Source organism: Zeus faber (genome assembly GCF_960531495.2).
Source record: "Zeus faber genome assembly, chromosome: 1".
NCBI classification, from domain to species: Eukaryota; Metazoa; Chordata; class Actinopteri; order Zeiformes; family Zeidae; genus Zeus; species Zeus faber.
The window spans coordinates 5241086-5313174 of NC_137193.1; the positions used below are offsets into that span (position 1 = coordinate 5241086).

A 72089-nucleotide genomic window follows, 5' to 3' on the forward strand; every position below is an offset into this window, starting at 1 on the left:
TTGGATGCAACTCAGCTTTTTTTCTCCTCCAAACACGACAAGTTGAGTTTTTACCAAAAAGTTCTATTTTGGTTTCATCTGACCATGTGACATTCTCCCAATCCTCTTCTGGATCATCCAAATGCTCTCTAGCAAACTTCAGACGGGCCTGGACATGTACTGGCTTAAGCAGGGGGACACGTCTGGCACTGCAGGATTTGAGTCCCTGGAAGCGTAGTGTGTTACTGATGGTAGCCTTTGTTACTTTGGTCCCAGCTTTCTGCAGGTCATTCACTAGGTCCCCCCGTGTGGTTCTGGGATGTTTGCTCACCGTTCTTGTGATCATTTTGACCCCACAGGGTGAGATCTTGCGTAGAGCCCCACATCGAGGGAGATTATCAGTGGTCTTGTATGTCTTCCATTTTCTTATAATTGCTCCCACAGTTGATTTCTTCACACCAAGCTGCTTAACTATTGCAGATTCAGTCTTCCCAGCCTGGTGCAGGTCTACAATTTTGTTTCTGGTGTCCTTTGACAGCTCTTTGGTCTTGGCCATAGTGGAGTTTGTGAGTGTGACTGTTTGAGGTTGTGGACAGGTGTCTTTTATACTGATAACGAGTTCAAACAGGTTCCATTAATACAGGTAACGAGTGGAGGACAGAGGAGCCTCTTAAAGAAAAAGTTACAGGTCTGTGAAAGCCAGAAATCTTGCTTGTTTGTAGGTGACCAAATACTTATTTTACCGAGGAATTTACCAATTAATTCATTAAAAATCCTACAATGTGATTTCCTGGATTCTTTCCCCCCCATTCTGTCTCTCATAGTTGAGGTATACCTATGATGAAAATTACAGGCCTCTCTCATCTTTTTAAGTGGGAGAACTTGCACAATTGGTGGCTGACGAAATACTTTTTTTACCCCACTTTACATACTTAATGCATTACATCAGAATACATTTAAAAAAATGATTACAAAGAGCATTTAAAATGGACTACAGTGTTTCCATTTTGTATCTCAGACTGTTGTAACACTGCAACTGCAAGTCCTACACCTGTGAACATGAGAGTAGGAAGCTCCTCAACTAACTTGGGCCCTACACTGAATTAGTACAGTTACTCCGAGTTGATCTTTCAATGCGATTCCAAGGAGAGGTTCTTGGATGTTTGAGTACAGGCCCTGATCTACTGTGGAGACCCCAGCACTTGAGAGTTAACAGTTTGAATACAACAATGTCCCTTCATGTAAGATGAGGAAGCGATTTATCACCTGTGTGAATACGTTGATGTACTTTGAGATAACCGCTTGTATTAAACTTCTTCCCACACTGGTCACAGTGGTACGGTTTATCACCTGTGTGAATACGTTGATGTTTTCTGAGATTACCTCTTGAATTAAACATCTTCCCACACTGGTCACAGTGGTACGGTTTATCACCTGTGTGAATACGTTGATGTATTTTGAGATCACCTCTTGAACTACACTTCCTCCCACACTGGTCACAGTGGTATGGTTTATCACCTGTGTGAATACGTTGATGTCTTTTGAGATTACCACTTGAATTAAACATCTTCCCACACTGGTCACAGTGGTACGGTTTAACACCTGTGTGAATACGTTGATGTATTTTGAGAGAACCACTTGTATTAAACATCCTCCCACAATGGTCACAGTGGTATGGTTTTACACCTGTGTGAATACGTTGATGTATTTTGAGATGACCACTTGTATTAAACATCTTCCCACACTGGTCACAGTGATACGGTTTATCACCGGTGTGAATACGTTGATGACTGCTGAGATTACCTCTTGTACTACACTTCTTCCCACACTGGTCACAATGGTACTGTTTAACACCTGTGTGAATACGTTGATGTCTTTTGAGATAACCACTTGATTTAAACTTCTTCACACACTGATCACAGTGGTACAGTTTATCACCGGTGTGAATACGTAGATGTACTTTGAGATTACTACTTGTATTAAACTTCTTTCCACACAGTTCACAGCCGTATGGTTTCTCTCCTGTGTGAATATACTGATGCCTTTTGAGACCACTCGAGTCAAGGAAAAGTTTGTCACACTGGTTACAACAATGCCTTGGTGTGGCCTTCTGTTTCCTGGTGGTTCCAGAGGTTCCTTTTGGCTGAGAGGCTGCAGAGGGGACGAGAATCTCTGCTCTGATCTCTCCACTTCTCAGCTGTCTGACACCAAGCTTGCTCGGACTCCTCTGAATGTGCTTCGGACAGGAAAACCCATGAGTCTTCACTGCTGGAAGAACAGAGGGAGAGAAAGAAAAGAGCAGATTACAAAGAAGGTAGGTCATGGCAGAAAGATGGACGACTGTTCTTGTCGTGCCGTACCACCGTGCTGTGCTGGGACCTGTGAACCCGCTTTGTCTTGCCAACTGAGCCATGCAAAAGTACGGCCTGAAGGGAGGAGCTGCTACTCAGAGTAGAGGACATGTGTTGGGTCTGAAATTATTTTCAGTGCATGTCTGATGAAAAGGGTGGAATGTTGCCCAACTCCCATAATCTTCATGGCTCTCTGCGTGAGGAGTTTAATCTGGGTTTGTAGCTGGACTGACACTTCGGAGTTACGTGTCTTTCTCAAGGAGGCAGCGATTGAACCGGAAACCTTCTACTTCCTACTCAACGACCCATCCTACCAATCGAGACACTGCCCGCAGTTGGTCATCTAAGTGAATACCCCGGTATATGTAAGAGCTCACCTGTCTTATCCTCTGGTCAAGGATTTCCAATGTAAAGTGGTCACAAATGGATTTGGGGTCAAACACTATCTTCTTTTTTTATTAATGTTGAGGTTGAGAAAGTGTTCACCACACCACTGAACAAAGCTCTGGATCATCGACTTTAGATGAAGTTGACTATCAGAGTAGTTGAACTTGAGATCTCGGATGGTTGTATCATCTGAGAACTTCACCATGTAATTGTGTTCACTTTGCATCATTCAGCAAGGTCCCGTATCCATTAAATGTTTTTGTTTTTTTCTTATCGCACATCAGCTTTGCGATAAACTGAATAATCTGCATAAATCCAGACACCTTCAGAATTGTTACAGTACAAAGCGGTGAACCTTTTTCTATACCACAAGGTTTTAATAAACACTCAATGATTTGAACAAACTATAAAAGTCAATAATGTTTTAATAAGTATTGTGAATATCTGTAGTGTCAATACTATTTTGCTCATTTTTATTAAATGGTAAAACAATTGATGAAGTTATTACCTGTTGACTTTCATACAGTTAACAGCTTGGTAGAAAAAACAAAAAAAAACAAACTTACCTGACTGAGGTTGTCTGGTCTCCTTCCAATCTTCATCACTGTCGTCAGTGTCAGATTCAGAAGAGTGTGAAGAGAAGAGCTGCTCAGCACCAGCTGGTTCTAAAGCAGCAGCTGGATCTGAGCTACTGGCTGCTTCTGACACTCCACAGTCCTCTCCATCACCTTCTGTTTCCATCTGTTCAGTTGAGGTGCAGGCAACAGGTTCTGCCTCTCTCTTCACCTCAGTTTGGTTTTGCTGAAGCTGGGACCACTGAGCACACCCTACATCATGTTCAGTCTTCACAGGTAACTCCTCCTCTTCCTTTTTAATGTGTGGGGGCCCTGGCTCCTCCTGTCCCAGACTGGGGCTCCACTCCTGCTGCTCAGGGGGAAGCTTCTCTTTACAGACAGAGAGCTGCTGGAGCTCTGGAGGCAACATACAGACACAGAAAGATGAATGAAACAGACCTGCCATCATTGGGAAAATATTTTGAGTATGACAACAGTGTAACGCGGAGTCTCCGTGGCTCTGAAATGCCGATACTGATTTTCATTCAATTGTATGTTCAGATTAAAATATTTACAATTTAACAACGTTTATGTTGTCTTACGATAATTTTGAGTTTTAATCCATGATCGGAGAAATACATTTTCTTAATTCTTCATTTGGTCTCATTGGGTATATCTCCTTTACTTCAATTACAAATACATTGTGTGATCTGATCACACTCACGTGACAGCACAGCTGCACATACTGACTACTGCAGCAATTTTCAGTTACCACAACAGTGAGATTGCCCACTTGGACACTGTGTTTATTATTGTACATTATTCACCACGGAACAATAATAGAACATGAAACGGTCACTGAGTTCTAATAAAATAAATAACTACATGGAACGGGCACCGAGCTCCAATAAAATGGGACTGTCACCAAGTTTCAGTATAATGCAACCTGTAACTGGACACAACATATAACCAACATGGAAATGTCCAGTTCAAACTTCAAATTCAAGTCTGTTTCACTTTTAAGTGCAAATATACATTTATATTATATTTATATTGTTCTTGCATTGAAAATAAATTGCAATCCTTGCAACAAAAAGGTAATAGTAATTATAAATGACCGACTCTTCTCAATCTCGTTCACTGGAAGTCCTCCTTTCCTCACACTGTACAAAACCAAATGAATCAATTCGGACGACTGGTTTTACTGAATGACCCGTTCAGAACAGTCTCTCAAAAAGATTTAAACTTTTCATCAAGATCGGAGCTTGTGCACTATGAATAACCAGAACAGATGCTCTGCTGTAGTGATAGCGATAAATAAACAGTCTGCACAATGTTAGAATATTGGCAGGCGTCATTTGTCACCCGGCATTTTCTTTCGAAATTTTTTGAGCATCAATTATGCAACTAAATTACATAAGGTTGTTTGTGGTTTGAGTATCAGAATATCTTTACAATACATGAGCATATTGTCGGGCGCACACATATTCTGAAAATATATCTGATCTGCCAGTCACGGCCGATCAATTGGTGCATCTCTATTACCAATATTTTATATATCAACATTACAGTCTCATTTTTGTGCTTATAACTCCCACACTTCCCATTTTACCTCAGCAATGCAGCGTCGAAGAATAATAAAGTACCACTGCGCTCAGTGCGATGAGTATCAGTGGATGTTGAGTGAGTGAGAGGAGGGAGGGGAAGGGTGAGAGAACAACAGGTCTTAGCATCTGCTCCAATCCCAGGGATGGAGTTTAAATACACAATAACTGTACGCCGTTTTGTATTGCTTGATTTCTGTAATTAAATAACAAGATATATTTATTTATTTGATTATTTAGGTTTTTTTTTAATCATTTTTATTTGTTTGACCAAGAATTGCATGGTTGGTACACAAAATGCATGCAGGTTGGCAGGTCTGGTGAAACCACAAGATTGGTGCATTGTACTATATTCACTTTGAAATGAGTTTCCTAAGTCTCAAATCTAATCAAAATGCCCAGAAATTCTAATTTAAATTCAATCACAGTTTACAATAATATAATACATGAAACTTGATTATAATTATACACTTACAATGAATTACACTCAAAATTGTCAGAATTTGAAGGTGAGATTCAGAACAGCTTCCAGTTTATTACATATTGGAAAGGTAGAAAAGGTACAGCATGTGCAAATACTACTTATGTATCCATTTTATTTAGAGTAAAAAAAAAACATTAAAAAAGAAAAAAAAAAAGGATGCGTGTCAGCGAGGGGTGCCCGCAATCAGTGCGCCAAAACATGATTTTAATTTAGATGTGGGTATTTTATTGTACGTCTACTTATGGGAAGAAACAAGCGTAACGATATGGAATGAAACCGTGCGTAATGGGGACACTTTCTCAGTCAACGCCCCAACAGTCAACAACGATACAATGGAGAACGACGAAAAAATCATGTAAAATGATATTTGGGCGGGGCCCTAGCCTAGCCACGACACGTCAATAGCTCTGCCATCTTGCTGCCGTGTCCCACTTCTTTAGGAAAAGTCTCCAACTTTCACTGTTTCATACCAGATAAAATATGTGACCCACCATGTACTTTTGGGTCATTTGGCAGCTTTTGACGTTCTTTTTTTTTTGCATCATTTGAAAGTGAGACTCAGAGCTTCCAAACAAGGTGTCACTTGTGCAAATCAAGCAAATATTTTTAAAGCCATGACTTGTTAATGACAAGGGTGTGGCAAACTGCGTTTCTGAGATAATCACCTTCAAAGTTTTACCCGAACCAGGTTCATTCAGCCAGCTCCCAGAATGCAAATGCACATGGCTAATACTGCTGAATGGGCCAATCACTGCTTTGTTCTTGTGTTTTGAGGCAATTTTGAATGAACATTTGTTTTGAAAAAAAGCTTTTATTTAACAGTAAGAATATACAAACTTCATAAAATATGAAGTTTCATCGTCTCATTCGGGTTGAAATCCACTGTTTGAAATGTTCTCCGGAGTCCGGAGAAATATCAGATTCAGCGACGCTGTCAGAGAACTGACTATCATCGTGGAACATAAAGTCTAGTGCGTGCTGCTTACACTGACTTGGATCTATCACAAGATTAAGGTCGGCAATATGATTTAGATCTTCCTCCACCCGCTTCTCCTAATCAACCCGGAAGTTTCATAGACAGGTGAAACCGGATCCTCGACTTATTCATGGAAGTGTCGGTGACGTCAGTGACCCGCCCCCTCCACAACGGTACCAAAGCGTCACGTCATTTGACGACTCCACAAAGGCTGAACTCTATCAAAACAGTTTCACATTGTGACTTCACATCACATGGAAGATGGATGAATGATCTTTACCGAGAGGCTCGCTTTAAAGGAAACCATCGATCTTCGTCGTTCAGCGCTGTTCCGCATCTCGGTAAGTGAACTGTTTCCCCAAGTCATATAATGGGAATATTTAACTACACGGTTAAACATCTTTCTACTATTTATGAATCAAACTCTGTTTCAAAAATACGTTGAGTAAAAAAAAAAAAAAACAGAAAGGAACGAATCTGGAAAACTTGAATTTTCCTTCAATAAAGGTTTTTTCAACTTATTTGGCTGCTCCTGGCCATTTTAGAAATGCGGGAGATGAGGGGAGGTGGGTTTTTCTGTGGTGGGTCACAGGAATTATATCATCACTGTACATATATAACATATCATACATAAATCTCTAATTTCCCCCATGCTTTCAGAGTGCGGTGTGTACATAGCACTAAAATGGCGGCCATTGAGGAAAGACATTGTTTGTATGGCTCCATATTTATTTTTAATTGCCATATGATAGATATGTTATAAGCCTTTTAAGATATATTATAAGGGTCCAGACCTGCTCTGCTCAGCTGGACTCCGGGTCTCAGGATGGAAGCCAGCACTCTGTACAGCCTCCGGATCTCCTGCTCCGAGCGCCTCCATCTGCTCTCCCAGTTCACCACAGAGCGTTCAAACTCTCTGTAAACGTCTCCTCCTGCCGCTATCACCTTGTCACTCAGCGCGTCTCTCACTTCTTCTCCCACCTTCACCTTGTCGCACAGGAACAGAAGCTCTCCCACCGCCACAGATATTCGCTCTCGTACAGAAAAGGTGAAGAGTTGAAGCCGCTCCGCCATTGTTGTTGTCGTCGTGGAGCTTCTGGTCACGTGTCCGTGTTGGAGGCGGTGGCAAAGTGAGAGGTGTGATCTACTTCTGGCTCAGAGAGCGCTGCTGGGAGCTTCTCGTTGCTCTAGAATGAGAAGAAATGTAAATGCTTATTTAACATTAGAGATGTTTATTAAAACTACAGTTACTCCTCACTTAACGACCGAGTTCTGTTGCTACAACCAGGTCGTTAAGCCAGTTGGTGGATAAGCGAGGACCCGTCTTATTTCACGGTAAGGAGGCGTGGTGATTACGAACGCTAGTGTAGTGAATAGTGACAGACTGCAGGAACGAGACTGAGACTGAGAACGGTTATGAGATGAGATGTGCACTGGTGGGAGAGCTGCTCGTAAGTCAGAACGCTCGTTAAACAGGAAGGTTGTTAAGTGAGGAGAACCTGTGCAGCCTTCTCCTCCCGTCATAAGCAGACTCTGCAGACTGTGCAGACTCTGCTGTGCCGCACAAGCACAGTTTAACTTTGTAGCGTTAGACTAAGACTAAGTTGATAACACGCTTTGAATTCTACAAATTAGAATTTTTCAGCTCTTATACGTGAAAATTAAATGTTTTTATTACGGTTTTATTTCGATGGGGGGGGAAGGAAAAACGACTGTGGGGGCGATGGGCAAGTAATGTAATTAGTGTACCCCCGAACACCGTGTAACAACGCTAATTAATGTTAATCATACATTGTGCCAATTTAATGAGGTGATCCATTCGGATAAGTGAACATTTATTTCTTTAATCTGACCCCTTTGTCTTGTTTTTTTCATCTTTATTTACAATTGAAGATGAAATCTATATATACATAAACATTTTTTAATTCAATATCTCAATGTGTTTTGTGTTTTGTCTTGTCTCTGAACACACAAACACAATTTTCTGAAGCTGATCATTTTTTGGTCCTAATATGTCGTACATTTGATTATTGATGATTAAGGCTCTGAATAATAGGAAATAACAGATGAGGAGCTAAATTCCGTTCATGAACTGGACACAATGCACTTGAGATTATTATTATGTGACGCAACAAGGAACGTTCAGTTCTGGCTTTTGGCAACAATGACCAAACCGTGTGAGACTGAGATGAACTAAAAGGAAATAGAATTGAGATAAATGACAGAATAGTTTGTAAACTGCCACCGCCTTACTGTAAATATAATGACATCATGTAATAAACTAGTCCAAGTCCAAAACACTACATACTATGTGCTTCAATAATAATATGGACAATGTGTAAAACTATTATAGGATCATTCCATGAGTGACCGTCCCTTCTCATATCTGTGTGTGTGTGTGTGTGTGTGTGTGTGTGTGTGTGTGTGTGTTTGATCAAACTGAGACTTTATAAAAAAGTGTTGATCGAAGGTGAGAATGTAACGTAAAGACGTAAAGGAGTAAAGCGCACTCCACAGCAAGAAGAGCCGTAAAATCCGTGTTAGAGCAATAAAAATGAAATAAAATCAGTGATCAAGACTGACCTGAGCTGAGCTGAGCTCAAAGCACCGCTGTCTGGCTGCGGGACTCCCCGCTCTCCGGTGGCCCTGCTCGGTCTCCCTCTGCAGGACAGGTCGGGGCTCCGGGGCGGCCTGCTAGCATGCAGCTAATGCTAACGGAAGCAATATAGCGCTGCTTGTTGTGTGGAAATGAAATGAAAAAGCCAAACGATCAACAAGTGAATGAAGCTTTTGTAAACGTGTGTAAGCGTCTGAACGTTGGAAACAATTAAAATATATATATATCAAATATAAATGACATGAGGAGGCTTGAGAAGCTTGATTTACTCTGAGCAGCGTTGGAGGAGCTGATGCTGCTTCTTCTTCTTCTTCTTTAGTGTTTATTGTTGGTTGTCAAAGCAGCTTAGAGGAGCATTACCACCACCAACTGAACTGGAGTGAACAGGAGATGATGCAGGAAATACCATCAAATACAATCAAATACAATAAAATGAAATGAAATAAAATAAAATAATATGAAATAAATTAAAATAAAATACAATAATATAAAATAAAATGAAATAAAATACAATGAAATAAAATAAAATAAAATGAAATAAAATAAAATGAAATAAAATAAAATAAAATGAAATGAAATGAAATGAAATGAAATGAAATGAAATACATGAAATTAAATGAAATAAAATAAAATAAAATGAAATAAAATGAAATAAAATAAAATAAAATGAAATGAAATGAAATGAAATACATGAAATGAAATGAAATGAAATAAAATAAAATAAAATACAATTAAACAAAATAAAGTCAAACTAAATGAAATAAATTAAAACCTCTGATAACATTTAATTTAACATGGCATCTATGACCTTTACCGCCTCTACTGCTACAACTTCCGGGGCAACGAGGGAATCACCGGATGTGACGCCAGAAATCTCAACGTTACAATTATTTCAAAACTTTTTTTCAACTCCATTACGGTTTGTTTTGCTCTAATATTTATTATTATAATTATTACCGTTTACTGCGCGTTGTGTCGTGGAAAGCACACACGCAACAAAGTAAGACTACAACTCCCATGAGGCCACGCTACTCCTGACGTCATCAGACGCCAACTTGTCTGTTATTGTTTTGATTGATAGACCTCTAGCGGCAGAAGTTGCGTCATCTACCTCTGACGTCTTTGTTCATATTTCAAGAACAACGTCTCTTGTTAAGAGTGAACTTCACTGTGAAGTCAGTAGATTAAAGATGTAATAATTCATTCAGCAGCAGTTGTTCAAACAGTAGAAAACTCAGGATTCTACAGCTGATGATGAAGATGATGATGATGATGATGAAGATGATGAAGCATCAATAAAGCTCATCAGTCTGAATTGAAATAAAATAGAATAATAAAGAATTAAATGAAAAATTGCCAAATGTAAACAAAAAGCTGAAAAATACAAAACAAACTGTGTAAGAAACACAAATATACTGAGGTGTCTGGGAATGAGTAGCGTCCCAAGAAAGTGCCCATTGTATAAAATAGTAATTATTAACAGACGATGCCAGGTGTCTCAAGAGAGAGTCAGAGCCCATTGTCAGGGGTCCAGGTGATAAGGGAGGTGAAAACGTGAACGGTGAACTATGCAGGGGAATCAGATGGTCAACATTGTCTCTGGCTTAGCATAAAAGCACCTGCCTGAGTGTCATTCTAAAGAGAATCCATCCGGCTCGGTTCTCTCCCAGACGGCCCATGGCAAGTCTGGTCTGATGCTGTTCTTTTGTAATAAATCTATTATATTACTCAAGTCAGCGTCAGCGGTCTCTCCTTCTTCATCAACACATCAAATTCATCAAGAAACTACAAAGTGGCGTCACGAACTAGGATCTGCTGGGCCTCACCTGCCGATGCTGCCTGCTCCAGCAAATTACCACTCTCAGGCTGGGGGAAAGACAGAGAAGAGGGAATGTGTCTGAATTGGATCATCCAAGGGGCAGATGACAAGACATCTGGCAGTTCATCACAGACACCGGCAGCTTGCGGATGACAGCGCATAAGAATTCTGAATCCAGAGTGAATAAGGCCAGTACGATTTATCCACAAAGTCTCTCAACAGACCTCACCTGCATTTACCTATATGCCTATACATTTAGTTATAACGTACATGATTGCTTGTTCTCAAATATAAGATTACAGTAGTTATTTTTCTTATATAGCGTTTGCGATGAGTAAGTAAGAGACTTGGCAACGGACTGACTGATCAAGGCATTCGCCTAATTAATGGAGTATTATTGATTTGATTGATCACATGCGGAAAAACTGATTTGATTTAAATACGGTTGAGTGCTGTGAATATTGGTTTCATTATCTGAGTAAGGTTTATCTTGATTGAGGCTGTTTTGAGAGTGAACATTGATGGACATTTTGATAAATTAAGATAAATAAGTATGATCACATGTATCAGATCATGATCAAGTGAAGTTGCTTTCATGAGTGGGAAGCGATTGGTCTCCTTTGGGGTTGGTAAATTCATTTGTTTTTAGTTGAGTGTGATTACACGGTGCTTTATAAATATTTTTTAAATAAATCAATTTGATTTACAATAAAAGAAACGGATACAAAAATAACAAAAGTAATCACGCCTATTGATGTAGTGCGAAAGAGTAATCCCCTGTTTAAAGATATTGCAAAAATATCAGGAAAATGGAGCAAGCGATGGCCAGACATTGAACAACCATGGCCAGCTGAAGGAACTCTTAATCCGGATGTGATTAAAACAATGCAGGTGCTCGTGTCCACATATAAAGTAAATCAAAAGAAAGGAAAAAGAGGAAAGAGACGCACGGAGAAAAGACAACCGGAACATGGCATTCTGCAGCTGTTCGTAAAGGAGGGACAGACATGGTTCGAAGCTGCAAAAGAAAAAAAAGAACAAAGTAGACAAGAAATAAAGAAAAGTGAAAAGGAAGCAGAAAAATTGATGGAGAAGATTACCGCACCCTTCTCACATACAGCATCTGTAAAGAAGCCCCCGCCTTATGAGAAGGAGGTGAAGTTCACTGATGTTTATCCTCAGCTCCCAGTGATGACAATGGAAGGCAACTATCTCTTCAAAGATGAGGATGAGCAAATAATAGAGATGGGCAAGGCTACAACAACCATAAAAATCCAACACTACCAAGAGAAGGAAGCGTTTGGGAAGCAGACAACAAGTCAGAAGCCTGGAAATAGGACAAGGGAGTGTGAGTGACTCGGACGAAGCTATTGGAGGATACGACCCCGTAGTCAGACGGATGCTGGCAAAAGCGGAGAAAAAAGGAGATCGAACAGTGAGGAAAATGGCTCCGGGAACAGACGACACGGATGAGAGTGAACAGGCTGAAAGTGATGAAGAATCGGAGAAAGAAGGTCCTTCCTGTTTTCAACCGTTAGCAACCAGCACAGGGGTAGGAGATGACAGACGTATGCTTTTAAGAGAGTTTGAGGTGAGTATAGACAGATGCCTCGAGGACATAAGTGAAACCACCTGTCCAGAAGTTCAACAAATATTGGAAAAACAATTACACAAATTGCAAATAACGGAGAAGAAATTACAGAAGAAAAAGCCTCAAAAGCCAGATACTTTGAGGTATGGACAACGGCTAAGAAAAGCAAAGAGACCCAACAAAATGTGTCCAGTGATAAATCGAGGACAAAATTTAGAAAACAAGCCTTGGCAGAATACAGACATGTCTAACATACTTGAAAAGTTACCCACTCTCCAAGATGGAGCACATCCGTGGATCTCAAAGCTGGAAGAGGTTTTGGTGGGAACGCAGCCTGCCATGGGAGCTTTTAAAAGGCTTCTGGCTAGCCTTATTGGAGTCCCAGCGATGGAGGCGATCCTGCAGGCGGCAGGCCTTAACAGATACAGTGGGGCAAAAAAGTATTTAGTCAGCCACCAATTGTGCAAGTTCTCCCACTTAAAAAGATGAGAGAGGCCTGTAATTTTCATCATAGGTATACCTCAACTATGAGAGACAAAATGAGAAAAAAAAACCAGAAAATCACATTGTCTGATTTTTAAAGAATTTATTTGCAAATTATGGTGGAAAATAAGTATTTGGTCACAAAAGTTCATCTCAATACTTTGTTATATACCCTTTGTTTGCAATGACAGAGGTCAAACGTTTTCTGTAAGTCTTCACAAGGTTTTCACACACTGTTGTTGGTATTTTGGCCCATTCCTCCATGCAGATCTCCTCTAGAGCAGTGATGTTTTGGGGCTGTCGCTGGGCAACACGGACTTTCAACTCCCTCCAAAGATTTCCTATGGGGTTGAGATCTGGAGACTGGCTGGAGACTGGCCACTCCTTCGTTGCCCGGGCGGTGTGTTTGGGATCATTGTCATGCTGAAAGACCCAGCCACGTTTCATCTTCAATGCCCTTGCCGATGGAAGGAGGTTTTCACTCAAAATCTCACGATACATGGCCCCATTCATTCTTTCCTTTACACGGATCAGTCGTCCTGGTCCCTTTGCAGAAAAACAGCCCCAAAGCATGATGTTTCCACCCCATGCTTCACAGTAGGTATGGTGTTCTTTGGATGCAACTCAGCTTTCTTTCTCCTCCAAACACAACAAGTTGAAGTACCAAAAAGTTCTATTTTGGTTTCATCTGACCATATGACATTCTCCCAATCCTCTTCTGGATCATCCAAATGCTCTGTAGCAAACTTCAGACGGGCCTGGACATGTACTGGCTTAAGCAGGGGGACACGTCTGGCACTGCAGGATTTGAGTCCCTGGCGGCGTAGTGTGTTACTGATGGTAGCCTTTGCTACTTTGGTCCCAGCTCTCTGCAGGTCATTCACTAGGTTCCCCCGTGTGGTTCTGGAATGTTTGCTCACCGTTCTTGTGATCATTTTGACCCCACGGGGTGAGATCTTGCGTGGAGCCCCAGATCCAGGGAGATTATCAGTGGTCTTGTGTGTCTTCCATTTTCTAATAATTGCTCCCACAGTTGATTTCTTCACAACAAGCTGCTTACCTATTGCAGACTCAGTCTTCCCAGCCTGGTGCAGGTCTACAATTTTGTTTCTGGTGTCCTTTGACAGCTCTTTGGTCTTGGCCATAGTGGAGTTTGGAGTGTGACTGTTTGAGGTTGTGGACAGGTGTCTTTTATACTGATAACGAGTTTGAACAGGTGCCATTAATACAGGTAACGAGTGGAGGACAGAGGAGCCTCTTAAAGAAAAAGTTACAGGTCTGTGAAAGCCAGAAATCTTGCTTGTTTGTAGGTGAACAAATACTTATTTTACCGAGGAATTTACCAATTAATTCATTAAAAATCCTACAATGTAATTTCCTGGATTCTTTCCCCCCCATTCTGTCTCTCATATTTGAGGTATACCTATGATGAAAATTACAGACCTCTCTCATCTTTTTAAGTGGGAGAACTTGCACAATTGGTGGCTGACGAAATACTTTTTTTGCCCCACTTTACATACATAATGCATTACATCAGAATACATTAAAAAATGATTACAAAGAGCATTTAAAATGGACTACAGTGTTTCCATTTTGTATCTCAGACTGTTGTAACACTGCAACTGCAAGTCCTACACCTGTGAACATGAGAGTAGGAAGCTTCTCAACTAACTTGGGCCCTACACTGAAGTAGTACAGTTACTCCGAGTTGATCTTTCAATGCGATTCCAAGGAGAGGTTCTTGGATGTTTGAGTACAGGCCCTGATCTACTGTGGAGACCCCAGCACTTGAGAGTTAACAGTTTGAATGCAACAATGTCCCTTCATGTAAGATGAGGAAGCGAATTATCACCTGTGTGAATACGTTGATGTCCTTTGAGATTACCACTTGTATTAAACTTCTTCCCACACTGGTCACAGTGGTACGGTTTATCACCTGTGTGAATACGTTGATGTTTTCTGAGATTACCTCTTGAATTAAACATCTTCCCACACTGGTCACAGTGGTACGGTTTATCACCTGTGTGAATACGTTGATGTATTTTGAGATCACCTCTTGAACTACACTTCCTCCCACACTGGTCACAGTGGTATGGTTTATCACCTGTGTGAATACGTTGATGTATTTTGAGATGACCACTTGTATTAAACATCTTCCCACACTGGTCACAGTGGTACGGTTTATCACCGGTGTGAGATGACGTCATTCAGTGGCATTCCCATGCTCGGCATGTGAGACAGGACACATCCCGAGCTGCCACCTGCGTCACCGTTGTGACCTGTGACTTGGACCGGAGCTCGTCGCTCTGCCGCTCCCTCCTCAAGCAGTGTGTCGTGTTTACAAGCTCCTCTCTCCGGCGGAGAGGCTGCGCAGGGCGGACGCCTTAGTGGCTGTGGTGGCTGTGAGGAAGACGTTGCTGCCCAGGACCGTTACTCCCTGAAGGAAGCTCTGCTTCTTCAACTCAGAGTCGGACGACTCTGCTTGACGCATTCTCCATGCAGGTCGCCTCCCGCTCTCCCCTCCCATTGCAGGGGCTGGAGCTGGATGATCTGCCGGGTCGACGACGCTCAGCTTTTGTTAGGTCCCCATCCCGGCGTCAACGTCCTTAACGGCTTTTGGCGCCTCCTCCTGGAGCTTCCTGGAATAATACACAAAGGCTTGAGTAGAAGAAACTCTCTGTTCCTTCGACGCTGCACATCACAGGCGGCTAAGCCTCGGCGTCACGCTCTCTGGCTCCAATGCCCCTACTAGTCGTGGGCTGTGCTCCAGTCTCCACCTAAATGCGCATCACCAAGTTGGACGGCCCTACCGGCGAACAAAATCGAGCTGCTGCCATGTTCCATAATGACGGAGGCCACCGAACCTCAACTTCTGCCCAGACGAGCAGAGGAGCTTTTCCGCCAGCGCCGCGTGGACGTCATGGTTCCCACCTCTGCAGCGTCTGTTAGCAGGCTGCCACGGCAACTCCTGTGGCGCGGAGGGAGCAATCAGGAACTACCCGGTGATGTTGTAACCGTTCCTGTCCCGAAGATCGCCTCTCCAACCTGCCTGAATGACTACTTTCCGGTGGCCCTCACCTCGGTGGTCATGAAGTGTTTCGAGAGGCTGATTAAGGATTACATCTGCGCCTCCCTCCCCCGCACCTTGGACCCATTGCAGTTCGCGAACCGGCAAAACAGATCCACGGATGACGCGGTCTCCCAGGTACTGCACACCACGCTCACGCACCTGGATGGCCAGAAGGGGGCCTATGTGAGAATGCTGTTCATCGATTAGAGTTCAGCTTTCAACACCATAGTCCCCACCAGACTGGCTGTCAAGCTGAGGGAGCTCGGATTGAATAGTCCGCTGTGTGCCTGGATCCTGGACTTCCTCACAGGACGCCCCCAGGTGGTCAAGGTGGGGAAGTACATGTCAAGCTCCCTCATCCTGAATACAGGATCCCCCCAGAGCTGCGTCCTCAGCCCCCTACTGTGCTCCCTGTACACACATGACTGTGTGGCCAGGTCCAGCTCCATCACCATCATCAAGTTTGCTGACGACACCGTGGTCGTGGGCCTGATCACCGACTGCGATGAGAAGGCCTACCGCGAGGAGGTAGCTGACCTGTCACTCTGGTGCCAGGACAACAGCCTACACCTGAACGTCAGCAAAACCAAGGAGCTGATTTTGGACTTTAGGCGTGGATCACAATCGAGGACGCACGCGCCCTTGTGGATTAATGGGTCTTCTGTCGATAGGGTGAGCAGCTTCAGATATCTGGGAGTCCACATCACAGAGGACTTAACATGGACCGTACACACAGACACTCTGGTGAGAAAGGCGAGGCAGCGTCTCTACAACCTCAGGCAGCTGATGAAATTCCAGGTCTCGGTGAGGATCCTCAAGTCCTTCTACTCTGGAGCAGTGGAGAGCATCCTGACAGGCAACATCACTGCCTGGTTTGGGAACTGTACTGCCCAGGACAGGCGGGCCCTGCAGAGGGTGGTGCGTTCAGCTGAACGTACCACTGGAACTACCCTCCCCCCCTTGCAGGAGCTATACACCAGGAGGTGTAGTAGTAGAGCCCGCAGGATCATGAAGGATCCTCATCACCCCAACAAGAGACTGTTTCAGCTGCTGCGGTCAGGCAAGCGCCTCCGCAGTCACACAGCGAGAACAGAGAGACTGAGACAGAGTTTTTTCCCGCACGCCATTAGAACTGTCAACGCTGACCTCACCAGGGGTCCTAACAGAGCCATACACTAGGCTCCACTACCTACTTTACTGTATGTAGCATACTGTACTGCATACTGTGTCACTGTTCAGGGTTGTTCGTGATGCCGTATTGCTGCGCCGTACTGTTGTATACTGTGCTGTATTATCCCAAACACTACCTCACTCTATTCACATTCACATGCCACTTTAATTCACATGCCACTTTAATTGCACATATCTGTATATACATAGGCATATTCCCTCTATCTATTCCATTTTATTTCATTTTATTTTTATTGTATTTTATTCTATATATTTTTATCTTATTCTATAAGTATTCAACTTACTGTATTACGTTTTAGGAGTCAGTTAGTCGGTCTATTAGAAAGAAATTTTTTACTTTTATTTCTTCTTTCCTAGGACATATTGTGTGCTATCACCGGGTGCGTTGCATTACATTTCACTGCATATATGTATGAAAGTATGTATATGTATGTGACAAATAAAAAATCTTGAATTTGAATCTTGAATCTTGAAGCACCATCCAGGGCACGAGAGCCGCTTCCATCACAGCCTCATATTCTGACAAATGGGCAGCTTTTCAAAGCTGGTGTGTGGGAAAAGACATTGACCCCACGGCATGACCCCTGCCTCAGCTGCTTTTATTCCTCCAGCGCTTGGAGGATGGAATGTTGTTTATTCAGCTTTTACTGGAGGTGGCAAGCGTCACAAGCTCCTTCAGATGGAGAGTCATGGCTCTGGATGGATTGTCTTCCTCCCTCACAACTCGGAGGAGGAAGCCGCGTCTCATCTCTCCTGTGCGCCTTTCCCAGAGCCTGTTCAAGCTGCAGAGAGCGATCTCAAGGGCTCTGCCCTCTACGCCCAGCCAGCTGAGTACACCCTTGGCTAGCGCAGTCGGTGGAGCATGAGACTCTTAATCTCAGGATCGTGGGTTCGAGCCCCATGTTGGGTGGCATTAATTTGTGGCCTCACAGCAAGACGGTCCCGGGTTAGGTTCCAGCCTTGGGCGCTGTTGGCACCATCGACGAACGCTGCCCACTGCACCAGGCTGCCCCCATGGGAGGAAGGACAAGCACCTACTGGGTTAAATGCAGAGACCATTTCACCAAAGCGTGGGGCCGTTACAGTGTCACAGCAGGGGGATTGTTTCTTCCCAGCCCGCATGCCACCATTCAGGCCATGTGCCATTCAGGGTCATATGCGTAGAATCTGTAGTTACAAAAAGTCATACAAAAACGAATGTTTGTATGACTCGCAGCAAAGGGCCAGTATGGCCCTCTACTCTATGTCCGCTTTGAGAGCACAGACTGAGCAGCTTGTTCTACTCCTTCTTCAAACATGAACTGTCGTGGTAAAAGAGGCGCAAAGTTCTCCGCGATACCATCCAGCGAAGCACCAAGCCCGCTATCCGCCGTGGTGGTGTGAAGCCTTTCTCAGGTCTGGCTATCACCTTGGCTAAAATCTTTCCTTCTGTGTTAATCAATGAGATTGGGCGGTATGATCCACTGTCAGCGGGATCTTTATCCTTTTAAAGAAGAAGTGAAATGGTTGTTTGGGGCTCGTCACCCTTTTTCCAATGACTCATTAAACACACAGAAATGGAGTGAGTTTACCACTGAACACTTAATAGAACCCTGTCCCATTCCCATCTGGACCTGGCTCCTTGCTACTTTGCATGGATTGAATGGCCTCTGTGACTTCATTGATGTCTAGAGGGCTGCTAAGCGTGTCAGCTATCTCTGGATCAATACAGGGGAATTCCAGGCTCTTTAAGAAATTCGTTATTTGGGCGAATGAGCGGCAGGTTAAAAACTACATCCTCACACGCTCAGGATAGGAGTGCTGTCATGACGTGTTCCACCTGCTCCTGGCTTGTTCCACCCAGCCTCCCCTCTGCAATAAACTGATGTCTACCACCCATCGTCTTCTGTGTCTCTGTGCTGGAGGGCCCTGAAAACACCACTTGGATGGCGTGTGGTCGGTAGAACTGCCACAAAGAGCACATTGGGTGTTCAGCTGAAGTACTGCACAGCATCTGCAAGGTCTTGAGGTTGCTGTGTAGTGTATTACTGCTCTGCTTATGTTATCTAGTATTGTAGTATTGCAACTCAGGACAACTGGTTTGTCTCTGCACATTTCACTGCTATTTGCTGATCTGCCAACAAGCTTGTGTTCCAGACCCCCTATTCAGGTAAGTCCTCTCTTATGTGGGCGTGCTCTTAGCCAGGTGCAACCCTAATCACATGAGCAGCTGTATTCTATCACCTATTTATGGTCCTGCCCTTGAAGCGTTAGCTTCAAGCGTTGGCCCATTTGTAGTCGCTCTGTGTAAAGACGCACGTCTACCTCTGCACGTCAACCGAAGCAAGGACACCGAACAAGGCAGACCTGCCTTCTTTTTCTCACTCCATACAAAATGTGCTACTACCGCATCTCTACAACTTCAAGGTCACCCAGAAAGCCTTGTTATATCATACGCCGATGCAATCCGGGTAACCTCAGGTCCCTGCAGCAAACATCTTGTGCAAAGACCTCCTTCTCTGTTGGCTTGTGGAATTGTCGATCTGCAGTTAACGAGGCAGCCTTCATTTCTGGTCATGCCAACCACCTCTCCTTGGAGCTCCTTGCTCTCACTGAGACGTGGATTAAACCGGAAGATAACGCAACCCCGGCTGCACTCTCCACAAACTACACATTCTCCCACACATCCAGATAATTTCCATGTTAATTTCCAACACATAGAAATTTAATCCACTGCTGCCTTTAAACAACTTTGTCTCCTTTGAATATCACGCCGTCTTGGTGACTGCTCCGGTGAAAGCCTATTTGGTCGTCATCTGCCGTCCACCAGGGCAACTAGGTGACTTCCTCCATGAGCTTGACACCCTGCTGTCATCTATTCCTGAGCATGAGTGTCCCATGCTCGTCCTCGGAGACATGAACATCCACTTGGACAGTGTGAGCTCGGCTGACATCCTGTCTTTGGTTCGCTCATTCGACCTAAGACAGGTCCCGACTCCACCGACTCACAAGGCTGGCAAAGAGCTCGATCTCATTCTTGCTCGGAGCTGCACCACGGACAACCTAAGGGTCACTCCTCTTCATCTCTCTGAACACTTCTTCATCCACTTCAATGTCCAGCTACCAAAACAACCCCCCACCTCCCCACCCATGGTTACTATCCGCAGCAATCTCCGCAACTTGTCTCCCACCCACTTCTCCTCTGTGCTCTCCTCTTCTCTTCCACCTCACGGCACTTTCTCCTCTCTGCAGGTTAATGATGCCACTGATTCTCTCTGCTTCACCTTGAGCTCATGTCTGGAGCCTGTTTCCACTATCCAACAGACCTGCTCGATCAACCCAGTCGCACCCTTGGCTGACTGACACCCTCCGGACAACACGCACTGACCTCAGAGCAGCCGAGAGGAAATGGCACAAATCCAAAACAATTGAAGATCTTGCAAGCTACCAGACACGGCTGTCCTCCTTCTCTTCCAGCATCACTGCTGCCAAGAAGGCCTTCTTCAACGATAGGATCAACGGTGCCACAGACACACGTAAGTTATTCGCCAGCTTCAAGTCTCTGCTTTACCCTCCACCACCTCCCCCAGCTTCTAACCTCACTGCTGACTGCCTTGCCTCCTTTTTTACTAACAAAGTGGCAGCCATCAGCAGCCAATTCACTAAACAACTTACTCACAACCTGTCTTCTCCAGCCCTAGGCTCATCGTTCCCTGGTTTCACCCCCCTCGCTGAAAATGAGGTATCTAAACTACTAACATGTAGCCGTCCTACTACCTGTCCCCTAGATCCGATCCCATCTAACCTCCTTCAAGCCATATCACTGACTATCACCCCGGCAATCACACATATGATTAATTCTTCCCTAACTTCCGGCACTTTCCCCTCCGCTTTCAAAGTGGCTCGGGTCGCACCACTGCTCAAAAAACCCTCACTCGATCCCAATCAAGTAGAAAACCATCGGCTGGTCTCTCTCCTCCCATTCCTTTCCAAAACCATAGAGAGGGCGATCTCTAGACAGGTTACAGAATACCTGTCAAGAAACAACCTTCTTAATACACTTCAATCTGGCTTCAAAAGTGGTCACTCCACCGAAACAGCCCTGTTGTCTGTGACAGAGGCCATAAAAACTGCTAGAGCTGCTGCCAAATCCTCGGTTCTCATTCTGCTAGACTTATCAGCTGTTTTTGACACTGTCAACCACAGCATACTCCTGTCCATACTCTCAAGTATGGGCATAACGGGCAGTGCACTTTCCTGGTTCGAATCTTACCTTACTGGGCGCTCGTTCAGTGTGACATGGCAAGGCCAGCTGTCTGTGCCTCACAACCTCACCACAGGGGTGCCCCAAGGCTCGGTGCTAGGACCCTTCCTCTTTGCCATATACACCACCTCACTGGGCCGGATCATCCGCTCACATGGCTTTTCATATCACTGCTATGCGGATGATACTTTACTCTATCTGTCCTTCCCGCCCGACGACCCTACTGTCTCGACGCGGATCTCGGATTGTCTGGCTGACATATCCACATAGATGAAGGATTATCATCTTCAACTTATTCTGGCGAAAATTGATCTGCTGGTCTTCCCGGCCAAACGAGGTATTTATCACAACATTGATATTAAAATCAACTCTCTATCTCTTGTTCCTACCAAGGCTGGAAGGAATCTAGGTGTCATAATGGATGACCAACTGACATTCTCGGACCATGTTGCTGCCGTCTCCCGGTCCTGCCGCTTTGCACTATTCAACATCCGAAAAGTCAGGCCGTACCTGACCCAATTTGCCACTCAACTGCTGGTACAAACCTTGGTGATGTCCCGTCTTGACTACTGCAACGCTCTCTTAACAGGCTTGCCGGCCTGTGTGGTGAAGCCACTGCAGATGATACAGAATGCGGCGGCGCGACTGGTGTTCAACCAGCCAAAGAGGGCACATGTCACTCCGCTGCTCATCGAGCTCCACTGGTTACCTGTAGCCGCTCGCATCAAGTTTAAGTCTCTGATGCTGGCCTACAGAGTGATTGCTGGGAATGCTCCCACCTACTTAAATGCTCTTGTAATAGCACATGTTGCCCCCCGGGTGCTGCGCTCGTCAAATGAGCGTCGCCTGGCTCTGCCGGCCGTACAACCACGGCAATCCAGGCTATTCTCATTTGTAGTTCCACGTTGGTGGAACGAGCTGCCAAAAATGACCAGAGCAGGGACCTCCCTCTCTGTCTTTAAGAAGCACTTGAAGACCCAGCTCTTCAGTGAGTACCTCCTCTCCTAACCTACAATTACTTAGCACTACCTAGCAGTATTTATTGTTACACTAATGTCTCTGTCACAATTTAGCTTGAATGTTATTCTCCCTTGTAAGTCGCTTTGGATAAAAGCGTCTGCTAAATGACTAAATGTAAATGTAAATGTAAATGTCTTGTAAATGTTGGTTTTACTCGCTTTTGTTTATGTGAAGTAATCTCGCCGTGCAGAACTACTTTTAATGTCTCTCAGAACAGAGAGTGAGAAATTGAGACCGATCTATTGGTTATTAAAAATGTATCAATAGCCTTTGAAAGTTTGACAAAGAAACTTGTCAGAAATAGAGATTCAAATATATTTTGAACGGAGTGGACAGAGTCTACGAGAGGACTATCAATAAAAAAAATAGTCTGTGCTCAGGAGGTAGAGCTGGTCGTCTAGTAATCTAAAGGTTGCTGGTTCGATCCTAGGCTCCTCCTGCTAGCATGCTTCAGTGTCCTTGAGCAAGACACTGAACCCCTAATTGCTCTTGATGGCTGCGTTGTCGGTGTTTGAATAATTGTAAGTTGCTTTGGATAAAAGCGTAAATTGACAGCCTCCACAGGTGCACACATCCATTTCTCTCATAAAAAGTGGTTAAACACCAAGACACTTTAGAGAGTGCTCAGGGTTGAGTCCTGGAGTGCTCCAAAACTGCATCTATAATACAATTAAAAGCACCTCCAAAGATGAGCTGATGTGTGGTGTGTTCAAATGAGGGAGAGAGGAGAGCAACTTATTTATAAAGTTGGCATCATCCCAGTTTGGGGCAGAGACATTCACTAAGAGAATTGGGCTTTGAAATAGAATGCCTGTGACAATGACATGTCTGCCATTTGGATCACAAATTGTATTTGAGGTGGTGAATTGTGTTTTTTTATTCATCAGTATGGCTGCCCCCCCCCCCCCCCCCCGCAGCCCTTGTGTTAAAATGGAGTGAAATACCTGGAGGATCCAAGGTTTGCTTAGTCTCCCATGCTCCGCTGCCTTAAAGTGGGTTTCTTGTAAAAACATATCAGCTTTCAAGTTCTTCAAATGAGTAAAACTCTTGAGCGCTTAACCGGAGCATTCATAGACTTAACATCCCATGATATAAATCTCAGCGAATGGCCCTTCCTAGTATCACAACAAATGAGCCGAGAGGTCATGGTATAGATAGAACACTGAGTGGGCTGACAATGCAGCAGCCCCACAACCAATCTCCTTTAAGTGTGTTTTTAACTCTACAAATGCAAAAATATACTGGCCGGAGATTAAACACGTCTACACCCCACGTATAGATTTTTGTTTTTGTTTCTTCTACAATTCACAGGGAATTGCCTAGAAATGATCACTATTTCCTCCAAGCTCCACACGGTGTAATCCCTGCTTGTAGGCACCTTATGTGTGTATTTGTGTTAGAGATGGAGATGCAGCCCTTGAGTTGGAAAAGCAGGAGCCCATTTCTGTCAAGCTGGAAGATGTGCTGGTGTTGGCCTCTGAGTCAGCAGGGACTCCCCCCGTTTGGGTTCCCTGTGACCTTAACCATTGAATTTTTACATTCAATGTTTGGGAGAACAAAACGATTGTACCCAGAGGCAAACACCTGCAGCATTGTCCTTCCACTGCCTCCCCACAGCAGCGTTGAAATGTTAAAGACCACATCATACCACACAAACACAAACCTGCTGCGATCAAGGGCAACGTCAGCCTCCAAGAGAAGTCTGACAATTATCCCATTCAATGACGAGCAAAGTATTCATATTTGCCATTTTACTCCAGATAGAGACTCAAAAAGATAAATCCTCAGCATAGCGAAGGGAATGAATCATGTCATGTGTCGTGTAAATATGATTGGGAAGAGGCCTTCAATTGCATGCCTATCTGATAATGTTCCTTGGGGTGTGTACATGTCGTCCTCAGAGATGTAAGTACTGTAATACCTTGAAAATATCCCCTTCTGTGCTGCAGCGCTTGAAAAACCCAGATCAGAGACTTGTCTTCTGCCCTCTGGTGGATGATCTGTGCACTGCAGACACTAGAGGGGCTTTCAATTCAAAAACCATGATGTCTTGACTTTATTGAAAGATTTGTTTTGCAAGGGAAGCTTTTCTATTTTCGAAAATGTTACGGCCAGAATAACAATTATATTGTTACTTGTATTTCAAAAAAAAAAGTATTGTTTTGGGGCAACATTGATATTCAATAGTTTTTTTCTGTGAATCCTTCAGTGGTGATTGTATTGCATTTCATGGTGCAATGTGCATCATGCCTCTGAGGTGTCTGGAAGATTTGAGGTGAATAGATCACTGAGCTCCCAAAGCTGATATATAGTGCGGGAATAATAGTAACGTATGTTACTATACGATTTATTGCCTCTATGTCATACCGAGAACGAAAACAACAACGGGTCTATTCAGAGGCCCTGGGGAAGGGAATTATGTTTATTCTTCCAGCTTTACCAGAGGAGGAAATCTTTAGATTTATGGCAAGACAGAGGCTGCGTGGGCACCTATGGGTTGGAACTTGATGTGGTATGTTATCTCTGTACAGCTTTAAAAGTGAGTGCCGAGCGCTGCTTGGGAGAGATTCCATCCGGCTCGGGTCTCTCCTGGACGTCCTAGGCAAGTCTGGTTTGATGCTGTTTGTGAAATAAAACTATTATTTTAATCAAGTCAGCGTCAGCGGTCACTCCTTCATTCTTCAACACATCACATTCATCAAAAAAACTACAAAGTGGCGTCACGAACAGGATCTGTTGGGCCTCATCTGCCGATGCTGCCTGCTCAGGGTGAGTGACCTCTCACAAAATTGAGCTGTTTTGTGGTCTGGAGCAGTTGTGTTTTTGGCAAAGAGACCACACTGACAAGAGCAGATTAAGTGGAGATGGATGTGTTGATGTGTGAAGTGAGTTTCCGTCTAAATTGGGATTAATTAAGATGTAAAAGACGTTAATAAGGGGAATAAGAGAATAATAAATGAAAATAGGGGATTAAGTTGAAATAGAGAATAGAGATGAGAGAAATAAAATATGAAGTTAAAAGTAAAAGTTAAAGGCTTAAAAGATGTGGAGAAAGTAGAAGTAAAAAGTAATTGTAGAATGGCAGAACTAGTAGCCAAAAGTTATTTAAATAACCATGCAAGATTAATAGAGACATGTCCCGTATCTCCTTAAAAAGTAAGAGGTGTACATTAAATGCTGTGTGAAAGTTGGCCGAATGAAAATATAACATAGTCAAATCTAGGTAGGAAAAACAAGAGGAAATAACCCTGGCCAGGGGAATTGACTCAATATAAAATTATATGAATAAAGATGAAAAAGATTGAAGTAAAGTGAAAAACAGATAAAAGTTAAGAGTCTAAAGTAAGATGAAAAATATGAAAAGTGAAAAAGAGAAAAGTTAAAAGCCTAAAGTAAGATGAAAAAGATCAAAAGTGAAATAAAAATAGTTACAAGTTAAAGGCTCAAAAGATGAAAAATAAGTGGGGAAAAATAGGGCAGAACCTGCCTTGGAGAACTAGTGAACATGCATGATGAGAGAATCTGATTAAAAAGAATTTGTTAAAAGTTTGGCCAAAGTAAAAATTTAAAAGTGTGGCCAAAGTAAAAATTTTGATGAAATTAGAAAAGTTGTGAAAATTACGCGGGTACAGATGTAGAAAAGCTTTGTGCAATGTTTTGTGTATACATAAGTGATATATAGAATATATGTGTTATTAAATAGGTATACATATGTGGTGAGCAGTTGAATAATACATAAAGAGAAACATTTCTTGCCCCTTTAGTGATAAACATAAACAATATGAGCCTGTTTACGGACTTTGTAAAGTTGATAAATATATATGAGCCTTTCTTTAAGGACTTTTGATAAATATATATGAGCCTTTTTCTCTAAGGACGTTTGATAAATATATATGAGCCTTTTTTCCAAGGACGTTTGTACATTTGATAAAGGATATGAACCTTTACAGGAGTTTATATATTTGATAACAAAATGAGCCTTCTGAAGGACTAGAGCCACAGTCTGCCTACACATACATGTACACATCCAGAAAATAAAAGAAAATCTCCTGCTCTGAATTGGAAGTGGGATTTGTGATTTGTTTGATTGGCGTGTGGGTTTTTTCTTTTTCTTTTTGTGCTTGGGGTGTGTGTGGCGGTGATTTCTGTGAGTCCTGACTGGTTGAAGGAGCGGATGGTCTTGTTGGGGTGAAGGGAGACGCTGGTTCTTGATGCAAGAAAAGAGGTTTTGGGTTTCGGCTGCTGAGAGAAAACAGCTTTGATTTACGACTGGACGTAATTGCATTAAGCTGGGCTGTTCCTACGGGAGCCAAAACAGGATGTTCACTCACTGACGACCAGTCCATACTGGAAGTCTTTGCTAAATTTAAGAGGTGGAGCAAGGGGTGGTGCTTCACACAAGACTGGAACTTAGTTAACTCCTCCTGACAAGAGGGGCTGTGATTGAGCCCCCCCCCTCTACTCTTTTCTCTCAGTAGCTAGAAGAAAAAATAATAAGATGAAAAAAAGATAAATAGAATAGAAATAGAATAAAAATAATACAATAAAATAAAAATTAATAGATAAACAGAATAAAAATAACTAATTAAAAGTGATATCAGATTGACCATATACTCTTTGGACTTTAAATGCATTGCATGATTAAAAGTAACCATTGCTTTATTTCAAGTGCGCGCGAAATAAAAAGCTTAAAATGTATGTCACACTGAATTGTATCACAGTGTGTATAAGAATTTAGAGTGAGCCTAAGACACTGAACTCTTCTGTTGTTCTTTTTCTTTTTTTCTTTCTTCCGCTCTTTTACTATGCTGAGTGAAAGCTGGGGAAAGACAGAGAAGATGGAATGAGTCTGAACTGAATCATCCATAGGGCAGATGACAAGACATCTGGCAGATCTTCACAGACACTGAGGCTTGCGGATGACAACGTTCTGGAATCCTCAATCCATTTAAATCAATTAAAGGCCAGTACGGTTTTATCCACAAACTCTTTCAACAGACCTCACCTGCATTTACCTACATGCCTATACATTTAGTTATAATATACGTTTTTAGTTTGTTTTCACATATGGGTCTGTGATAGTTATTTTTCATACATTGCATTTGCAATTATTTAGTGAGAGACTTGGCAATGGACTGACTAATTAAGGCATTTGCCTCATTAATGGAATATTATTGATTGATTGATTGATCACATGGGGAAAAGCCGATTTGATTTAAATACTGTTGAGTTCTGTGATTATTGGTTTCATTATCTAAGTATGGTTTATCTATGCTGTTTTGAGAATGAACACTGATATAATTTTGATAATTTAACATAAATTAGTGTGATCAGATGTTGAACAAGTGAATTGGCATTCACAAAAGGGAAGCGATTGGTCTCCTTTGGGGTTGGCAAATTCAGCTGTTGTTGGTTGAGTGTGATTACACGGTGCTTTATATACAAACTTTAAAATAATTCAATTCAATTTATAAAAAAAGAAAAATGAGAGGGTCATTAGGATGTCAAAAATGGATACTAAAATTACAAAAGTAATCACTCCTATTGATGTAGTGCAAAAGAATAATCCCCTTTTTAAAAATATTGCAAAAATATCAGGAAAATGGAGCAAGGGTTGGCCTGACATTGAACAACCATGACCAGTGGAAGGAACTCTTAACCCGGATGTGATTAAAACAATGCAGGTGCTTGTGTCCACATATGAAAGTAAATCAAAAGAAAGGAAAGAAAGGAAAGAGACGCACGGAGAAAAGACAAACAGAACTTGGCATTCTGCAGCTGTTCGCAAAGGAGGGACAGACATGGTTCGAAGCTGCAAAGGAAAAAAGAGACAAGAAATAAAGAAAAATGAAAAGGAAACAGAAAAATTGATAGAGAAGATTATCGCACCCTTCTCACATACAGCATCTGTAAAGAAGCCCCAGCCTAATGAGAAGGAGGTGAAGTTCACTGATGTTTATCCCCAGCTCCCAGCGATTACACAGGAAGGCAACTATCGGTGGGATGGTAGCTCAGGAGGTAGAGCTGGTGGTCTAGTGATCCAAAGGTTGCTGGTTCGATCCCAGGCTCCTCCTGCTAGCATGCTGTAGTGTCCTTGAGCAAGACACTTAACCCCTAATTGCTCCTGATGGCTGCGTCCGTCGGTGTTTGAACAATTGTAAGTCGCTTTGGATAAAAGCGTCTGCTAAATGTAATGTAATGTAATGTAATCTCTTCAAAGATGAAGATGAGCAAATGATAGAGATGGGCAAGGCTAAAACAATCATCAAGATGTATCCGAGCTCCAACACTACCAAGAGAAGGAACCATTTGGGAAGCAGACAACGAGTCAGAAGTTTGGAAATAGGAGAAGAGATTGGGAGTGACTCTGACGAAGCTATTGGAGGATACGACCCAGCAGTCAGACGGATGTTGGCTAAAGCGGAGAAAAAAGGAGATCGACCAGTGAGGAAAATGGCAGCAGGAACAGACGACATGGATGAAAGTGAACAGGGTGAAAGCGATGAAGAATCGGAGAAAGAAGGTCCTTCCTGTTTTCAACCGTTAGCAGCCAGCACTGGGGTAGGAGATGATAGACGCATGGTTTTAAGAGAGATTGAGAGGAGTATAGACAGATGCCTCGAGGACATAAGTGACTCCACCTGTCCCAAAGTTCGACAAGCATTGGAAAAATGATTACAAGAACTGCAAATAAGGGAGAAGAAACTACGGAAGAAAAAGCCTCAAAAGCCAGACACTTTGAGGTATGGACTACGTCCAAGAAAAGGAAAGCGACCCGACAAAATGTGTCCAGTGATAATTCGAGGACAAAATTTAGAAAACAAGCCTTGGCAGAACACAGACATGTCTAACATACTTGAAAAGTTACCCACTCTTCAAGATGGAGCACATCCGTGGATCTCAAAGCTGGAAGAGGTTTTGGTGGGAACACAGCCTGCCATGGGAGATATTAAGAGACTTCTGGCTAGCCTTATTGGAGTCCCAGCGATGGAGGAGATCCTGCAGGCGGCAGGCCTTAACAGATACGTGGCAACTGCGGTGCATGATCCAAAATTGTTTGCTGCAAGCCGAGGTCGGATGTGGAGAGCATTGAAGGATGCATTTCCAACAAACGTACACCCGGACAACATCTTTATCGAGGCATTGGGCCCACAGGAAAATTCCAAGAGCTTATGTGTCAAGAACTTATCAGGTGTGGAGAAATGTCACAGGAAATGATCCAGAACTGAATCAAATGGAGAAATCGATTCTCCGAGCTAAAATACAGAAGGGGCTGCCTCTACAAGTGAGGAGCAAATTGGCAGAAGTGGTTGGTCTTGGAAGCATGACCAAAGGTGTTTATACGGAACACATAGCGCATCAAGTGGAGCTATATCGGAAAAAGGAGCATGACCAGAACGAACCAGGAGACTCTCAGAAAACTCAACCAAATACAGTTGGTGGACAACAAGAGGAAGGATAGGAAACAAGCTGTGGTTAAGCAGAGCCAGTCACAACTAAATCAATTACCACCACAACCACAGCAAGAACGGATTTAGGCTCTACCACCTGGGGTCCTCACTGTCTCCTTTCCACAGCCAGTTTTTGACCAACCACAAACATGGAGAGGAAGAGGTCAAGGAAATTTAGGAAGAGGAAGAGGAGGAAATTTCCAATAGTCTCAAGGAGCGTGTCATAATTATGGACAACTAGGTCATTTTGCACTTGACTGCTACAGGCTCAGAGGAGGCTTCAGAGGAGGCTTCAGAGGACAACCACAGCCACCCAGGGGACCGGCGAACCCTTACAGGGGTCCGTGTGGTTTCTTGATGGGTGTGATGTGTTGATGAATGAAGGAGTGACCGCTGACGCTGACTTGATTAAAATAATAGTTTTATTACACAAATCAGCATCAAACCAGACTTGCCATGGACGTCCAGGAGAGACCCGAGCCAGATGGAATCTCTCCCAAGCGACGCTCTGCACTCGCTTTTAAAGCTGTACGGAGATAACATACTACATCTGGTTCCAACCCATAGGTGCCCGCTCAGCCTCTGTCTTGCCATAAATCTAAACATTTCCTCCTCTGGTCAAGCTGGAAGAATCAACACAATTCCCTTTCCCAGAGGGCCTCTGAATAGACCCATTGTTATTCTCCTTCTCCGTACGACACTGAAGCAATAAATCTATTAGTAACATAGTTAATATTATGACAGCACTATATCTCAGCTTAGGGAGCTCAGTGACCTATTCACCTCAAACCTTCTACACACATTACATTACATTACATTTAGTCATTTAGCAGACGCTTTTATCCAAAGCGACTTACAATTGTTCAAACACCGACGGACGCAGCCATTAGGAGCAATTAGGGGTTAAGTGTCTTGCTCAAGGACACTACAGCATGCTAGCAGGAGGAGCCTGGGATCGAACCAGCAACCTTTAGATCACTAGACCACCAGCTCTACCGCCTGAGCTAGCATCCCCACACACCTTATCCGGAACCTGGTTTCTCGTGGTGCCCGGAAAACCCGAAAGGGAGGTGTCAGCTGGTAGTATCAGGGCCGGAGCAAGATCCGGTGAAAATAAATGATAAGCCATTGGAAGTAATGGCAGATGGTGGAGCAGCTTTCACCTGTGTTCGGCCTGAAGATGCTATACATCTCCCCATGTCTGACCAATTGGTATGGACAATCAGGTTTGAGGGTGTGAAACAGCTGATTCCTCTCACAAAACCAATTGAGCTCTGCTGTACAAATTGGAAAATCACACTCCCTATTTTGGTGTCAGAACATACGCCCATTGCACTCTTGGGAAGAGATGCTATGTGCAAACTAAATTGTACAATACGGTGTACGACCGACAGCTGTCTGGTGGATGTGCCACCTGATGTCTACCACCAATTATTTATGGCACCAGAGACCGAGACTTCTTCATTATATTGGATTGGAAATCTTAGTCCAGAGCTAATAGAGCCAACCAAGATGTGGGAAAAGTTCATTGTGGCAAATATGCCTGACGCTAAGCCCCCTGAGTACCCATATCTCTGCACGCTGAAATATTTTAAGAAAGCTGGCCAATTGGATCCGGAAGAATGGTTGAGTAGTCAACCCAAGCATGTTCAGCTGACATCATGCTGCATAATTGTGGGACCACAAGGAGCAGCTACGAAGATAAACACAAATGTGTCAGGGTTGCCCGGGGCCTTCCGGCATCGGCCACTAGATGCCGCCAGTACTGCCTCATCAATGTTGCTTTGTTTCAGTTCCTGATTATGCAGCCTCATTAGGTTATATGTTTCACCTGTGTCTCGTTTTGTCTTGCCTATTTGTACCCTGTCGTTTGTGTCCTTCGTTGCTCAGTCTTGAGTTTCTCTAGCCTCCTGACAACGCTCTCGTTTCCAGGCCCACGAAATTCTAACCCTAACCCTCGCAAGTGGCGTCTGGATGGAACAGCAAGGCACTCATCGCGGCCTTCCAGGATGGTCTCATTGATGGTGTCAAGGACGAGCTGGCATCCCTGGAGGCGCAGGAGGACCTGGACACGCTCATCGAAACAGCTATTCGGGTGGACAACCGCCTCCGGGAGAGACAAAGGGAACGCCGTTCTTCTGCTTCACCAATACCACTGGCAGAACAGTCCTGGGGACGACGTCTCCCAAGCATCTCCGAGCTGTCCGGAGCCCGTCTCCAGCATCGATGGAGGAGCCTATGCAAGTAGGCAGCACACGGCTTTCTCGGTCCGAACGTAACCGGCAGATGAGTGAGCGCCACTGCTTGTACTGTGGGATCCCGGAGCATTTCCGTCCTTCCTGCCCTGAGCTCTCAGGAAAAGCCAACTGTCATCCAGGGGTAGGGAGAACTGTGACGAGGCCAACCTTCTCTCCCGAGCTGGAGGTGACCAGGGTCCTGCTGGCGGCCTCCCTCGCCTGGGGAGATCAACATCACTCCCTCCAAGCTATGGTGGATTCCGGCACTGCAGGTAGCTTCCTGGATGTAGGGCTAGAAAAAGTCCTAAAACTCCCTCTGGCACCTCTGGAGCATCCTGTCATGGGGACAGCCCTGGATGAAAGACCACTGGGTTCTGGTAGCGTGTGCCATCTCACCGCCCCCCTTTGGCTGTCACTGGAGCGAAAACATTCAGAGGTAATCCAGCTCCACCTCATCCACTCTCCTGAATTTCCACTGGTACTGGGCTACCCATGGCTGGCCCGTCACAACCCACATCTGGACTGGGCCTCTGGGCGTTTCACCGAATGGGGTCCTGCCTGCCACACCACCTGTCTTTGTTCTAGTCCTGCAATGGGGGCATTCATCCCGCCTCACTGGCCACCCGGGGATCTCCAGGACCCTCGAGTTCCTCCGCAGGCGTTTCTGGTGGCCTACCATGGAGCAGGATGTCTGGTCCTTCGTCGCTGCCTGCACCGTCTGCACCCAGAACAAGAACCTCCGGTCACGTCCCATGGGGCTGCTGCATCCCCCTCCCATCCCCAGTCGTCCCTGGTCACACCTCTCAGTGGACTTCATCACCGGCCTTCCACCGTCTCGGGGCCATACTGTCATCTTCGTCGTTGTCGACCGGTTCTCCAAGGCCTGCCGCTTTATTCCTCTGCCCAAGCTCCCCTCAGCTCTGGAAACTGCTGAACTCATGGTGCAGCACGTTTTCAGGGTGTTCGGCCTGCCCCTGGATGTTGTGTCGGACCGCGGTCCGCAGCTTGCCTCCCAGTTCTGGAAAGCATTTCACCAGCTCCTCGGCTCCTCCGTCAGCCTGTCCTCCGGTTTCCACCCCCAATCCAACGGCCAGACGGAGTGGGTCAACCAGGACCTGGAGACCACCCTCAGGTGCCTCGTGTCCTCCAACCCTGCCTCCTGGAGTGACTGTCTAGTGTAGGCGGAATATGCTCACAACACTCTGCGCTGCTCTTCCACCGGCATGTCCCCGTTTGAGTGCCAGTTCAGGTACGTACCTCCTCTTTTTCAGGGGCAGGAGGCGGAGTTGGGAGTGCCGTCAGCCCAGCGGTTCGTCCAGCGGTGCCGACGGACCTGGCAGAGGGAGCGGATCCAGGCCAACCCACGGCGCAGACCAGCGCCTATGCTCCGTCCGGGCAAGAGGGTCTGGCTTTCCACCAGGGACCTTCCATTGTGGGTGGAGTCATGCAAGCTCGCGCCACGGTATGTTGGGCCCTTCAAGATCGTGCGGCGGGTCAATTCTGCCGCATACCGTCTTCTTCTCCCCAGGTCCATGAGGATAAACCCCACCTTCCACGTGTCTCGGCTCCGACCGGTGGTCACCAGCACCTTGGCGCCCACCACGAGGCCTCCTCCCGCACTTCCTGGGGAAACGTCGGGAGTCATTCCTGGATGAGGGGGTCCTGTCAGGGTTCGCCCGGGGCCCTCTGGCATCGGCCACTAGATGCTGCCAGTACTGCCTCATCAATGTTGCTTTGTTTCAGTTTATGATTACCCAGCCTCATTAGGTTATATGTTTCACCTGTGTCTCCTTTTGTCTTGCCTATTTATACCCTGTCGTTCATGTCCTTCATTGCTCAGTCTTGAGTTTGTCTAGCCTCCTGACAACTGCCTCATCAATGTTGCTTTGTTTCAGTTTATGATTACCCAGCCTCATTAGGTTATATGTTTCACCTGTGTCTCCTTTTGTCTTGCCTATTTATACCCTGTCGTTCATGTCCTTCATTGCTCAGTCTTGAGTTTGTCTAGCCTCCTGACAACGCTCTCGGTTCCAGGCCCACGAAATTCTTATTTGTTGTTTTTTTTTGTCGTCTGTTTTTGGTACTTGTTTCAAGTAAACCTTTATTTAGGCCACCTCGCCTCTGCCTCGTTCTCTGCACCTGGGTTCACTCGGCATAACCTCGTAACAGAATGAGTATCTTGAGAAAGAGCACGACATTGAGAAAAGTGTGCCACATGTGACTTTAATGGTGGCTGAAGGATTTGAGCAGAAGCATATAGGAGAAATGATGGCAGAAGCTGAGGAAGCCATTTTTGCACCAATAAAGGAGAATCTTGCTATCTGGATGAGTGAAGAACAGAAGTTCATGAAAATCATGATTTCAGCTCAAGGTCAAGGACAACCACAAGTGGTACAGATGACACATGAGTCAATGTTCCGCGCTAAATCGGACTCAGACAGTGTGAGAGAGGAGATGCTGCAACAAATTCCAGAATGTTTGTGGTCACGACATAGTACTGACATCGGACTTATGATGTCAGCCCAACCAGTGAGAGTTGAACTGAGACCAAGAGCCAAACCTCCTTGGAAGAACCAATATCCACTAAATGAGGAGGCAATCAAAGGGATTGAACCACAAATTGAATGACTGTTAAAAGCAGGTGTAGTGGAAATAGGTTTGGATCCTCAGAGCAATACGCCTATATTGCCTCTAAAGAAACCAGATGAGTCCTATCGCTTGGTACATGATTTAAGAGCGATAAATGAAGTGGTGCAGGATTTTCCAGCAGATGTACCAGATCCACATACCTTGTTAGCCCAAATCCATCCAGAGGCAACACACTTCACAGTGTTGGATTTGTGTGGAGCATTTTTTAGTGTTCCACTGAGCGAAGAAAGCCAAGGGTTGTTTCGATTCACATACAAATGACAAACCTTCAAGTACAAGAGGCTCCCTCAAGGATTTAAACACAGCCCTCACATTTTCAATAAATTGTTGCAGGATGACTTGGCTGGGATTGATCAGATCTTGAAAAGTACTGTCATTCAGTATGTGGACGACATCGTCATCTGTTCACCGGATAAGGAAACGTGACAATCAAACTGTTACAGCTACTGGCAGACAAAGGACACAAGGCCTCTCAGAAGAAGCTACAGTCTTGTCAAAAAAAAGTTGTTTATTTGGGTCAAACAATAACCCATGGACAGAGACGCATCTCTGAGAGTCATTTGGAAGCCATTCTAACGGCACCAAAGCCTAGAACAGATGATGACATTTCTTGGTATTGCGGGATATTATTCAGCCTGGGTAGAAGATTATGCCTGCCTAACAGGGCCTTTGAGAGCCATGATAAAAGAGACTGGGAATGCTCAACTCCATTGTAACCTCACCTGGACGCAGGAAGGTCTTATGGCATTCGAAACGATCAAAAAGAGGCTACAAGAAGCTCCAGCTTTTTGATGTATGTGGCTACGTCCACTGGAGGAAAATATGCATGTTAAATTCTTGTCAGCCCACAGGTACAGGGACAAACCCTCAACCTGTTTTGTTTTATTCTACTGCCTATTCAGAGGTAGAATTGGGGCTACCACGGTGCTACAGAGCAATGGTGGGAGTTTATCTCATGTATGATAAAGCATCATCAGTAACTATGGGTTACCCAGTGACAATTCTTACCCATCATAGTCTCAGAAATCTTTTGAACTTCGGTAAATGTACATTGACTATGTCTAGGCTAAGAGACTATCATAGGCTCTTAGAGCAGGGAGATGTCACCTTAGTAAGGTGCGTCACGGTTAATCCAGCTGAGAATTTACCAACACCAGAGGATGGGGAGCCACATGATTGTGTTCAGGAAGTAGAGAGATATGCAAAGCTCAGATCAGACTTGCAAGCTCTCCCACTGCATGTGTCAGATGTGGAGTATTGGACTGATGGGTCCTGCTATCGAATAGGAGACACATTGAGTGCTGGTTATGCAGTAGTCAAAGCCCAGGTAATTGAATTTGTTGTTGAGAAAGCAGAAGTAATACGACAACCTGCTTCTGCACAGCGTGCTGAGCTTCTGGGCCTGACTGAAGCTTGTCTATTGACTGAAGGCAAGCGAGTGACAATATATACAGATTCTGCATATGCACATAATGTGTGTAATTTATTTGGATCGGTGTGGAAAAATCGAGGATTTAAGAAAACCAATCGTTCTCCGATACAGCATCATGCCCAGATAATGAAATTGTTGCATGCAATGACGTAGTTAGTTAGTAGTTAGTTCCTCCCGTTCCTTCTGGAACATTGGGAGACGAGTCCCCACCATTTGCTCCTTTCCAGAATGGCTTCTTCTCCTCGTTTCCGTAACATGCTTTTTTTTACGGGGTGAGGTTGTTAACCTCACGCCCAACCCCCAACCTGGAGGACCGGGTGCTGACTTACCCGTGTCACAAAGGCATTCTTGGCAGTGCTGACTTACCTGTGTCAAACCCTGTAGTAATAATAATAATAATAATAATAATAATAATAATATCAATATTAATAATAACCACAATAGCAATAATAATAATAATAATAATAATAATAATGAAACCAAAGGAAATAGCTGTAGCTAAGTGTGCGGCACACAAAATGGACACATCAAGGGTCACACAAGGTAACAATGCGGCTGATGAGGCTGCTAAAGCAGTTACAGGAGCAAACAAAGCAGGCAAGGTTCTTCTGGTCACCCATGAAGTGGACTTGGAAGATAAAATCACGCTCAGAGATGTGATCGCGATGCAAGAAGCGACGTCAGCCATAGATAAACAATTGTGGTTGGACCGAGGGGCCACACAAGATTCTGCTGGTCTGTGGAGAAATCATGAAGGACTGATGGTAGCACCCCCTGACCTACTAGGTCTGATGATTCAGGAAGCACATGGGTTAGCCCATGTTGCCAGGGGGGAGGTAAGGAGAAAAATCACGAAAGAGTATGGTTTTTGGGCACCGTACTTGCTTGAGCGAATTGATTATGTCATAGGCAGATGCACAATCTGTCTTAAAAACAATGTTCGGAGGGGTGTGATGAGTCCACCCGGTCACATTCCAACTCCGACAGGTCCTATGCGTGAGTTGATCGTGGATTTTGTTGACATGAGAAAACCAATAGGAGGTAAAAGATACATGTTAGGCGTCGTGGATAGATTTTCACGGTGGCCTGAGTCATATCCAACCAAGTGTAAAGATGCTCAGTCAGTTGCCAAGTTCTTGTGTCGTGAGGTCATAAGCAGGTGGGGACTTCCAGATCGCATATCTTCAGATAATGGGAAAGAGTTCGTGGATAGAACAGTAAAATTAATTCTGCAAAAATTGGGAATTAAACAACGTTTAGGAGCTGTTTATCATCCACAAAGCCAAGGAGTTTGTGAAAAAATGAATGGTGTGCTGAAAAATCGCATTGTTCAAATCTGTCAGCATACAAGACTGAATTGGGTAGAGGTGTGTAGTTAGGAGCTAACACTAGTAGATAAAGAAGAAAGAAAATGCATGGACAAAGGGGGGAAAAGGAAAATATTAATCATATATTGGAATAATGTTAAAGTATAATGCAAGAGTGAAATTATTATACTGTATTTGATGTTTGTGCAAGATACTGGCTGGTGATTCTTTCTTTCAGGACCAGTCAGAGGGTGGCTGTGTCCAGAGATCCTAACAGCATAATGGACTTGAACACTCAAACATGGACAGTCGAAAATGGAGGATGAAAATGGACGGCGGACCCTGAATGAGGACTTCATGATCAGGAGTGTCGAGTGAAATATCATTAAAAGTTGATGGTGTTAAAAAAGCAACAGTTCAATACATACATTTGTGTCTTGAATGTTTTTATACTGTTGGAGTTTGTGTATCACAATGTAACCTGCATTATTGACATATATTCTGTACTTTACACCAGATATTTTTAGCAACACATATTACTTTGATTTGCTATTGGTTTCTTTGAATTATCTGTAATAGGATGAAGTGAATACATTGGGACCCCAGGTATCTTCTTTTTTTGCGGTTTTTGAGGGACATTGGTGCTAGGCAGGGAAAGGTCCACTGGAAGGTCCGATGGGTCGACCAGCCTGACTTTGGACAAATTTTTGATTTATTTCTGAGGTTCTAAATGTATGCATTTATATGTAACATCCTATACAGTATTCTAAACCCTTCGTCTTTTTCTGTTAATTGATTTGGAGTACCTTAGGTTGTTGCCTGGGGCAGAGGGACCGTGAGAGAATGTTCCTGTCTTGATTGATTGATGGATTTTACTAAGAAAGGAAGCTGCCAGATGGGTTTTTCGCTCTCGCACTCCACAAATTTGCTGTATTGCTACGACTAAGTATGGTCAGAAGGGTATATTATAACCAATTGTGTTTGTTATTAATGATTTCTATTAAGCCAATTAACATCGTATGTTCAATTACTCTTCTCTCTGTTGAGACTTTGTATAATCTCGAAGGTGGGAATATGAGGTGTCTGGAAGGTTTGAGGTGAATATGTCACTGAGCTCCCCAAGCTGAGATATAGTGCGGTAATAATATTTACTATGTAACTTAGATTTATTGCTTCCATGTCATACGGAGAACGAAAACATCAAGGGTCTATTCAGAGGCCCTATGGGAGAGGAATTTTTTTTGATTCCTCCAGCTTGACCAGAGGAGGAAATGTTTAGATTTATGGCAAGACAGAGGCTGAGCAGGCACCTATGGGTTGGGACCAGATAAAGTATGTAATCTCTGTACAACTTTAAAAGCTAGTGCAGAGCGTCGCTTGGCAGAGATTCCATCCGGCTCGGGTCTCTCCTGGACATCCTAGGCAGGTCTGGTTTGATGCTGATTTGTGTAATAAAACTATTATTTTAATCAAGTCAGCATCAGCGGTCACTCCTTCATTCATCAACACATCAGATCTAGCCACAACAGGAGGCTTCAGGACGTACACAGCAGCTGGACCAATGTTGTGGACGAGCAGCCGGAGTATTTTTTAAATCCTGTGTAGTTGCAATGCCTTAAATTTGTATTCAATGTACATTGCAGTGCAAACAAATTAGTTATTTTTAAATATCAAATAAAAGTATTGTGCACCAAGTTCTAGTAGAAGAAGAAGAAGAAACAGTCTTTATTCGTCACACAACACACCACAACACAACACATGCTTGCACACACACACACACGCACATGCTTTGATGGTGGCCGGTGAAATGGATCCTCTGCTTTTGACCCATCCTGGCTTGTCCTTCCTCAGGGGGCACAGCCAGGAGCAGTGGGCAGCATACCTGGACGCGCCCGTGGACCAGGTGATAAATGTCCATTGCTGGTCAGACAATGATGGGTGCATGTTTTTGGTGGGGGTCCTTACTGACGTGAGGTGGAGGAAACCCCATGTGAGCACGGGGAGAACATGCAAACTCCACACAGAAAGGCTCCTATTTGGGAGATAACCCACCGAGCACGGTGCCAACAGCGCCCCAGGCGGGAATCGAACCCAGGACCTTCTTGCTGTGAGGCAGCAGTGCACTGCTGCCTCACAGAATGACAATGAAGTATGAATGACTCATCTAATAATACACTAAAAGGCTCATGAAGGTAAAGTTTGATTCTGGCAGGAATATAGAGCAAAACATGGAAACAGCCATATTGCTTGATCAATATGCATCAAGATCAGAGCTTGACGTGGTTGGGTGTAATAGCCAAGTAATAAGTGATGAATATATAACGATATGACGACATTAGTGGAATAAAGGCTTTGATACAAAGTGTGGTGGCTCTTAAAAGAGCAGCTTGTGTTGCAATGTAGTCGCTGTGTGTGGATGCGCTCTCCGTGGAGGCGGCAGGCCAGCTGGATGTCCTCGGGCATGACGGTGACTCTCTCGGCGTGGACGGCGCACAGGTCGGTGTCCTCGAACGGAGCGAGCAGGGAAGCCTCGCTGGCCTCCTGAAGAGCCATGACAGCGGAGCTCTGGCAGCGCGGCTCTGTCTTAGAGTCCCGAGTGATGTCTTCGAGCAGGCGCTGGAAGGGCAGCTTGGGGATGGGCCGCTCGGTGGATTTGCGGTAACGATGGATCTCTCTCAGAGCCACGGTATCGGGCCTGTAACGGTGAGGCCGCTTCACTCCGCCGGCGGCTGGGCCGCTCTTCCGGGCAGCTCTGGCAGCCAGCTGCTTCCTGGGAGCCTTCCCTCCGGTGGATGTACGGGAGGTCTGCTTGGCTGTGGACGTCGCTCATGCTTCTCTAGTCGTTTGGAAACATGAATGATCCGCAGCACTGGAGCTCAGCTATTTATAGTCCCTGCTGCGCTCGTGCTGTGCGCTGATTAGTCTGTGGCGGTGGCCACGTGACCACCATTCATGAAAATTCTGCCAAAACACATTCAATGGTTGAAGGTTTTTTTTTAGTTTATCGAGTTATTTCATATAAACACTGATGATAGATATGTAAAATATGTGTAATGGAGTAAAGAAAAATCTATATTACAACATAACTTATGTTATAATGAAAATATATATGTGAAATTTTATACCATAAGATACTTAATGAAATCAGTGTGAAATTAATAATTTGTTTTTATTTTAGGAATATAATTGTATACATATATAATGTTCAGGGTTGTGTTGACATCTGCTTGGATTGTTTGATGGTTTGTTTAGAGTTGTGATGAAAGGCTCCATATAAATGAAATACATTATTAATTAGTTGTAACATTTATTTCAGCTTTGGTTTGGTTTAGTGTTTACAATTAGAGTTGGTGCAGAAAAGCTCTCTATGAGGGTGTGGGTGGCTCTGAAAAAAGCCTTTGTGTCCAACACGATGGAATGAAGTGATTTCTTCTTGGGAGCTGCCTTGTTGGCTGCTTTGGGCTGAGCGGCCTTCCAAGCTGGAGCTTTCTTGGCAACAGGTTTCCTGGCGCTCTTTCTTGGGGCTTTTAAGCAATCTTTTGGGGCTTGTAGCTGCTTTCTAGGGGCTTTTAGCTGCTTTCTTTCCTTCCACATACTTACTCTCCATCAGAGCAGGTTACGGGCGCCTCATGGTTCCCACATTTGCAGCGTCTGTTAGCAGGCTGGCCATGGGAACATCGGGGCGCGGAGGGAGTGATCAGGAATTACCCGGTGATGGGCCAGTGCCTGTGGGCTTGGCCGCTGAACGGGAACGCCTAGCTAGGCTGGGTCTCTCTCAAAAGGTTGTAAGCGCCATTCAGGCACGAGAGCCGCTTCCACCACAGCCTCAAATTATGACAAATGGGCAGCTTTTCAATGCTGGTGTGTGGGAAAAGACATTGATCCCACGGCATGTCCCCTGCCTCAGCTGCATTTATTCCTCCAGCTGTTGGAGGATAGAATGTTGTTTAGTCACCTTTTATTGGAGGTGGCAGCTCAGTGATTTTACACCCTTCCCGAAATTAAGCCTCAAAGCATTGTTTCAGAAATGTCAAGGTCTTAAATTGCATGGTCGTTTTGCAGTTTGTCAATCTTAAATAAAGAGGCAGAGAGACGCTGGTTTCACTTGTACAAGGGTCGGATCAGAGATGTGCTCTCGAGCAGCTCTCTGAGTTGAACAGTTCATTTTGGGAAGTCAGAAACAGTATATAGTCAGTTTGGCGTCACAGATTCGTGACGCCAAACGAGGCCTAAACACTGATAGCTGCGTCTGGACTGTCTGTTGGAATCTACACTGTGTGCTGAAAATAAAGATATGTGACTGGGGTTATATGAGCTTGTGTTCTTCATTATGTGTGTGCATATACAGTATGTTTATATGATTACATAGACTTAAAGACTTAAAATATAAAATATTGCAACATTATATTCTTACACTTCTGTGCAAGTGAAGGACCACAGACACATGGACGCCAAGACAACTCCCAGCCACATACATTGTAGACAACAAAGTGGTTATGACACCAGACTAAACACTGTCAGAGCAGCTGAGAGAAATTTCTCTGTTCTGAGAAACTTGTATTCATATACACCCTGACATTATATTAAAAAACATTAAATTATGTCGTATTTAGGTTATATTATAACATAATAATAATAATAATAATAATAATAGTAATAGTAATAATAATAATTTATGAAAAAAATTAATAATAATATAATAAATATAGCCACAGGTAGCAATACACAGGGTCCAATCAAGTTTTGTAAGTTTTGTAAGGTTTTGTAAAACGTAGCACGAGTTACAGTTTTCCAAGTTTTCTTTAAACGCAGCCCCGGCTAAAGCTGTCTGTCTAGATTTCGTAGTCGTGAGTGGCAGGAGGGGAATGAGTTCCAAATGACAAAGATGACCAGCTTTGCAGCGACACCCCAAGTGTAGATCGATATTTATCAAACCCAAAGGACAAGGACGTCTGAAATGTATCGGTTCTAATGAGAACCCAAACATGTCTGTGCGTGCTGTGGTTGTCGTGTTCCAGACACTTTTAGCCCCAAAAAATGCCAAGATAAAAAATATAAAAATAGCTGGAAATGATAATTATTATAATAATAATAATAAACATTTTCTCAACAGTTCTCAGTAGTAATATTAATGTCACACCGTAAATAATAATAATAATAATAATAATAATAATAATCAATCAAAATACCAATAAAATCATAATCATAAAAATGAACATTTTCTCAACAATTCTTATAAGAAGTATTATAATAGCAGTATTAATAACAAAACAGTATAATAACAATAAAATATAATAAAATAAAATAAAATTACTTTTAAAAATAAACAGGTTTCTTAGTTTAATGCACAAGATGGCATTGAAGACTACAACATTCAGATAACTTTGCCAAGATTGCCAGGACGCACCAAATTTCGCCGACAGTGACAGTTTCCAATATGTTTGGATATTTCTGTAAACCGTGGGTCGAAAAATTCATCCACGGCGCTCTAAATGCTCGCATCACAGGGTGTCATGACATTTCACTGCATATATGTATGACCGTATGTATATGTATGTGACAAATAATCTATTGAACTTGAACTTGAACAGACGCGTACAAAGCGACGTTGTACATTCTGAGGGTGGTGAGGGAGGCTAGACGGATGTATAGGGAAAGAGTGGATCGACAGAGCAGGGCGGGTTATCGTTCATGGTACAACAAAAAGCCAACCCCCATGGAGTACGAGCGGCAGAATGTATTCAAGTGACTTGTACAACGCACAGCAATGAGAATTCCTGCAGAGTTTGTGTGTACACATTCAATATGAATAGTCCTACAAAGTATTCAATGTACATAGACGTACTCCTTCACAATCCATTTTAATATAATTTCTTAAAATCTAGAATCTTCTTTCTCTTCTTCTTTCGGCTGGTCCCGTTAGGGGTCGCCACAGATCATCTGCCTCCAACACCTTCTGTTCTGCACATCATGCAGGCGGTTGGTGTAAGGGAGGACCCTTACACCAACCGCCTGCATGTCCTCCCTCTCCACATCTGCCTGCCTGCCTGCACTCTCTACTTCAACTCTCTCCCGGACTCTCAGCTGCTTTGGATGGTAAACCCCATGTACTTGAACTCATCCGCCTTCTCCACCTCCACTCCTTGAATTCTCAGCTTCTCGCTGCCCTCCCTCCCATTCAGGCACATGTATTCTGTCTTACTCCTGTTGACTTTCATTCCTCTTCTCTCTAATGCTGCCTCCACTTCTCCAGGCTCTCCTCCACTGTCTCTGGATGTCCCTGTACTTTTCCATCAGCATTCTTAAAACAAACATTGCATCTGTAGTACTCTTTCCTGGCATGAAACCATACTGCTGCTGATCCGCACCTCTCCTATTAACATCAGCCTCCAATACCCTTTCCCAGAGCTTCATGATGTGGCTCATCAACTTTACTTACTACAGCTCTGTACGTCTCCCTTATTCTTGAAGATGGTACCAGTACACTTCTTCTCCACTCCTCCGGCATCCTCTCCCTTTCCAGGATGGTGTTAAACAGTCTTGTAAGGAACGCCACTGCCATCTCACCTAAACATTTCCATGCTTCCCCAGGTTTGTCATCTGGGCCAACTGCCTTTCCACTCTTCATCTTCTTTAATGCTGTTCTCACCTCATCCTTGCTCATTTTCTGCACTTCTCGATCCACTCTCCCCACATCATCCACTCTTCTCTCCCTCTCATTTTCTTCATTCCATCAACTCCTAAAAGTACTCCTTCCACCTTCTCAACACACTCTCCACACTAGTCAGCACATTCCCATCATTATCCTTCATCACCCTAACCTGCTGTACATCCTTCCCAGCCTGGTCACTTTGTCTTGCCACTCGGTACAAGTCCTTTTCTCCTTCCACTCTATCCAACCTCTCATACAACTTGTCGTATGCCTTGCCCTTTGCCTTTGCCACTTCTCTTCGCCGTGCGCCTCATCAACTTGTACTCCTGTCTACTTTCTTCATCTCTCTGACAGTCGCATTTCTTCTTCGCCAACCTCTTCTGCTCTATGCTCTAACCCTGCCTCCAATACCTTCTGTTCAGCACATCTTCCTCCCTTTTGACTCACAGCAAGAATGTACTGGGTTCGATTCCTGCCTGGGGCGCTGTTGGCGCCGTGCTCCGGCGGGTTATCTCCAAAATAGGAGCCTTTCTGTGTGGAGTTTGCATGTTCACCCCGTGCTCACATGGGGTTTCCTCCACCTACCATCAGTAAGGACCCCCACCAAAAACATGCACACATCACAATCCTCTGACCAGCGATGGACACTTGGTACCAGGTCCCCGGGCGTATCGACGAACGCTGCCCACTGCGCCTGGCTGCCCCCCCAGAGGAAGGACAAGCCAGGATGGGAAAAATGCAGAGGCCACATTTCACTGGCCACCACCCAAAAAGCATGTGCCTGTGTGTTTATATATATATATATATATGCATGTGTTGTAGTGCGGTGTGTCATGTGACGAATAAAGATTCTTCTTCTTCTTACACCAATCGCCTGCATATCCTCCCTCACCACATCCATAAACCTCCTCTTTGGCCTTCATCAGTGTTATCAGTGTTTCAGTGTTAACACTGGCTTATGATTTCCCTGATCCTGGAAAATGAACTGACAAAGGGGAAATTCTCTTCAATGGGTCTTGTTCAGTAGCCCCCAGGGTAGATTTTAAGAGGATCAGTGATAGAAGAACTCAGAACAATATTTTATATATAAACACAAAGAATGGAAACAAAAAGATGAGGCACAATAATATCACTGAGGAAACAGGTGAGATCAACCCTGAACACATTTAACATCCCATTCTGCATTTTCCATCAGTAAACAGTGATTAACCCAATTTGAAATGAAAATCTAAAAACAGACTTAAAGACAATTTTTAGATTAGTCTGTAAAGTCCCTGTAAAGTGAATTTAGGTGTTTGTTTCTAAACACATGATGCATGTTAGAAAGTAAATGCTGAAAACATGTGTAAATACTGAACGATGTAGGACTGAGTTGTGGAGGCAGTTAAACTGTTTTTCACCATTTTTGTGGTACAGATTTTTTTATAGACGGGGCTAAATCTGTCCCGATGAAGGGGTTGGAGGGGCCATACTCTGCATGGCCCCTCCCCCCATCATGACATCAACACCAGGTCAGACTGTCAACAGAGCATCAGTGGTGATAAGCTATACTAACAGCTTACAGAGTTTGGGATCAAATGCTGTTTTAGGAATAAACACCTGGAGTAAAAGGCATCTTCAGGGAGACCGTTAACTCATGCCAAGCGGACACGCCCCAGCATCCAGAGCAGTGAGTACTGCCTTTTTTTCACGTTCCTGAAACCTAATTTTATATACTTGGCTAATTATTTTTAATCATTCAAATCTGGCTGAGTGGTTATTCACACATTTTTCTGTGCTGTGACAAATTCAGAACTTAATTTATTTTCACTTTACAGGTATTTTAACACTTAATGTTAAGTAATGCAATAAATAAAACACATTAAGACAATTCGCTGGATGCAATTCAATTTCCCTGGAGTTGTAGATGTCACAGTTGGCAGCATATTAGGTTACAAAAATACAAACATAATGCATGACATCAGAATACATTAAAAAAAGATTACAAAAGCCTTTAAAATGGACGACAGTGTTTCCATTTTGCATCTCAGACTGTTGTTAAACTGCAAGTCCTACACCTCTGAAAATGAGGGAAGGAAGCTTCTCAACTAACTTTGGCCCTACACTGAAGTAGTATTGTTGCTCTTTGTAAATGTTTCAATGCAATTCCAAGGAGAGGTTCTCAGATGTTTGAGTACAGGCCCTGATCTACTGTGGAGGCCCAAGCACTTGAGAGTTAACAGTTTGGATACAACAATGTCCCTTCATGTAAGATGAGGAAGCGATTTATTACCTGTGTGAATACGTTGATGTATTTTGAGATTACCACTTCTCGTAAACATCTTCCCACACTGGTCACAGTGGTACTGTTTCTCACCTGTGTGAATACGTTGATGTACTTTGAGATAACTACTTGTATTAAACATCTTCCCACACAGGTCACAGTAATATGGTTTATCACCTGTGTGAATACGGTGATGTATTTTGAGATTACCTCTTGTATTAAACATCTTCCCACACTGGTCACAGTGGTGCTGTTTCTCACCTGTGTGAATACGCTGATGTATTTTGAGATCACTACTACAATTAAACGTCTTCCCACACTGGTCACAGTGGTACGGTTTATCACCTGTGTGAATACGTTGATGTTTTTTGAGATTATCACTTCTATTAAACCTCTTCCCACACTGTTCACAGTGGTATGGTTTATCACCTGTGTGAATACGTTGATGTATTTTGAGATGACTACTTCTACTAAACATCTTCCCACACTGGTCACAGTGGTACGGTTTATCACCTGTGTGAATACGTTGATGTTTATTGAGATTACAACTTGTACTAAACATCTTTCCACACTGGTCACAGTGGTACGGTTTCTCACCTCTGTGAATACGTTGATGTATTTTGAGATAACAACTTGTATTAAACTTCTTCCCACACAGTTCACAGCCGTACGGTTTCTCTCCTGTGTGAATAAACTGATGTCTCTTGAGACCACCCAAGTTAAGGAAACTTTTGTCACACTGGTTACAACAATGCCTTGGTGTGTCCTTCTGTTTCCCGGTGATTCCAGAGGTCCCAATTGGCTGAGAGGCTGCAGAGGGGAGGAGACTCTCTGCTCTGATTTTTCCACTTCTCAGATGTCTGACGTAAAGCTCGCTGTGACTCCTCTTAATGTGCTTAGGACAGGAAAATCCATGAGTCTTCACTGCTGCAAGAAGACAGGCAGAGAAAGAAAAGAGAGCAGATTACAAAGAAGGTAGGTCATGGCAGAAAGATGGACAACTGTTCTTGTCGTGCCGTACCACCGTGCTGTGCTGGGACCTGTGAACCCGCGTCATCTTGCCAACTGAGCCATGCAAAAGTATGGCCTGAAGGGAGGAGCTGCTACTCAGAGTGGAGGACATGTGTAGGGTCTGAAATTATTTTCTGTGCCTGTCTGATAAAAAGAGCCTGAAGGGTGGAATGTTGCCCAACTCCCATAATCTTCATGTTTCTCTGCGTGAGGAGTGTAACCTGGGTTTGTAGCTGGACAGACACTTCGGGGTTAAGTGTCTTGCTCAAGGAGGCAGCGATTGAACCGGCAACATTCTACTTCCTACTCAACGACCCACCCTACCAATCGAGACACTGCCCCCAGTTGGTCATCTCCGTGAATGCCCAGGTATCTGTAAGAGCTCACCTGTCTTATCCTCTGGTCATGGATTTCCAATGGAAAGTGGTCAACTAATGGATTTGGGGTCAAACACTATTTTCTGTTTTATTAACGTTGAGGTTGGTGTTCACCACACCACTGAACAAAGCTCTGGATCATAAACTTGAGAGGAAGTTGACTATCAGAGTAGTTCAACATGAGACCTAGAATGGTTGTAGCGTCTGATAACTTCACCATGTAATTATGTTCACCTTGCATCATTCAGCAAGGTCGTGTACCCATGAAATGTTTTTTTTTTTTTTTTTTTTTTCTTCTTATGGCACAACAGCGATGTGATAAACTGAATAATCTGCATGGACCTAGATACCTTGGATTTGTTACAGTAGAAAGCAGGAAACCTCTTTCTATACCACAAGGTTTTAATGAACAGTCAATGATTTGAACAAACTATACATGTCTATAAAAGTTAAATTAGTATTGTGAATATCTACAGGATTAAGAATAAGTACATTAGAGCAGGGGTGTCAAAGTCAAATACCACAGGGGGCCAAAAAAACAAATTTGCTACAAGTCGAGGGCCGGACTGGTTCAATGTTTATTAAAACATATTGAAATGATTGCACATAGCCTATTGACCCAAGACCTAACACAGTGTATATTATTTAATCATTAAATGAATAAAGCAATATTTTCTTATGGCTCTGACAGTAATTTCAAGTGAAAACATGTTTCAATAGATAAACTACAAAAAAGTAAATTTCCTTCAAAAACAAAATATGTTCCTTGCATGCATTATAAACTGAAAATGCATTATTGTGCTGCTCTATGATCCTAACCAATCACTGCTTTCAAATAGTAAAATGAGAAAAAAAAACAAATCAGTTGTATTCTTTCTTATGGCTCTTATCTGCAATTTCCTGAGTCTATTAAACTGAAAAAAAGAAAATAAAGTACAAAAATCTATGGCACACAGACAAAAGAAAATACTTTCTTCAAAGAAAAATCACATGTCCTGTAGTAACAAATGTAAAAATTTAACTGAATTAAAAACTGAAAATACATTAATGCTCTGTGATGCTCACTTGTCTGAGGCTGAGCCTGATACTTGGTGGTGTCTCATCTTTTGCAGAAGTTCATCAATGTTTGGGGTCAGGCTCTGAGCTGAGTAAATCCTCAGGATTGAGTGAAGGTGTTCATCAGGCTCCTATGTGATTTTTTGTCTCGCTTCATCAAAGAGAACTGTTGCTATGCTTCCGTCATAGCCTTGCCAAAGCCGAACAAACCCGCCCAAGACCCGAAGTCCTACAGGCCCATATCCCTGCTCTGTGTCCCATACAAGATTCTGGAGAGGCTGATCCACAACCGCATTGAGTCAGTGGTGGACCCTCAACTCCCACCGGAACAAGCCGGCTTCCGTAGAGGCAGGTCAACGGTGGACCAGGTAACGCTACTCACCCAGTACATCGAGGACAGCTTCCAAGATAATGAGAAAGCTGGAGTAGTATTCCTGGACCTGACAGCCGCTTATGACACCGTGTGGCACCGTGGACTACACCTGAAACTGTTGAGAACAATCCCGGACCGGCACATGATGAGATTTATTATGGAGATGCTATCTAACCATAGCTTCATCCTACAAACCAGCGATGGCCAGACCAGCAGGCTCAGAAGGCTGAAGAACGGTGTCCAGCAAGGCTTTGTCCTCTCACCAATGTTATTTAACATCTATATTCACGACCTGCCAGACACAACATCCAAGAAGTACGGCTATGCGGACGACCTGGCCATCATGCTTCGATGCCCAACATGGAAGACGGCCTCAACCGAGACATGGGCATCCTGGCAGACTACCTCCAGAAGTGGCACCTTCAGCTCAGCATGGGCAAAACAGTGTCTGCAGCTTACCACCTCTACAACCGGGAGGCAAGAAGGGAACTGGACGTGCATGTTGGCAACATCCGCCTGGAGTTCCAGCAAGCCCCCAGGTACCTCGGCGTATGCTTGGACCGGACGCTGTCCTACAAGCAGCATCTGGATGAAGTGAAGGCCAAGACAACCGCAAGGGTCTCGCTCATCCGCCGCCTTGCAGGCTCGACTTGGGGAGCTTCCCCCCAGACCCTACGCATATCCACGCAAGCCCTGGTCCTACCCGTAGCGGAATACTGTGCCCCTGCCTGGAGCAGAAGTCCACATGCGAACAAGGTGGATACTGTCATCAACAGCGCCCTCCGGATAGTAACTGGTTGTCTGAAACCCACCCCTGTGTCCTACTTGCCAGTCCTAGCTGGTATCGCCCCACCCAGTCTCCGACGGGAAGCAGCTCCCCTCGCCCTGGCAAGAAAAGCCCAGAAGAACGACTGGCACATCCTGCACAAGCCACAACAACACCGGCACCACCATGCAGGCTCAAGTCTCGCCATCCCTACAACAAGGCAGCACAAGAGATGCTACAGTCGATCCCTGACGACTTGTCCAAGGACGCCTGGCTGGCAGCATCCTGGAGACAATCGTGGGAGACAGCTGCGCCCTCCCGCATCCCACAATACATCCGGGACCCAGGAGGAGGTGTAAAAGGAGAAGACATGCCACGCCACCTATGGACCTCGCTGAACCGCCTGCGTACTGGCGTCGGGCGCTTCAAGTCATCTCTAAAGAAGTGGGGCCTATCCGACAGTGCGTCATGCGAGTGTGGCGAACCTGAACAGACTGCCGAGCACATAATCACCAGCTGCCCCCTATCAGCCCACCCTCAGAAGCTGGCCTTTTTGACCTAGGACTGGAGACGAGGGCGTGGCTATATGACACTGAGTTGGCCATCTGATGATATACGACAGAAGAAGAATCAAAGAGAACAGTTGTTCACACAGGTATGTGCTGCCAAACATAGAAAGCGTCTGAGCAGCTTGGATGCGAAGCTGGGGCATTGTGTCGGGGATAAAACGTGCAAACTCAGCAGGGCACACTCTCATATTTTTCCTTCAGTGTGTCATTACACTGGAGCTCAATCAACTCCATTTGTAGGTTTGGCGGTGCGCTTTCCACGTCAACTGCAAAAGGATTGCTGAGCAGTTCAAACCTGCTTTTTTGGGCTTCAAAGTCGGCAAATCGGCGTCAGAAGTCGGCGGCAAGTATGTTGAGTTTATCAGCAAACTGTGCGCTCGGGAACACAGCGGTAGAGAGCTTCTCTTTCATGGTCTGGCAGCTCACAAAGTGGCTCAAGTTTTCTTTCCGCATCTGCGTCTCCCACAGACTCAGCTTGGTTTTAAACGCCCTCACTGTACTGTACATGTCAGAGATGCGCGCCCCCGTCCCTGCAGCTGCAGGTTCATTACATTAAGATGGCTCGTGATGTCGCACAGAAACGCCATTTCACACAGGAAAGTTTCATCTCGGAGCTCTGTTGTGTCTTTCACTTTGCTTTCAATGAACAGACAGATCTCCTCACGCAGCTCAAAACATCTTTTCAGCACCTTTCCCTGGCTTAGCCATCGCACCTCTGTGTGATAGGGCAAGTCACCATACTCTGTATCTAACTCGCACAGAAATGCCTTGAACCGGCGGTGATTTAAACCTTTGGCTCTAATGAAGTTAACTGCTCATGTTATGGTGCTCATTACATGTTCCATTTTCAAGGCTTTGCCACACAACGACTCCTGGTGTATGATGCAGTGATAAGCGGTCAGCTCACCTGTGACATTTTCCTCCCGCATTCTCTCACGGATCCTTGCCACCAATCCACTCCTGTGCCCACACATCGCGGGTGCTCCGTCTGTCGTCGGTCCCACAAGTTTGTGCCTGTGTCCTGTAGTTGTGCCATGAATTGGACGTAATCCCAAAAACTCTTCTGTTATGCACAGGCTGGAGTCCACTCCATGGATGAAAATTGACAGCTGGGCAATGTCAGATGTGTCGGTGCTCTCATCCACAGCAAGGGAATATGCGATAAAATCTTTTCCCTTTACCACAAGCTGTTGTTTTAGATTGGTGGAAAGCTGGTCTACAAGTTCAGCAACGGTGTTTCTGCTTAGGCTCACGTTTAAAATAGTTGCTTTTTGTCTGGGCACACGGCTTCACAAACTTTAAGCATACAGTTTTTGATAAACTCTCCCTCTGTAAATGGCAGGGCTGATTTTGCGACGTCTTCTGCCACAATAAAACTAGCCTTGACAGCAGCTTCACTTTGTGATTTGGCTTTTGTGAACAGAGCCTGCCGGGACTTAAGACCTCGTTTTAATTCTTTTACCTTCTGTAGCCTTATTTCCGTGTCCATAGTCTTGTCTTTGTCTGTGTGTTTCTGAGATGTTTCATAGTGCCTTCTTAGATTATATTCTTTCATTACAGCCACACTTTCTCCACACAGAAGACACACAGGTTTGCCTTTTCCGTGAACATGTACTCTGCCTCCCACCTGGTTTGAAACCCCCTGTTCTCAGCGTCAACCTTTTGTTTAGCCATTTTTGGGGAGGGGGGTAGCTAAAAGTTGACCACTGCTCTGAATGCTGATGAATAATGAAGCCCAGGCCCGGGGCTTGCTGCGCTGCATTGCTTTCGCAGGCTATCATTGCGCACCAATGCACTCGCAGTGCATTGTACTCGCGGTGCATTGTGGGGAATGTAGTGTTAGGGGCCATGTCCACAGAAAGCGTTGGGTTAGGGTTGGCCTGCGGGCCTGTTCTAAGTGTGAGTGTTTATACTATTTTGCGTATTTTTATTCAATTGTGAATAAACAATTGATGAAGTTATTACCTGTTGACACTCATATGGTTAACAGCTTGGTAGAAAAAATATATATATTACATTTATAAATTTAAAAAAAAACAAAAAAAAAACAACTTACCTGACTGAAGTTGTCTGGTCTCCTTCCCATCTTCTTCACTGTCTTCAGTCTCAGTTTGACAAGAGTGTGCAGAGAAGAGCTGCTCAGCACCAGCTGGGTCTAAAGCAGCAGCTGGATCTGAGCTACTGGCTGCTTCTGACACTCCACAGTCCTCTCCATCAGCTTCTGTTTCCATCTGTTCAGTTGAGGTGCAGGCAACAGGTTGTGCCTCTCTCTTCACCTCAGTTTGCTTTTGATGAAGCTGGGACCACTGAGCGCACTCTACATCATGTTCACTCTTCACAGGGAACTCCTCCTCTTCCTTTTTAATGTGTGGGGGCCCTGGCTCCTCCTGGCTCAGACTGGGGCTCCACTCCTGCTGCTCAGGGGGAAGCTCCTCTTTACAGACAGAAAGCTGCTGGAGCTCTAGAGGCAACACTGACAAACAGACACAGAAAGATGAGTGAAACAGACCTGCCATCATTGGGAAAATATTTTGAGTACTACAATAGTGTAGTCTCCGTGGCTCTGGAATGCCGATTCAGATTTTGGATGGTACTGATTTTTATTCAATCGTAGGTTCATAATAAACTTACCATCCTTTTGAGTATAAATCTGTGATCGGAGAAATCAATTTTCTTAATTCTTCATTTGGTCTCATTGGATATATCTGCTGTACTTCAATTACAAATACATTGCGGGATCTGATTACACTCATGTGACAGGACAGCTGCACATACTGACTACAGCAGCAATTTTCAGTTACCACAACAGTGAGATGGCCCATTTGAACACTGTGTTTATTATTGTACATTATTCACCACGGAACAATAACAGAACATGAAACTGTCACTGAGGTCTAATAAAATAAATTACTACATGGAACGGGCACTGAGTTCCAATAAAATGGGACTGTCACCAAGTTTCAGTATAATGCAACCTGTAACTGGACACAACATATAACTAACAAGGAAATGTCCAGTTCAAACTTCAAATTCAAGTCAGTTTCACTTTTAAGTGCAAAAATATATTCATATTATATTCATATGGGTCTTTCATTGCAAAATAAATTGCAATCCTTGCAACAAGTTCAAGTTCAAGTTCAAAAGGTAATAGTAATAATACATGACCGTCAATTTGGAAGACTGGTTTTACTGAGTCACCCGTTCAGAACAGAGTCTCAAAAAAAGTCAAACTTTTCATCAAGATCAGAGCTTGTGCACTATGAATAACCAGAAAATTTTTAGGACTACATTAGCACATTGTTGGGCGTGCACAAAATTTGAAAATATATCTGATCAGCCGGTCACCGGTCACAGCCGATCAAGCTGAAAAGTAGACGATCAATTGGTGCATCTCTATTACCAACATTTTATATGTCAACATTACAGTCTCATTTTTGTGCTCATTACTCCCCCACTTCCCATTTTACCTCAGCAATGCAGCGTGGATGGATAATAAAGTACCGCTGCGCTCAGTGTGCTGAGTATCAGTGGATGTTTCCTCTCAGTGAGTGAGAGGAAAGGGAGGGGAAGGGTGAGAGAACAACAGGTCGCATCTGGTCCAATCCCAGGGATGTAGTTTAAATTCACAATAATTGTATGCAGTTATTTTGTATTGCTTGATTTTTGTAATTAGATTACAATATATATTTAATTTGTTTGTTTTATTTATTTTTATTTGTTTGACCAAGAACTGCATGGTTGGTACACATCATGGGTGCAGGTTGGCAGGTCTGGTGAAACCACAAGATTGGTGAATTCTACAATATAAACTTTGAATAGAGGTTCCTAATCCTCTAATCTAATCAAAAAATTTAAATTAAAATTCAATCACAGTTTACAATAATATAATACATGAAATTGAAGTAATAATTACTTACACTTACAATGAATTACACTCAAAATTATCATAATTTGAAGGTCAGATTCAAAACAGCTTCTTGTTTATTACATATTGCAAAGGTAGAAAAGGTACAGCCTGTGCAAATACCACCTATGTATCCATTTTATTTAGAGTAATACAATTTAAATTAAAAAAAGAAAACATTAATTAATAAAGAGGACGCACGCAAGCGAGGGGTGCACGCAATTGGTACGCCAAAACAGTGTTTTTATTTTAGATGTGGTTATTTTATTGTACTACATATGAAACAGAAACAGAAACAGAAACAGAAAGGAAAGAAACAAGCTAAATGGTATGGAACGAAACTGTGTAATGCGGACACTTTCTCCGTCACTGACCCCCCCAGTCAACGATACAATGTGGAACGATGATAAAATTGTGTATCGTTATATTTGGGCGGGGCCCAAGCATAGCCACGACACGTCAATAGCACTGCCATTTTGCTGCAGTGTCCCACTGCTTTAGGAAAAGTCTGGAACGTGCGCTGTTTCATACCAGATAATAATATATAGAAATTTTAACATCAATGTACATATATAACATATCATACATAAATCTCTAATTTCCCCCATGCTTTCAGAGCGCGGAGTGTACATAGCACTAAGATGGCAGCCATTGAGAAAAGACGTTGTTTATATGGTTCCATATTTATTTTTAATTGCCATATGATAGATATGTTATAAGCCTTTTAAGATATATCAGAAGGGTCCAGACCTGCTCTGCTCAGCTGGACTCCGGGTCTCAGGATGGAAGCCAGCACTCTGTACAGCCTCCGGATCTCCTGCTCCGAGCGCCTCCGTCTGCTCTCCCAGTTCACCACAGACAGTTCAAACTCTCTGTAAACGTCTCCTCCTGCCGCTATCACCTTGTTGCTCAGCGCGTCTCTCACTTCTTCTCCCACCTTCACCTTGTCGCACAGGAACAGAAGCTCTCCCACCGCCGCTGATATTCGCTCCCGTACAGAAAAGGTGAAGAGTTGAAGCCGCTCCGCCATTGTTGTTGTCGTCGTGGAGCTTCTGGTCACGTGTCTGTGTTGGAGGCGGTGGCAAAGTGAGCGGTGTGATCTACTTCCGGGCCAAAGAGCTCTGCTGGGAGCTTCTCCTTCTCTAGAACGAGAAGAAAATGTAAATGCTTATTTAATATTAGGAATGTTTATTATAACTACAAATACTCCTCACTTAACGACGAGTTCCGTTCCTACAACCAGGTCGTTAAGCCAGTTGGTGGATAACCCGTCTTATTTCACGGTAAGGTGGCGTTGTGTCAAATGCTAGTGTAGTGAATAGTGACAGACTGCAGGAACTAGACTGAGACTGAGAACGGTGATGAGATGAGATGTGTACTGGTGGGAGAGCTGCTCGTAAGTCAGAACGCTCGTTAAACAGGAAGGTTGTTAAGTGAGGAGAACCTGTGCAGCCTTCTCTCCTCCCGTCATAAGCAGACTCTGCTGACTGTGCTGCGACTCTGCTGTGCCGCACAAGCACACTTTCACTTTGTAGCGTTAGACTAAGTATTGATAACACGCTTTGAATTTTACAAATTAGAATTTTTTGGCTCTTATACGTGAAAATGTAATGTTTTTATTAAGGTTTTATTTCTATGGGGTGGGGGGCAGTTGTGTGGGCGATGGGCAAGTAATGTAATCGGTGTACGCCTGAACACGTGTAACACCGATAACCACGGAAACCCTAATTGATGTTAATCATACATTGTGCCAATTTAATGAGGTGATCCATTCGGATAAGTGAACATGTATTTCTTTAATCTGACCCCTTTGTCTTGTTTTCATCTTTATTTCCAATTGAAGAGGAAAAAAAAAATATATATATATATATATATATATATATATATATATATATATATATATATAAATAAAACATATTTTATTGAATATCTAAATTTGTGGGCTTTTGTCTTGTCTCTGAACATTAGCAGCACTATATCTCAGCTTAGGGAGCTCAGTGACCTATTCACCTCAAACCTTCTACACACATTACATTTACATTACATTTAGTCATTGATCAGACGCTTTTATCCAAAGCGACTTACAATTGTTCAAACACCGACGGACGCAGCCATCAGGAGCAATTAGGGGTTAAGTGTCTTGCTCAAGGACACTACAGCATGCTAGCAGGAGGAGCCTGGGATCCAACCAGCAACCTTTAGATCACTAGACCACCAGCTCTACCGCCTGAGCTACCATCCCCAGCATGAACACACAAACATGATTTTCTGAAGCTGATCATTTTTTGGTCCTAATGTGTCGTGCATTTGATTATCGATCAAAAAGGCTCTGAATAATAGGAAATAACAGATGAGGAGCAAAAATCAGATGATGAACTGGACACAATGCACTTGAAATTATTATTATTTGACAAAACAAGGAACGTTCAGTTCTGGCTTTTGGCAACAATGACCAAACCGTGTGAGACTGAGATGAACTAAAAGGAAATAGAATTGAGATAAATGGCAGAATAGTTTGTAAACTGCCACCGCCTTACTGTAAATATAATGACATCATGTAATAAACTAGTCCAAGTCCAAAACACTACATACTATGTGCTTCAATAATAATATGGACAATGTGTAAAACTATTATAGACATACATTCCATGAGTGACTGTCCCTTCTCATATCTGTGTGTGTGTGTGTGTGTGTGTGTGTGTGTGTGTGTGTGTGTGTGTCTGATCAAACTGAGACTTTATAAAAAAGTGTTGATCGAAGGTGAGAATGTAACGTAAAGACGTAAAGGAGTAAAGCGCACTCCACTGCAAGGAAAGCCGTAAAATCCGTGTTAGAGCAATAAAGATGAAATAAAATCAGTGATCAAGACTGACCTGAGCTGAGCTGAGCTCAAAGCGCCGCTGTCTGGCTGCGGGACTCCCCGCTCTCCGGTGGCCCTGCTCGGTCTCCCTCTGCAGGACAGGTCGGGGCTCCGGGGCGGCCTGCTAGCATGCAGCTAATGCTAACGGAAGCAATATAGCGCTGCTTGTTGTGTGGGAATGAAATGAAAAAGCCAAACGATCAACAAGTGAATGAAGCTTTTGTAAACGTGTGTAAGCGTCTGAACGTTGGAAACAATAAAAAATATATATAAATCACATAAGAAGGGTTGGGAAGCTCGATTTACTCTTGTGCAGCTTCTTCTTCTTCTTCTTCTTCTGCTTCTTCTTCTTCTTCTTTAGTGTTTATTGTTGGTTGTCAAAGCAGCTTAGAGGAGCATTACCACCACCAACTGAACTGGAACAGGAAATAAAATAAAATAAAATAAAATAAAATAAAATAAAATAAAATAAAATAAAATAAAATAAAGTAAAATAAAATAAAAAAACAAAATTAAATTAAATAGTACAAAATAAAATAAACCTAAATAAAAGAATACAAAATGAATCATCTATGACCTTTACCGCCTCTACTGCTACAACTTCCGGGGCAACGCGAGAAACACCGGATGTGACGCTAGAAATCTCGACGTTGCACTTATTGCAAGACTTTTTTTCAACTCCATTACGGTTTGTTCTGCTCTAATATTATTCTAATAATTATTTTTTGCTGCGCGTTCTGTCGTGGAAAGCACACACGCAACAAAGTAAGACTACAACTCCCATGAGCCCACGCTGCTACTGATGGCATCAGACGTCATCTTGTCTGTTATTGTTTTTATTGCGAGACCCCTAGCGACAGAAGTGACGTCATCCACTTTGACGTCTTTGTTCATATTTCAAGCACAACGTCTCTTGTTAAGAGTGAACGTCACTGTTAAGTCAGTAGATTAAACATTGTGTGTGTGTGTTTGTGTGTGTGTGTGTGTGTGTGTGTGTGTGTGTGTGTTTGTGTGTGTGTGTGTGTGTGTGTTCTACTGGCTGTGTTGATGGTTGTACAGTCTGACAGGCGCAGGAAGGAAGGACCTGCGATAGCGCTCCTTCCCACATTTTGGGTGGAGCAGCCTTTCGCTGACGGAGCTCTCCAGTGCCATCAGAGTCTCCTGCATGGGGTGGGATTTGTTCTCCATCATGGATGACAGCTTAGCCATCGTCCTCCTTTCTCCCACCACCTGCACTGGGTCCAGGGGGCCCCCAGGACAGAGCTGGCCTTCTTGATCAGTTTGTCAAGTCTCCCTCTGTCAGCTCTGGTGAGGCTGTGCCCCAGCAGACCACTCCATAAAAGATGGCTGATGCCACCTTGGTGTTGAAGAAGGTCCTCAGGAGAGTCCCCTCCACTCCAAAGGACCTACGCCTTTTAAGAAGATAGAGTCTGCTCTGACTCTTCTTATAAAGTGCATGTATGTGAGGAGTCCAGTACAGTTTATTGTTCAGGTCAACACCCAGGTACTTGTAAGATCCCACTATGTCAATATTCATTCCCTGGATGTTCATCTGTGTTTGGGGGGGGTCTGCCCCTGCGGAAATCCACCACCAGCTCTTTGCTTTTCCTTGCGTTGACCTGGAAGCGGTTCCGCTGGCACCAGTCCACAAAGTCCATGGTGAGTTCTCTGTACTTACAGTCGTCCTCATCGCTGATGAGGCCAGCAGAGAACTTCTGCATGTGACAGCTGGTTGAGCTGTACATGAAGTCTGCAGTGTAGAGGGTGAAGAGGAAAGGTGCCAAGGCCGTTCCTTGCGGGGCCCCCGTGCCGCAGATGACCATGTCAGACTCGCAGTTCTGAGACCTCACGTACTGTGGCCGGTCCGTGAGGTAGTCCATGATCCAGGAAGACAGGCGATGGTCCACTCCTGTCTGCTGCAGCTTGTCCCTCAGGAGCACAGGTTGAATGGTGTTGAAAGCGCTTGAGAAATCAAAGAACGTGATCCTCACAGTGATCCCAGGCTTCTCCAGGTGAGAGAGAGCTCCATGTAGCAGGAAGATGATGGCGTCGTTCACCCCGATGCCAGGCTGGTAGGCAAACTGGAGCGGGTCCATTGATGATCTCACCAGGAGGCGGAGATGCACAAGGACCAGCCTCTCCAGGGTCTTCATGAAGTGAGACGTCAGTGCCACCGGCCTGTAGCTGCTGAGGGCCTTCAGGATGTCTTCCACAGCTGTGGCCTTCAACTGCATGCCTGTCTGATAATGTTCCTTGGGGTGTGTACATGTCGTCCTCAGAGATGTAAGTACTGTAATACCTTGAAAATATCCCCTTCTGTGCTGCAGCGCTTGAAAAACCCAGATCAGAGACTTGTCTTCTGCCCTCTGGTGGATGATCTGTGCACTGCAGACACTAGCGGGGCTTTCAGTTGACCGACTGGGGTGACGTCAAGCAAGCGGACCTTTCATGACGTCTTGTGTGTGTGTGTGTGTGGGGGGCTCCTGGACACGGGGTGTTACGTGTTGGCATGCAGGTTAAAGCCTCGATCTTGAAGCATTAAAGTATTATTTTGGAGCATCCCCCTGCGTGGACTTCACTCAGTAATTCCCTTTTGCAGCCCATGCCGGGGGCGTGCACGGGGCGCGCAGTCCGGATTGGAGACCGACGTCTCAGTGCGGCAGACGCGCAACCTGGCGGAACGCTTGCTCGGTGCTGGCGCAGAAAACAGAAATGCTGTGTGGAAAAGCGACACCAAAAAGCAACAAGACAGATTGGAGGACTGATCAGTGCCATCTGGGAAGCTCCTATATAGACAGCCTTCCCACAGCCCCCCTCCATGTTTTACCAGGAAACACTCATTCACGAGGCCCCAAGCAACTGCCTCCTGGTGCCTCGTGGTAACACCGCCTTTTGTGGAGGAGAAGGTGGAGACTGGAGCTCTCAGCTTCCCGGGCTCAGCCGCTGCCCCCGATTGGTACGAAGCCAGAAACGGGTCCAGACGGGGCCGCGACGGGTCGTCTGGGCCGAGGCAGAGCTCCACAAACGAATTCTTTATTTGATTCGTTCATTCCCACCACCTCGTACTCCTTAGCGGTTCCTTTTCAAGAACGACTACTTTTATAGAATACATGTTGTGTTTTCTTGATGTAAGTGTCATGTAGGCCCTCATTTGAATGAAATTAAACTATTGATGATTTGCTTCTAAGATTGGCCCTACCGAGAGAGAGAGCTCAGCGCCGCACAGCACAGGACTTTGCGACGAGACAATCTTTATTCAAAATGTGAATATCAACTCACAGCTGTGGTGTAGAGAATAATTACAATTAAATAATGCAATTAAAAGATTAATTGAAATATATTTCTTTATAATTAATAATTAAACCGGATTGTATCCCTAGAAAAACAAGCTGTGTATTTATAAATACTATAAACAATGATAAACGAACAAAAACACAAAAAGAAAAATCACTCGATCACAACCACAAACTACTGCTTTGGATTTGCAGTGTTACGGTTCTGATTCTTGGTTCTGATTGGACGAACAAACTTGGGTCAGCGCTGACCAATCACATCGTTACTGCAAATCCTGCAGATCCTACAGCGATGCAGAGGATCTGGTTTGTTTTTTCTAGTTGTTGGAAACCCTTGTGATCATGTGTTGAAGAGGTAAACGCGGCGGAAAAGCCAGAGCTGAGGTCAACGATGTTTACACTGCAATGCACCTGTTTCCCCTGTTTGTTTTCATAAAATCAATCAATCAATTCAAGTCAGGGCCCAAGAGGCTCCAAGAAAGCAGTGTCCAAAACCACCAGCAAGGGCAGAGCAGGAAGCAGAGCTCCGCCATCTATGTGTACAAAGTCCTGAAGCAGCTCCACCCCGACACCGGCATCTCCTCCAAGGCCATGGGCGTCATCAACTCGTTGGTCAACGACATCTTTGAGCGCATCGGCGGTGAGGCCTCTCGCCTGGCCCACGGCAACAAGCGCTCCACCATCACCTCCAGGGAGATCCGGACCGGCGTCCGCCTGCTGCTCCCCGGAGAGCTGGCCAAGCACGCTGTGTCCGAGGGCACCAAGGCCGCCACCAAGTCCACCAGCTCCAAGTCATCCCAGCGCTCAGCCTCTCTAAGCAAAGGTCCTTTTCAGGAGCAGCCACTGTCAAACAAAGGCTTTTCCACCGGTTAATAGTGACGCGATCAAAGTTAAACATGTTTTCTATTTTATGGAAAACACGACTTTGTTCTGTGTTATTCCAATATATATCAAAAACAGTAAACACACTGAACTTCACACATTGTCAAATAAGACAACGATTCAATCCAAATTCATATATTATCTTATGTTTAAATTTGTATACATTGTGTACCAATTAATATATCATTATTTATGAGTTTAATATATTTTTATAATTATCCAATTAATTTCATCGCACCAGCAATCGAGAGGAAAACTAAACATGAAAGGAGAAAAAGGAGAAAAACAAGCACTCGGACTCGATGGTCTGTGTGAGGTCACAGTATTTAGCACTAAGCCACCATGCCAATACAAAGGTAAAGATGCTGCAGTAAATCCAATAATAACAAAAAAGGACAACATTCAGGAAAGCAGCAGCTGAAGAATATTGTTGAACCCTCCAACGACAGTTGCTCAGCATTGTAGGCCACTCACAAAGCCAAAGACATTTCATAGTGAAATGACTTTTAAATTAATCCACGTCATGATTTCACTGTGACAACACATCGTTCATGACAGGTCAAAGAAATAGTGTAAATAGAAGGATCATGTTAAAAAAAACATCTATTCCTATAAATTGCTGCATTTTCATTTGCTGTTCAATTAATGTAAAAAAAACATAAAACATAACATTTGTCGTTTAGTTAAATATACATATATATAATATATATAAATACATTACATAACATTTACAGTGGGGCAAAAAAGTATTTAGTCAGCCACCAATTGTGCAGAGAGAGGCCTGTAATTTTCATCATAGTTACACTTCGACTATGAGAGACAATGGGGGGAAAGAATCCAGGAAATCACATTGTAGGATTTTTAATGAGTTAATTGGTAAATTCCTGGGTAAAATAAGTATTTGGTCACCTACAAACAAGCAAGATTTCTGGCTTTCACAGACCTGTAACTTTTTCTTTAAGAGGCTCCTCTGTCCTCCACTCGTTACCTGTATTAATGGCACCTGTTTGAACTCGTTATCAGTATAAAAGACACCTGTCCACAATCTCAAACAGTCAAACTCCAAACTCCACTATGGCCAAGACCAAAGAGCTGTCAAAGGACACCAGAAACAAAATTGTAGACCTGCACCAGGCTGGGAAGAGTGAATCTGCAATAGGTAAGCAGCTTGGTGTGAAGAAATCAACTGTGGGAGCAATTATTGGAAAATGGAAGACATACAAGACCATTGATAATCTCCCTTGCTCTGGGGCTCCACGCAAGATCTCACCCTGTGGTGTCAAAATGATCACAAGAACGGTGAGCAAACATCCCAGAACCACACGGGGGGACCTAGTGAATGACCTGCAGAGAGCTGGGACCAAAGTAACAAAGGCTACCATCAGTAACACACTACGCCGCCAGGGACTCAAATCCTGCAGTGCCAGACGTGTCCCCCTGCTTAAGCCAGTACATGTCCAGGCCCGTCTGACGTTTGCTAGAGAGCAAGAGAGAGTATGTAACCTAATATGCTGCCAACTATGACATCCAAAACTCCAGGGAAATTTAATTGCATCCAGCGAATTGCCTTAATGTGTTTTATTTTTCGTATTACTTAACATTATGTGTTAAAATACCTAGTAAGTGAAAATATACTTTGATCTGAGTTTCTCACACCACCTAAAATGTGTTTATAACCACTGAGTTTGACAGATTTTTGCCACGTATATAAAATTAGGTTTCATCCATCCATACATTTTCCTCCGCTTATCCGGGGCCGGGTCGCGGTGGCAGCAGGCTGAGTAGGGAGCTCCAGGCCCCCTTCTCCCCGGCAACGTTTTCCAGTTTCTCCTGGTGGACCCCGAGGTGTTTCCTGGCCAGCTGGGAGATATAATCCCTCCAGCGTGTTCTGGATCTACCCCATGGTCTCCTACCAGTTGGATGTGCCCGGAAAACCTCCAAAGGAAGGAGCCCAGGAGGCATCCTGATCAGAAGCCCAAACCACCTCAATTGGCTCATTTCGACGCGAAGGAGCAGCGGCTCTACTCCGAGCTCCCTCCAGATGTCCGAGCTCCTCACTCTATCTCTAAGGCTGAGCCCAGCCACCCTACAGAGGAAACTCATTTCGGCTGCTTGTATTTCCGATCTCGTTCTTTCGGTCACTACCCTGAGCTCATAACCATAGTTGATGGGACGTAGATGGACTGGTAAATTGAGAGCTTTGCCTTCCGGCTCAGCTCCCTCCCAACGCCCGCATCACTGCTGACGCCGCACCAATCCGCCTGTCCATCTCACGCTCTATTTTCCCCTCACTCGTGAACAAGATCCCGAGATACTTGAACTCCTTCACTTTGGGAAGCAACCCGCTCCCAACCCGGAGGATGCAATCCACCGTTCTCCGGCAGAGAACCATGCCTCGGATCTGGAGGTGCTCACTCTCATCCTGACCGCTCCACACTCGGCTGCAAACTGTCCCGGTGCGTGCTGGAGGTCACGGTCTGATGAAGCCAACAAAACCACATCTTCTGCAAAAAGCAGAAAGGCTTTTATGAGGTTCCCAAACCGGACACTCTCCTCACCTCAGCTGCGCCTTGAGATCCTGTCCATGAATATCACAAACAGAATCGGGGACAAGGGGCAACCTTGTCCCATAATATATGTTATGGGACAAGGTTTTATGGAGGAATTATGGTTATATAATAATCAAATTTCATTAAATTTGTCCCGTGGCTTCCAATCTAGAAAACCTGGAAATAAAAGGACTGGCCGACGGCAGGACATTCAGTCTCTGTGCTGAGAATGCAAACACAGCTTTCACTTTCGTTGTACAAGGCCCAGATGGCTCATACCAATGGCCCCGGTACCCCCGACAGGATCCCCCGAGGGACACGGTCGAAAGCCTTCTCCAGGTCTACAAAACACATGTAGACTGGATGGGAAAACTCCCACGACCCCCCCCCCCAGCAACCCTGCAAGGGTAAAGAGCCTGTCCACTGTTCCACGTCCAGGACGAAATCCGCATTGCTCCTCCTGAATCTGAGGTTCAACAATCGGCTGGAGCCTCCTTTCCAGCACCCACAAGTAAACTTTCCAGGGGAGGCTGAACAGTGTGATACCCCTATAATTGGAGCACACCCTCTGGTCCCCCTTTTTTAAAAATGGGAACCACCACCCCGGTCTGCCACTCCACAGGTACTGTACCCGACATCCACGCGACACTGAAGAGGCGTGTCAGCCAAGACAGCCCAAGATGTCCAGAGCCTACAGCATCTCGGCAAATCTCATCCTTTTTCAGCATTATGCTGAATTTATTCTGACCTGGCGGTTTTGTTGACTGCTTGTGTGCTCATGGAACTTTAACTTGGGAAATGCAAACCTACTTTGATGCCTTTTAAAGAAACATGAGACTTTTCTTTCACAAACAATTTATTATTCAATAAACTGACTTCTAACAAAAACCAACCAACCCATCATACTTCTATAACATACGCTGAACTCATCCATACATCAACGCATCTTTCCATCAAGTACACACTCCATCATAAAGTAATATCATTTCAAATGTTTTGAGCTCCAGATGAAACAAACATGAAATCACCACGACGACAGGGGAAGAACAGAGGTTTCCACGGTGGAGGGCTCCCTCTGGTCATTCTCACTTCTCTTTCTGTAACTGGAAAATGTTGACAGCAAGTTACAAGAGGAGGGAGAGCTCCTTGTCAACACAAACAAGACGGTTCAAAAACACTGCACCACCACTGGATATTCACACCACAGGACGAGCACAGATACGGTGAAATTACCTTCTGTTGTTTGACGCTGTCCGAGCCTGAATCAAAGCAAACACACACACAAAGTTAGATCCACAATGGCTTGAGAGAGAAGCTCCTCATACACTGCAGACAGCGCTCACTGCAACATCCCATAGGCTTTAAAATGCCTTTATTTGGTACCTGAGCTGGTGCACTTCCAAAAGGCAAGTTTGAGAAATCCACACAGCAGCAGTGCCACTCCAACCATCGCCATGGAGTCCTCCATAGAAGGTGCACTTAACACTGAAAGGGTTAGGAAGTTTAAAAACAATTCTATTTCCCTTTAGCTCATCTCAGTCTCACGGTTTGTTTTTTGTTGCCAATGGCCAGAACTGAATTTTTCTTGTTGTGCCAAAAAATAATAATAATCTCATGTTCATTGTGTCAATTTCATGATCTGAATTTTGCTCCTGGTCTATTATTTCCTTTTATTCAGAGCTGTATTCATCAATATCATTCATTCACTCAATTCATTCATTCAATTCATTCACTACAATATTCAACATCTCCCTGGCTGAATCAGTGTTCCCGTCTTGCTTCAAGAGGTCCACCGTCATTCCTATCCCGAAGATCGCCTCTCCTACCGGCTTGAATGACTACCGTCCGGTGGTCCTCACTTCGGTGGTCGTGAAGTGTTTTGAGAAGCTGATTCAGGATTATATCTGCGCATCCCTACCCCGCACCTTGGACCCGTTGCAGTTTGCGTACCATCAGAACAGGTCCACGGATGACGCGGTTTCCCAGGTACTGCACACCACGCTCACGCACCTCGATGGCTGGAAGGGGGCCTATGTGAGAATGCTGTTCATCGATTACAGTTCAGCTTTTAACACCATAGTCCCCACCAGACTGGCTGTCAAGCTGATGGAGCTTGGACTGAATACTCCGCTGTGTGCCTGGATCCTGGTCTTACTCACAGCCCAGCCCCAGGTGGTCAGGGTGGGGAAGCACATGTCCAGCTCCCTCACACTGAATACAGGATCCCCCCAGGGCTGCGTCCTCAGCCCCCTACTGTACTCCCTGTACACACATGACTGTGTGGCCAGGTCCAGCTCCAACACCATCATCAAGTTTGCTGACAACACCGTTGTGGTGGGTCTGATCACCGACTGCAATGAGAAGGCCTACCGTGAGGAGGGGGCTGACCGTCACTCTTATGCCAGGACAACAGCCTCCTCCTGAACATCAGCAAACTAAGGAGCTGATTGTGGACTTTAGGCGAGGATCACAACCAAGGACGCATGCGCCTTTGGTGATTAATGGGACTTCTGTCGACAGGGTGAGCAGCTTCAAATACCTAGGAGTCCACATCACAGAGGATTTAACATGGTCTTTACAACCAGACACTCTGGTGAGAAAGGCGAGGCAGCGTCTTTACCACCTCAGGCAGCTGAAGAAATTCAGGGTCTCGGTGAGGATCCTCAAGTCCTTCTACTCTGGAGCGGTGGAGAGCATCCTGACAGGCAACATCACTGCCTGGTTTGGGAACTGTACTGCTCAGGACAGGCGGGCCCTGCAGAGGGTGCTGTGTTCAGCCCAACGTACCACTGGAACTACCCTCCACTCCCTGTAGGACTTATACACCTGGAGGTGTAGTAGCAGAGCCCACAGGATCATGAAGTATCCTCACCACCCCAACAACGGATTGTTCCAGCTGCTGCGGTCAGGAAAGCGCCTCCACAGTCACACAGCAAGAACAGAGAGACTGAGACGGAGTTTATTCCCCCAAGCCATAAGAACTGTCAATGCTGACCTCACCAGGGGTCCTCACCGAGCCACACACATAGGCTCCATTACCTTACTGTACTGTATGTAGCATACTTTACCGCATACTGTGTCACTGTTCTGGGTTGTTCGGTGTTACCGTATTGCTGCGCCGTACTATTGTATACTGTTCTGTATTATCCCACAAACACTTCCTCACTTTATTCTCATGCCACTTTAATGCACATATCTGTATTTACATAATTGCCTATCCCATACACAAGCATATTCCCTTTATCTATTCCATTTTATTTTATTAAATTTTATTTTATTCTATGTATTTTTATTTTATTCTTTATATTTTTATTTTATCCTATAAGTATTCAACTTAATGTTTTACGTTTTAGGAATCAGTTAGTTGGTCTAGGAGAAATTTTCTTAGGTAGCTACTGTGTTCAGTCTAGGACGTGCGTTGTGCGTTATCACCGGGTGCGTTGCATTACATTTCACTGCATATATGTATGAAAGTATGTATATGTATGTGACAAATAAACCCCTTGAATCTTGAATCTTGAATCAATAATCAAATGTGCGACATATTAGGATTAAACAATTTTCTGCTTAAGGTCCCTTTCTGTAGCTGTGTTTCACATGGGGCCGCGTGTGTGTGTGTATGTGTGTGTGTGTGTGTGTGTGTGTGTGTGTGTGTGTGTGTGTGTGTGCGTCTCAACACTTTCACATGTATCTTCTGCTGTATCCCACCTCATCTGGGAACGCTCATATTTTAAAGGTAGTCTTCCTACCATCTACCTCTGACTTTTTTTCCTTTTCCTTTATACTTTTCCTTTAAGTATATTAAAAGCACAGCTTATTCTACGAGTGCGTATTTTATGTCTTTGAGTCTCTCCCTCACCCACAATCTCCAGCTCCACAGCCACTTGAGCCTGAAGGTAGGGCAGATACACTGAGCAGATGTACATCCCGGAGTGACGCACTTGGGACTCCTGCAGGATCAGGGATGTGTTTCCTTTCTCATGGAGGCTTTGGAAGTCCAGCTTGGCCCCTTCCTCCCCGGCGTCGGCCAAGCGGTCCGACTTACCGTCGTAGGCCAGAACCGGTTGGCCGCTTCTCCTGAACCGGTACCGCCGCTCCACAGCAAAGCCCGTGTCGGAGAGAGGCCAGAGGAAGTCCACCCAGAACTGACAGTTCAGCACGACGGGCTGCTCTGGACTGCACTGAGACGGTTTTAGTGGACACGCTCAGGACCACTGCAGTGAGATAAACAACAAGATGGATACGGCGAGAGAGAGCGTTATGTGCACTGTTTGTCAATTGTATTTTTATTTTATTATTATTCATCTTACATGTTGTGATGTCTACCAATCTACCTAATGGGATGGGGGATTCATCATACATGTCTTTGTGCTTTTTATTCCCCGTTTTAGCAACATTATAAGTAATTTGCGTCATAGGACAGAGTCTTTCTCCGCATCCTTTGGGAACGTGTTTGGAAAGGCGCAATGTCGTCTGAGCAGCTGAGCCGAGTGTTGTTACTGTGTCAGCCTGCATCCTGGAGGAGGCACAAGAGAACGAGCAAACGCAGATGCCGCTTCACGGTGCAGCACAAGATGGCGGACGGTGGAGTCGGACATGCTGCGACGGCAGAAAAGCGCGGCCATCAGGTGTCGAGTGAGTTAGGGTCCGGTCGCTATGGTTACATTACATTGATCAGACGCTTTTATCCAAAGCGACTTACAATTATTAAACTTATTATTATTAAACTTATTAATTATTAAAATTATTAAACTTTCAAAGAAGACATTTTCAAACTGCAGGAAGATCTTAGAGACATTGGAGGAACCATCCTTTTTTTGTGTCCGCACTGGTCATCCAGGAACGAGGGTGTTAAAACATCATTCTTCAGGTTTATTGAAACTGAACGACAGAAGAGTGGAGTACACGTTGATTGACCCTGTGTATTGCTGCCTGCGGCAATATTTATTATTATTATTATTATTATTATTATTATTATTATTATTATTATGTCATGATGTAACCTAAATGAGATATAATTTCATGTTTTTTAATGTGATGTCAAGGGTATGTCAGGGTGTACATAAATAAAAGTTTCTCAGGACAGAGAAATGTCTCTCAGCTGCTCTGACACAGTGTTTAGTGTGATGTCATAACCACTTTGTTGTCTACAATGTATGTGGCCTGGAGTTGTCTTTTGGCGTCACCGTGTCTCTGTTGCTTCACTTGCACGGAAGTACATTAAAAAAAAATCAAATTATTGAATCTTGAATCTTTATTATGAATCTAAAACATGAACTGTGATGTGTGTGACCTCAACCGCTGGTGCGTTAACACATCAAAGAACGTGTGGGCTAACATGTCACTTTTGACACGTTAACACGCCTATTTTAGCGTGTGACGTCGTCAATGATGTTAACATCACTTTATCATGATGATGCTGTTGATCCCATTCAATATCAAAAACAACAATTTTCAAATCTGTGTCTGCTTGTAATGTTCGCAGTCCTACCACACGGTGTCGCTGTGCACATTGACATGTTTCTTCCATCAGTTGATGATCCTGTAATGTTTGGGTTGGTAGTTAGAAGGGGGTTACATATGCATTATAATATGTCTTCAGAGGAGAATGAAACATTTGTAATAATTTGTATTGTTCCTTATTTCCAGGGACTCATTGAGATGTTACAGATGAAGTAAATGATGACAGGTGGAGCAGAGATTTTGTCTAAAATTCTCTCAGCTCAATGTATACAAAAGAGTTTTGACAGTGGTTAGTAGAGGGGAAGATCATGTATTGGAACATTTATGACCCATTGCCATATGGGGGGCATGCATGTTTTACAATTTGAAATCCATGGGTTTATATTTAGTTTTCACCAAATAAAAGTGAGATACTGGTTTCTCATTTTCTCTGTTGGAAGGTGTATTAAATTCAAGGTTGGTGAGAACAGGGATATAGGGTCACACCCTCACTATGAATTTTATTCATAATAATTTAACCGGATATAAATGTCAATGTTTGCGCGCCTCCCCCCATCAGCCACCCATAACCTCTGGTCAGAGTTCAAAGGTCAATATCTCAGTCTAGGGTCCACTGAAATCTCTCAAGTGTACACATGTTAACCTACAAGATAAGACCTTTCCAAAAATGTGTTTGGTTTTGTTCTACAACAAAGAACAGCAAAATCCAACCCTGCCCTGGCAGTGGGGTGCCAAGTGTGGATTCCAAGACCAGCCACCTTCTAAATGGAATTAAATCAGATTTTTCTTTTTACTTTGTCAAGGTCAAGGACCCTTCTCAAGGCCCCCAACCCCAAAAGGGTCTCCTGGTATTTTTCCTTGCGGGGGTTCAGACTGGGAAGGCCGTTGATTCCTGTGTGATATGGGGGTTTGTGAACCCCTTTGACACTGTATTGTGATTCAGAAGATCGGCATGGTAGCTCAGGCGGTAGAGCTGGTCGTCTAGTAATCTAAAGGTTGCTGGTTGGATCCCAGGCTCCTCCTGCTAGCATGCTGTAGTGTCCTTGAGCAAGACACTTAACCCCTAATTGCTCCTGATGGCTGCGTCCGTCAGTGTTTGAACAATTGTAAGTCGCTTTGGATAAAAGCGTCTGCTAAATTAAATGTAAATTCAGGGCCTTATCAATAAACTTGACATTGATGAAAAAATATTCAAATCATTTGAGTCTTTGAAAAAAAAAAGCAAATAACATTGGTTTGGGAATGTATTTATCCAAAAGATACTGGAACATGGTGAACCGTTCAATAGATTATTTGAACACAGATTCATGTTTACATTTATCATCACTAATGTTATTACAACATTTACATTTACATTTAGTCATTTAGCAGACGCTTTTATCCAAAGCGACTTACAAGGGAGAATAACATTCAAGCTACATTGGGACAGAGATTAGTGTAACAACAACATTAGTGTAACAATAAATACTGCAAGGTGGTGCTAAGTAATTGTAGGTTAGGACAGGAGGTACTCACTGAAGAGCTGGGTCTTCAAGTGCTTCTTAAAGACAGAGAGGGAGGTCCCTGCTCTGGTCATTTTTGGCAGCTCGTTCCACCAACGTGGAACTACAAATGAGAATAGCCTGGATTGCCGTGGCTGTATGGCCGGCAGAGCCAGGCGACGCTCATTTGACGAGCGCAGCATCCGGGGGGCAACATGTGCTCTTACAAGAGCATTTAAGTAGGCGGGAGCATTCCCAGCAATCACTCTGTAGGCCAGCATAAGAGACTTGAACTTGATGCGGGCGGCTACAGGTAACCAGTGGAGCTCGATGAGCAGCGGAGTGACATGTGCCCTCTTTGGCTGGTTGAACACCAGTCGCGCCGCCGCATTCTGTATCATCTGTAGTGGCTTCACCGCACAGGCCGGCAAGCCTGTTAAGAGAGCGTTGCAGTAGTCAAGACGGGACATCACCAAGGTTTGTACCAGCAGTTGAGTGGCATATTGGGTCAGGTACGGCCTGACTTTTCGGATGTTGAGTAGTGCGTAGCGGCAGGACCGGGAGACGACAGCAACATGGTCCGAGAATGTCAGTTGGTCATCAATAATGACACCAAGATTCCTTGCAGCCTTGGTAGGAACAAGAGAGAGAGAGTCGATTTTAATATCAATGTTGTGATAAATACCTTGTTTGGCCGGGAAGACCAGCAGTTCCGTTTTCGCCAGATTTAGTTGAAGATGATAATCCTTCATCCATGTGGATATGTCAGCGAGACAATCCGAGATCTGCGTCGAGACAGTAGGGTCGTTGGGCGGGAAGGACAGATAGAGTTGAGTATAATCCGCATAGCAGTGATATGAAAAGCCATGTGAGCGGATGATCGGGCCCAGTGAGGTGGTGTATATGGCAAAGAGGAGGTGTCCTAGCACCAAGCCTTGGGGCACCCCTGTGGTGAGGTTGTGAGGCACAGACAGCTGGCCTCGCCATGTCACACTGAACGAGCAACCAGTAAGGTAAGATTCGAACCAGGAAAGTGCACTGCCCGTTATGCCCATACTTGAGAGTATGGACAGGAGTATGCTGTGATTGACAGTGTCAAAAGCAGCTGATAAGTCAAGCAGAATGAGAACCGAGGATTTGGCAGC

At 44.2% G+C, this 72089-nt stretch overlaps 2 protein-coding genes across 2 annotated transcripts; one reads left to right on the forward strand and one right to left on the reverse strand.

Moving 5' to 3' along the window:
• Positions 1-7435: 7435 nt before the first annotated feature.
• LOC307229772 (histone H3, embryonic-like) lies at positions 7436-41052 on the reverse strand (the record flags this gene model as incomplete). The annotated part of the gene is made up of 3 exons (XM_079999835.1): positions 7436-7522; positions 39888-40258; positions 41046-41052. The coding sequence occupies 3 exons, from the start codon at positions 41050-41052 to the stop codon at positions 7436-7438; spliced, it is 465 nt and encodes a 154-aa protein (XP_079855961.1).
• A 19922-nt stretch (positions 41053-60974) lies between these two features.
• On the forward strand, positions 60975-61442 carry LOC307229855 (histone H2B-like; the record flags this gene model as incomplete). Its single annotated transcript, XM_079999959.1, has 1 exon — positions 60975-61442. One exon carries the CDS (start codon positions 60975-60977, stop codon positions 61440-61442), a length of 468 nt encoding a protein of 155 aa, XP_079856085.1.
• Between the last annotated feature and the right edge of the window lie 10647 nt (positions 61443-72089).